At 42.0% G+C, this 58,575-nt stretch overlaps 1 long non-coding RNA gene and 1 other non-coding gene across 2 annotated transcripts; one reads left to right on the top strand and one right to left on the bottom strand.

The window, feature by feature from the left end:
* Window positions 1-10,183: 10,183 nt before the first annotated feature.
* Window positions 10,184-10,258, bottom strand: Trnat-ugu (transfer RNA threonine (anticodon UGU)). The gene has a single exon. It is a non-coding gene; the product is annotated as a tRNA-Thr (tRNA).
* Window positions 10,259-27,669: 17,411 nt separating this feature from the next.
* Window positions 27,670-58,198, top strand: LOC126263134 (uncharacterized). Its single transcript, XR_007546846.1, has 3 exons — window positions 27,670-27,719; window positions 49,027-49,210; window positions 58,003-58,198. It is a non-coding gene; the product is annotated as an uncharacterized LOC126263134 (long non-coding RNA).
* The last annotated feature ends 377 nt before the right edge of the window (window positions 58,199-58,575 follow it).

Genomic DNA, 58,575 nt, shown 5'->3' with positions numbered 1-58,575 from the left:
CGCTGCCCTCCAATACTAAATTGGTGATCCCTTGATGCCTCAGAACATGTCCTACCAACCGATCCCTTCTTCTGGTCAAGTTGTGCCACAAACTCCTCTTCTCCCCAATCCTATTCAGTACCTCCTCATTAGTTATGTGATCTACCCATCTAATCTTCAGCATTCTTCTGTAGCACCACATTTCGAAAGCTTCTATTCTCTTCTTGTCCAAACTATTTACCGTCCATGTTTCACTTCCATACATGGCTACACTCCATACAAATACTTTCAGAAATGACTTCCTGACACTTAAATCTATACTCGATGTTAACAAATTTCTCTTCTTCAGAAACGCTTTCCTTGCCATTGCCAGTCTACATTTTATATCCTCTCTACTTCGACCATCATCAGTTATTTTGCTCCCCAAATAGCAAAACTCCTTTACTACTTTAAGTGTCTCATTTCCTAATCTAATACCCTCAACATCACCCGACTTAATTCGACTACATTCCATTATCCTCGTTTTGCTTTTGTTGATGTTCATCTTATATCCTCCCTTCAAGACACCATCCATTCCGTTCAACTGCTCTTCCAAGTCCTTTGCTGTCTCTGACAGAATTACAATGTCATCGGCGAACCTCAAAGTTTTTATTTCTTCTCCATGGATTTTAATACCTGCACATGATTTTGATAAAAGACTCATTTAAATGTTGAACGGAACATGTAACTAACTAACTAACTAACTTCAGACCTATTTTATACGAAAACGGCACATTTCCAGACACGGGTTTCTTCTCAAAACCTTATCTACTAAGTCCACTCTACAACCTGTAGCAGCGTGTAATAGGAATTTTGAATCACCTTCTAGACCTATACTGGTGACCTTCCTACATGACGTCTGCGACCGTTCTGGCAGTGTGCGTGCATCTGCATTTGTTGCTTCTAAGAACTAGCTTTGAGCGAGCTGTTGCTGTTATCCGATGTAACTACCTATTAAAATTACACTTCACCTAATATTACATAAAAATACTGATAATAATAATAATGAGAGACAACTAATAACAATGGAAGTGAGAGAAATATTGGAAACAAGAATAGAAAGGAGAAAGGAAGAAGAAAAGAGACTTCTAATAATTTACTTGTAATAGTTTACAACAGTATGTGGAAGAGGTGACATGGACTATGACAGCTGTTGAATAATATTAAGAAATTTCAGTGACTAGAGTAGTCCGTGGTTAGATTCCTTTTCACACTATCTTGTAGAAGCCTCGAGCTCCGAAAGCTAGTAACCTCTTTATTACTTGAGAGTCCAACAGAATGTTGTTAGGTGCGTACATGGCTCCACCGCCACAGCTCTTTTGCTCTTTTCCCTGCATTCTGTCCTATCAGATAATGGACAGGACAAGTAGCTGACTGAGCATGACTAATTTGGAGCCTCTCCCTGACATTTGGCAGGAAGAAATACGTTCACCCTCCGGTGGCAGAAGATTCCCACCTATCCTGCCAAAAACGCGATACGTGATTAGCAGAATTCTCAAATATCTGTCCGGATCAAGCCTTATATTCTTCACGACATTTCGGCAAACAGATTTGTTGTCATCTGCAGATGTATCTTCATGACTGTTGTTACGCTCTGGCCGTTACCCCTCCACCATACTCCTGTCGCTGTCGGCGCAGCTTCCTCATTGACGGAAGAGAGAGGGGAGGAGTGGCCGTGGTTAACTGCCAGTTACAGCCCCCACTGTCCGTACTATCGAAGCCCTGTGCAGACCTCTCTCTACTGGAACGTATTGCTTTTTCTCTGCTCAGCGCAGGGATCCACGCCTGTCTCCGTTGTAGGCCACTGCCTCCCTTAACTAGACCGTAACAGACGCTAATTTCAGTGGTCTCTTTGGTCACACAGTTCTTAAAAGAGGACGATTACCTAAGAATCTGAGATTTTTTGTAATCTGTAGCATGTACAGTTTTTATATTATGGATAGCCACGGCTGATTTGGTGGGTTGGCGTAATTCATTTTGGCGTCTATATTCACGCCACCTCTCGACTACGGTTCATACAGTGCCCTAATCTATCCTTCTAAAACTAGCAGGAGATTTGGTGGATCGCCAGTTTGCATATGCGTATATCATCATTTACCGAATCTCATGGCAGCAAGGTTCCGAAATGGCAAGGAATTTGAGAAATCCCTGGTTTGCAAAGGTATTCTTCCTCCTTTACTGAACCTTGTAGTATCAATGTCTTAGGGGGTGAACGCAATACACATTTGACATTTGTCGCTGCATGATTCTGCTGACTTCACTCTATTGGTTTGTTATTCTATTTTTCTTCCTGCTATTGTCTAGGTACAACCCGCGAAGACACGTGCCTAATCTGCTTGTTGTTGTTTCCATTACTTCGCAATGTTGTGTCCAGGTGCTTTAATTGAACTAGAATGGTGTCTTGGTTGCAGATGGATTGCGCCTTGTGAACAAGTTTGCGTAAAGCGCCTCTACGGTGGACGTTATGGTGACTACTGGAGACCTGAAGATACAGAAAAGTATGTGTTAGTTTTCCGTAAACACTGTGTTCCAGCTTGCCATCTGGTTTTCGTTTCACAAGAACTTCAAGAAACTGGAGCACACCATCCTATTCTACCTCCATGGTAAATGGTATATTGGGATAGACAAAGCCGATGTGACTGAGAATTCTACCTACTCGTGGCCACAGAGTGCGATCCATCTGCGACTAAGGCAATCTGAGGTAGGTTGCGATGGGTCGAGGTTTCGAGCCGTCATGCGTCGTTTAACGCTTACAACATACCGCAGACATCAGAGACTTGTATGGCAGAGAGCTAGAGTCCATTGAGACATTGGGTGGCATTCTGCAGTGTTCAGTAACACAAAGATGGAAAAAAGATCCCAACACCAGGAAATAATTAACGTAGAGTAATGAAATTTCGGGAATGTATTTATATAGGTAACATATATGCTAAATTGGTGATCCCTTGATGCCTCAGAACATGTCCTACCAACAGGTCCCTTCTTCTTGTCAAGTTGTGCCACAAACTCCTCTTCTCCCCAATTCTATTCAATACCTCCTCATTAGTTATGTGATCTACCCATCGAATCATCAGCATTATTCTGTAGCACAACATTTCAAAAGGTTCTGCTCTCTTCTTGTCCAAAATATTTATCGTCCATGTTTCACTTCCATACATGGCTACACTCCATACAAATACTTTCAGAATAGACTTCCTGACGCTTAAATCTATACTCGATGTTAACAAATTTCTCTTCTTCAGAAACGCTTTCCTTGCCATTGTCAGTCTACATTTTATATCCTCTCTACTTCGACCATCATCAGTTATTTTGCTCCCCAAATAGCAAAACTCCTTTACTACTTTAAGTGTCTCATTTCCCAATCTAATTCCCTCAGCATCACCCGACTTAATTCGACTATATTCCATTATCCTCGTTTTTCTTTCGTTAATGTTCATCTTATATCCTCCTTTCAAGACACTGTCCATTCCGTTCAACTGTTCTTCCAAGTCCTTTGCTGTCTCTGACAGAATTACAATGTCATCGGCGAACCTCAAAGTTTTTATATCTTCTCCATGGATTTTAATATCTACTCCGAATTTTTATTTTGTTTCCGTTACTGCTTGCTAAATATACAGACTGATTAGCATCGTGGAGAGGCTACAACCCTGTCCCACTCCCTTCCCAACCGCTGCTTCCCTTTCATGGCCCTCGACTCTTATAACTGCCATCTGCTTTCTGTACAAATTGTAAATAGCCTTTCGCTCCCTGTATTTTACCCCTGCCACCCTTCGAATTTTGAAATAGAGTATTCCAGTCAACATTGCCAAAAGCTTTCTATAAGTCTACAAATGCTACAAACGTAGGTTTGCCTATCCTTAATCTTTCTTCTAAGATACGTCGTATACGGTCGCGGGTTCGAATCCTGCCTCGGGCATGGATGTGTGTGTTGTTCTTAGGTTAGTTAGGTTTAAGTAGTTCTAAGTTCTAGGGGACTTATGACCTCAGCAGTTGAGTCCCATAGTGCTCAGAGCCATTTGAACCATTTGATACGTCGTAAGGTCAATATTGCCTCACATGTTCCAATATTTCTACGGAATCCAAACTGATCTTCTACGAGGTCAGCTTCTACTAGTTTTTCCATTCGTCTGTAAAAAATTCGCGTTAGTATTTTGCAGCTGAGACTTATTAAACTGATAGTTCGGTACTTTTCACATCTGTCAACACCTGCTTTCTTTGGGATTGGAATAATTATATTCTTCTTGAAGTCTGAGGGTATTTCGCCTGTCTCATACATCTTGCTCACCAGATGGTAGAGTTTTGTCAGGACTGGCTCTCCCAAGGCCGTCAGTAGTTCTAATGGAATGTTGTCTACTCCTGGGGCCTTGTTTTGACTCAGGTCTGTCAACCTCTTCACGCAGTATCGTATCTCCCATTTCATCTTCATCTACATCCTCTTCCATTTCCATAATATTGTCCTCAAGTACATCGCCCTTGTATAGACCACCTATATACTCCTTCCACCTTTCTGCTTTCCCTTCTTTGCTTGGAACTGGGTTTCCATCTCAGCTTTTGATATTCATACAAGTGGTTTTCTTTTCTCCAAAGGTCTCTTTATTTTTCCTTTAGGCAGTATCTATCTTACCCCTAGTGAGAAAAGCCTCTACATCCTTACATTTGTCCTCTAGCCATCCCTGCTTAGCCATTTTGCAGTTCCTGTCTATCTCATTTTTTAGACGTTTGTATTCCCTTTTGCCTGCTTCATTTACTGCATTTTTATATTTTCTCCTTACATCAATTAAATCCAATATTTCTTCTGTTACCCAAGGATTTCTACTAGCCCTCGTCTTTATACCTACTTGGTCCTCTGCTGTCTTCGCTACTTCATCCCTCAGAGCTACCCATTCTTCCTTTTCTGTATTTCTTTCCGCCATTCCTGTCAATATTTTCCTTATGCTCTCCCTGAAACTCTGTACAACCACTGGTTTAGTCAGTTTATCCATGTCCCATCTCCTCAAATTCCCACCTTATTGCGTTTCTTCAGTCTTAATCTACAGTTCATAACCAATAGATTGTGGTCAGAGTCCACATCTGCACCTGGAAATGTCTTGCAATTTAAAACCTCGTCCCTAAATCTCTGTCTTACCATTATATAATCTATCTGGTACCTTCTAGTATGTCCAGGATTCTTCCATTTATACACTCCTGGAAATTGAAATAAGAACACCGTGAATTCATTGTCCCAGGAAGGGGAAACTTTATTGACACATTCCTGGGGTCAGATACATCACATGATCACACTGACAGAACCACAGGCACATAGACACAGGCAACAGAGCATGCACAATGTCGGCACTAGTACAGTGTATATCCACCTTTCGCAGCAATGCAGGCTGCTATTCTCCCATGGAGACGATCGTAGAGATGCTGGGTGTAGTCCTGTGGAACGGCTTGCCATGCCATTTCCACCTGGCGCCTCAGTTGGACCAGCGTTCGTGCCGGACGTGCAGACCGCGTGAGACGACGCTTCATCCAGTCCCAAACATGCTCAATGGGGGACAGATCCGGAGATCTTGCTGGCCAGGGTAGTTGACTTACACCTTCTAGAGCACGTTGGGTGGCACGGGATACATGCGGACTTGCATTGTCCTGTTGGAACAGCAAGTTCCCTTGCCGGTCTAGGAATGGTAGAACGATGGGTTCGATGACGGTTTGGATGTACCGTGCACTATTCAGTGTCCCCTCGACGATCACCAGTGATGTACGGCCAGTGTAGGAGATCGCTCCCCACACCATGATGCCGGGTGTTGGCCCTGTGTGCCACGGTCGTATGCAGTCCTGATTGTGGCGCTCACCTGCACGGCGCCAAACACGCATACGACCATCATTGGCACCAAGGCAGAAGCGACTCTCATCGCTGAAGACGACACGTCTCCATTCGTCCCTCCATTCACGCCTGTCGCGACACCACTGGAGGCGGGCTGCACGATGTTGGGGCGTGAGCGGAAGACGGCCTAACGGTGTGCGGGACCGTAGCCCAGCTTCATGGAGACGGTTGCGAATGGTCCTCGCCGATACCCCAGGAGCAACAGTGTCCCTAATTTGCTGGGAAGTGGCGGTGCGGTCCCCTACGGCACTGCGTAGGATCCTACGGTCTTGGCGTGCATCCGTGCGTCGCTGCGGTCCGGTCCCAGGTCGACGGGCACGTGCACCTTCCGCCGACCACTGGCGACAACATCGATGTACTGTGGAGACCTCACGCCCCACGTGTTGAGCAATTCGGCGGTACGTCCACCCGGCCTCCCGCATGCCCACTATACGCCCTCGCTCAAAGTCCGTCAACTGCACATACGGTTCACGTCCACGCTGTCGCGGCATGCTACCAGTGTTAAAGACTGCGATGGAGCTCCGTATGCCACGGCAAACTGGCTGACACTGACGGTGGCGGTGCACAAATGCTGCGCAGCTAGCGCCATTCGACGGCGAACACCGCGGTTCCTGGTGTGTCCGCTGTGCCGTGCGTGTGATCATTGCTTGTACAGCCCTCTCGCAGTGTCCGGAGCAAGTATGGTGGGTCTGACACACCGGTGTCAATGTGTTCTTTTTTCCATTTCCAGGAGTGTACAACCTTCTTTTATGCTTATTGAACCAAGTGTTAACTATGATTAAGTTATTTTCTGTGCAAAATTCTACCAGACGGCTTCCTCTTTCATTTCTTACCCCCAGTCCATATTCACCTACTATGTTTCCTTTTCTCCCTTTTCCTACTCTCGAATTCCAGTCACCCATGACTATTAAATTTTCATCTCCCTTCACTACCTGAATAATTTCTCTTATCTCATCATACATTTCATCAATTTCTTCATCATCTGCAGAGCTAGTTGGGATATAAACTTGAACTACTGTGGTAGGCATGGGCTTCGTGTCTATCTTGGCCACAATAATGCGTTCACTACGCTGTTTGTAGTAGCTTACCCGCACTCCTATTTTTTATTCATTATTAAACCCACTCCTTCATTACCCCTATTTAATTTTGTATTTATAACCCTTTATTCACCTGATCAAAAGTCTTGTTCCTCCTGCTACCGAACTTCACCAATTACCACCATAATTAACTTTAACCTATCCATTTCCGTTTCTAAATTTTCTAACCTACCTGCCCACTTAAGGGATCTGACATTCCACGCTCCGATCCGTAGAACACCAGTTTTCTTTCTCCTGATAACGACGTCCTCCTGAGTAGTCCCCGCCCGGAGATCTGAATGGGGGACTATTTTACCTCCAGAATATTTTACCCAAGAGGACGCCATCATCCTTTAACCATACAGTAAAACTGCATGCCCTCAGTAAAAATTACGTCTATAGTTTCCCCTTGCTTTCAGCCGTTCGCAGTACCAGCACAGCAAGGCCGTTTTGATTGTGTTACAAGGCCAGATCAGTCAATCATCCAGACTGTTGCCCCTGCAACTACTCAAAAGGCTGCTGCCCCTGTTCAGGAACCACACGTTTGTCTGGCCTCTCAACAGATACCCCTCCATTTTGGTTGCCCCTACGGTACGGCTATCTGTATCGCTGAGGCACGCAAGCCTCCCCACCAGTGGCAAGGTCCATGGTTCATGGGGGGGGGGGGGGGGCAATGAAACTTAATTCCTTTTATTCATGAAATATTTAATTTTCCTACTGTCCACAGGCGATACGCATATAAACTAAATGAATAATTTGATTGGAATTCTCATCAGAAAATTCTTTATTTAAACATTCTTGCTTCTAATGACCAAGCAGATCTGTTGCACAATGAAATAATAATTTTAAATAAATGAAAATTTGAGAATATGAAAAATAAAAAGATGATTTAAGGACTGTAATATGAACGCAAAACTTTATGAAATGAAGAAAGTTTAGTATTTGCTGTTTAAATATTTTCTGCAACAACTTTTAATTCTTTGGTTTCCTCCAGATTCTTTTTTGCCACAAAAAATTATAATCCTAATAAGTATAATACTGTAGGTAACCGCTTTCATTTATTTCCTTCTCATTTAAACAGAGTTATTCTTTGTTTTGGCGAGCGTCCAATGCCTTTTGGAGCATTTGTTACTTTATTCATTTACTTGAAAAATTTAATGATTTTATTTTAAATCAACTCATCAAATACAGTCAACAATTTTAAGTAATTCTCTAGTGGGTAAATATTGTGCCTAAAACTTGTGTCTAAAGATTAGATAAATTACACGCTATTTCTCATTCACTAGGCTCTAAATATACAGACTCTGAAATTTCAGGTAAAGACAAGGAACTTGTATTGAGTTTCTGAAATATTACTCCAGTGAATAGGCGTTTATTCCCTTAGGTTCTAAAAGGAAATTAGATTAATTTTCTTACACAGTATCCCAGGGTTAAAATTAAAAACTATGAATACTTTGACAAAGTAATGTCTGCCTAAATGTACTCGAACTTCTACAGGAATAATATGAGCAGTAAAGGGCAGGAACTACAGCTTTGGTTAATTTCAAGTTTTGCTGGCTGGTTTTTGATATATTTTTTCTTTTTATTTCATCAGTACAATTGAGGAAGTTGCTAGTCTCTCTGACTTTCAGAGAAGCATGGATGTTTTAGACCTCGTTCTTACTTTCCAATCATCATCAGAGAGGTCAGACTGAATTCCTAATGAAGACAGCAGTTGCTGACTGCTGGGTCTATGAAGTGCAAATGTTTAACAATGTGATTGATTATTTATAATCATCTTCGTTTTCATCTACTGTAAGATATTGGTTTGCGCGCAGGCGTATATATATATATATATATATATATATATATATATATATATATATATATATATATATATATATATATATATATACGTGTGTGTTACACCGTTAATTTTACTCTGTAGAAAGCACCATAATGCCATGTCCTCCTCAGCCACTTATCCACCAAAATTCCAGAAATTTATTATTCAGAAAATCATTCAGACGGTTCCAAACTTAACCGAACAACGGAAACTCGTATACTAGACCAGGAGACTTGTGCAGTGGTACGGGGCTAGACGTAACACAGTGATCACTCAAGATTAGGACTACAGAACTAAAGCTTACCAGGACGTGTACGCTAAAACAGAATATTTGTTTCCAGTGCTACCTTCAACATGTCCAGAAGCAGGTATGTTCGTTTCGCAACGGCGTAGACAATTTGAATTGAAGCCTCTAATACTTTAGTGGCTCCAAATTACTAAAAATCCAAAAACCTCGTAGCTGGTTTATGATTACAATTTTTTCCCTCTTTGGACTTCCCTTTTATGAATAATGCCACAATTATACCTTGCTAAGAGTTGTCAAATCCGTTGCGTAAAACTCTATCGGCAATAATTCCTGCGTTGGTTAGCGATATTTTGTGAGTACACATTAATGACATTTCGTTTTGATTCTAGCCCCATTTTTCTGTATTGTACTGAAATGTCTGCGCAACAGCCCAAATATCAACGATCCCGTGACGAAACGCGCCGCTCTTCGTTGGATATTCTTCTATCACTCCTACCTAGTAAGGATCCCGGATACTCAAGACCCGACCGAACGAGTGCCTTGTAAGTCCCTTCCTCCGTAGATGAGCTACATATCCTTGATATTCTTCCCTGAAACTGAGTCCGGCATCTGCTTTCCCCACTACTTGTTTTATGTAGTCATTCCACTTAAGGCCGTTCTGGATAGTTACTCCTAGGTATTTTACGGCTGATACTGTTTCCAGCGGTTTGTCACCAATAGTGTAGCTACACAGCAGTGGATATCTTTTCTTATGTATGCGCAATAGGTTACATTTATTTACGTTCAGGGTCAAGTGCCAGAGCCTACACGATTGATCAATTCTCTAGAGGTCATTCTGCAAATGTTTACTATCTTCTGGCGTTTCTACTTTGTTCATCTGCGAACAGCCTTAAAGAGCATCCGACGCTTTCTACTAGATCATTTACATCTATTAGAAACAGTAACGGTCCTATCACACTTCCTTACGATTTTGTTCCGTCGATTTTGTCCCATAAGAGCGACGTGTTGAGCTCTGTCTGCAAGGAATTCTTGAATCCACTCGCAAATCTGCTCCGCTACAAGATAAGCTCGTATTTGAAATGATAATTAAATGGCCACCCTAGCTGCAAACAGGCGTTGATGTACTTCATTGGGGACATGTTGAAAATGTGTGCCCCGACCGGGACTCGAACCCGGGATCTCCTGCTTACATGGCAGACGCTCTATCCATCTGAGCCACCGCGGGCACAGAGGATAGTGCATCTGCAAGGACTTATCCCTTGCACGCTCCCCGTGAGATCCACATTCCCAACATGTCCACACCACTACATTCGTAGTGCGCCTAATAGATGTTTGCCCATCATACTCATTACTCGTGGCAGATTAATGTACCAAGTCCCGTACGAGTTCGGGCATAGCTTGTGCGTTCGCACAAGAAGGTCAATGGCCGGGAAGCCATATTTTAACTATATATGACGGTAGTATCTGTTCCCGAAAGAACATTTTCAACATATCCCCAATGAAGTACATCAACGCCTGTTTGCAGCTAGGGTGTCCATTTAATTATCATTTCATTTCTAGCAAAGCTGCATGGTCATCCACGGTAACTGTTCAAAAGCTTTCCTGAAGTCAAGCGCCGTTGTCTATGGCGCTGTGGACCCAATGGAGGAACAGAGGGAGCTGAGTTTCGCAGGGTGTCTGTTTGCGGAATCCATGTTGATTTTTATTGAGGAGATTTTCTTTATTCAAAAACGTCATAATTCTTGAGCATAAAACGTATTTCATAATTCTACAGCTGTTTGACGTCCACGATATAAGTCTATAACTGTGTGCATCTGTCCTACGACCCTTCCTAAGAACGGGAGTGACCTGAGCTTCCATCCAGTAGCTGGATACCTTTCGTTGCTCAAGCGATATACGTTAAATTACTGCTACGAGAGGCACAAATTCTTTCACATATCTTTGCAGAGTCTTATAGTTATCTCACCTGGTCCAGACACCTTTCCACTGCTAAGCGATTGTAGTTCAAAAAAAAGGTTCAAATGGCTCTGAGCACTGTGGGACTCAACTGCTGTGGTCATAAGTCCCCTAGAACTTAGAACTACTTAAACCTAACTAACCTAAGGACAGCACACAACACCCAGCCATCACGAGGCAGAGAAAATCCCTGACCCCGCCGGGAATCGAACCCGGGAACCCGGGCGTGGGAAGCGAGAACGCTACCGCACGACCGCGAGATGCGGGCCGATTGTAGTTATTTCTCTATTCCACGATCGGTTATCTCAGTGTCTTCCATTTAGACGTTCGTTCGACGACGCAAAGCGGGGACCGTGTTATGATGTTCCGCGGTGAAACAATTTCGGGAGACCGAATTCAGTATTTCGGCCTTCTGTCTGTTGTCTTCCATTTCGATGCTATATAATCACTGGGTGAATGAATATAAAATAGTTCCTTTCTACAGAAACTAAACCGTGCAACAGTAACATCTAACCTCGAGTAATTGCTAAGAGCAACATACTCCCTTGAACAATCGCACACTGATTATTATGCTTCAGACGTGGTTGACAAGAACAAATTAAAGATTATTCGAAGACATTGAAAATACATGCGACTGAGATGAATCTTTTGGCTGAAATAACGTCATGCACGATGATCAGGAAAACACAGCGCGTAATTCAAACGACAGATTCAAATGGCTCTAAGATCTATGGGACTTAACATCTGAGGACATCAGTCCCCTAGACTTAGGACTAATTAAACCTAACTAACATAAGGACATCGCACACGTCCATGTCCGAGGCAGGATTCGAACCGGCGACCATAGCAGCAGCGTGGTTCCGGACTGAAGCGCCTAGAACCACTTGACCACAGCGACCGACAGCGCGTAATTACTCAAATGAGATGTCACTGCTAAGTGCTCATGGCCACATGCTCCGCAAACAAGGTCAAGTGCTTGACCACGCATATCTCTCGTAAATTTATTAAATTGGATCACTGAAATGTACGTTCTTGAAACTGAATGCAATGAGATTCTCCCATACAAGCGACACTTGATATAGATGTTCCACAAGGACATTTTTTTTTCACAGCAGCGGTGGCTGCACGGCTGCAAACGCCAGTTAGTAAAATGCGGGAAGGGTCCTCATTATTCGTTATGGAAAGAACTCGCCCTAATGTTCTACAGAAAGCTACCAGTATCAGAGAGCGGGAGACGCTTTCATTCGTGAGTGAGAAAAACCTATTAGATTTCTGTGGCCAAAGGGGGCAGAATCGATACTACAGCACAGACGACTACTCAGCAAAACCTTTCCGCCCCTCTCCAGTTAATTTCGCATACATAAGTTCACAGACATTAAGCAATCAGAGATTATCAGGAGAACAGGGGAAAAGGAAATTGGTTTATGTATGAAACAGGGGAAAAAGGAAGCTGGTCAATACACGAAATAAATATGAATCCACACGCTGTGTATTCCCTTCAAGAGAAATGAGGACACAGAAAAAATCTTCTGTGGTAGTTATACAGGGTGGTCCATTGATAGTGACCGGGCAAAATATCTCACGAAATAAGAATCCAACGAAAAAACTACGAAGAACAAAACTCGTCCAGCTTGAAGGGGGAAACCAGATGGCACTATGGTTGGCCTGCTAGATGGCGCTGCCATAGGTCAAACGGATATCAACTGCGTTTCTTTTAAATAGAAACCCCCATTTTTATTACATATTCGTCTAGTACGTAAAGAAATTTCAATGTTATAGTTAGACCACTTTTTTCGCATTGTGATATATGGCGCTGTAATAGTCACAAACGTGTAAGTACGTAGTATCACGTAACATTCCGCCAGTGCTGACGGTATTTGCTACGTGATACATTACCCGTGTTAAAATGGACCGTTTGCCAATTGCGGAAAAGGTCGATATCGTGTTGGTGTATGGCTATTGTGATCAAAATACCCAACGCTCGTGTGCTATGAATGCTGCTCGGTATCATGGATGACATCATCCAAGTGTCCGGACCGTACGCCGGACAGTTACGTTATTTAAGGAAACAGGAAGTGTTCAGTCACATGTGAAACGTCAACCACGACCTGCAACAAATGATGATTCCCAAGTAGGTGTTTTAGCTGCTGTCGTGGCTAATCCGCACATCAGTAGCAGACAAATTGCGTGAGAATCGGGAATCCCAAAAACGTCGGTGTTGAGAATGCTACATCAATATCGATTGCACCCGTACCATATTTCTATGCACCAGGAATTTCATGGCGACGACTTTGAACGTCGTGTACAGTTCGGCCACTGGGCACAAGAGGAATTACGGGACGATGACAGATTTTTTGCACACGTTCTATTTAGCGACGAATCGTCATTCAGCAACAGCGGTAACGTAAACCTGCATTATATGCAATATTCGGCCACGGAAAATCAATGGTGGCTGCGACAAGTGGAACATCAGAGACCTTTGCGGGTTAATGTATGGTGCGGCATTATGGGAGGAAGGATAATTGGCCCCCATTTTATCGATGGCAATCTAAATGGTGCAATGTATGCTGATTTCCTACGTAATGTTCTACCGATGTTACTACAAGATGTTTCACTGCATGACAGAATGGCGATGTACTTCCAACATGATGGATGTCCGGCACACAGCTCGCGTGCGGTTGAAGCGGTATTGAATAGCGTATTTCATGACAGGTGGATTGGTCGTTGAAGCACCATACCATGGCCCGCACATTCACCGGATCTGAAGTACCCGTGTTTATTTCTGTGGGGAAAGTTGAAGGATATTTGCCGACGTGATCCACTGACAACGCCTGACAACATGCGTCAGAGCATTGTCAATGCATGTGCGAATATAACGGAAGGCGAACTACTCGCTGTTGAGAGGAATGTCGTTACACGTATTGCCAAATACACTGAGGTTGACGGACATCATTTTGAGCATTTATTGCATTAATGTCGTATTTACAGGTAATCACGCTTTAATAGCATGCGTTCTCAGAAATGATAATTTCACAACGGTAATTGTATAACATTGGAAAAACCGAAATAAAATGTTCAAACGTACTTACGTTCTGTATTTTAATTTAAAAAACCTACCTGTTACCAACTGTTCGTTTAAAATTGTGAGCCATATGTTTGTGACTATTACAGTGCCATCTATCACAAAGCGAAAAAGGTGGTCCAACTAAAACATTCGTATTTCTTTACGTACTACACGAATATGTAATAAAAAATGGGGGTTCCTATGGCAGCGCCATCTAGTGGGCCAACCATAGCTCCATCTGGTTTTCCCTTTCACGCTAGACAAGTTTAATTCTCTGTAGTTTTCTCATTTGACGCTTATTTCGTGAGATATTTGTCCCGGTCACGATCAATGGATCACCATGTATATGAATATCAGTTAATATGAATAATACAGAATTGAAAATCAGATTCTTCATCCATCTTTCGGTTGGTCTAGCGTTCCGCTGTTGCCTCGTGAAGCGGAGGTGGTATTCCAGTTCCTTACTGGACTATGTATTGCGTATTAAATATGCTGAAACAGCATGTGCGCTCTGTCTGTAAGGTTCGAAAGCATGCAATCTTAAACTTTAGTGGCAAAGTATATACAAGAGCCAATCACATTAAGTCTTTATGGATGATCATATAGAGTGTCTGAAATCTAACACACCCCAACTACATGCAACCTGCGTTTTCTTAGAAGTAGGTTGTTTGGTTACTCAAGGAATTCTAGAAACACGTCAGTCAGTTTTTCTGTGCAATCTGGGAACAAGGTGTGAGGTAATGGGCGAGTTGTGGGGCCCTAAAAATATTCCAACTTCGGAGTTGGCGTGGCCGCACGGGCCGCTCGGCGGGCGCAGGCTATTCGTCAGGCCGACCACGTGGTGCCGAACGTTGGCCGAAGCAAGAGGGGTCCAGCGGCCGCATGGCTGGGCTGGGAATTCCATGGTGACGCTGTGTCGATAAAAGAGACTTGTATGCCGAGAGTGCCAAAGATGGCGGACTTTGTGAAACCATCATGGCAGACGTTTTACAGTTCGTATAGAAATTAAGAGTAGCCAGATGAATCAAAATACCTCAAAAAGAAACATGTAAATTACCATTATTTGCACGACGATTCTGATGGTGTAATCAGATTTTCAATACCTTTATTAGTTTAAAGTTTACTTTCTGAATGTAAATTATATAAGTAACACCCAGCAACGAATTTCCAAAATCTAAACGATTCATCCGATTTCGTCGATCGATGTGTCTTTAGAAAGCTGTTAGTGTAAATCTAAATTGGTATAAATTACAGGCATGTAACTTGAATAGTACATGAGTTATTAGAGGTCAAAGTGGCCGACTGCTATCGGTCGCATCAGGCCAAAAGTACTCCACAGTTACACGAAAAAACGGTAGTAGCATGCTTATAGATATATTTATTCATCTGTGTCTTTGTTTATATCCGATGTATACTATTCATGAAGAAATTGGTTAAATATTTACTGTGTTTTACAAAGCACAGAGGCATTAGGCTACTGGCCTACCTTTGTTGCTAATCCTTTGATATATATTTATTTAATTTGTTTGAATATTTAATAATGTGTGTTAGAGCGTGTTTATGGTCCAGCTATGGGAATATTTAATTAATTTCAAGTTATTTAAATATAAATCCAGTATTTCGAATGTGTTTCATTATGATTGTGAGTGTGTGTTGGCTTGAAGATAGGGCGGGAGCGCTCTAGCCAATCACTGCGCTCGTGAATGGGGGAGACTGGATGGAAGTGGCAGAGCAGTACGAGAGAAGAGAGGAGAGTTCTGGACAGTACGTCACAGGACACGGGAGTGCTGGACAGGACGGAGTGAGCGACGCACAGTCAGCGGAAAGACTTTGACAGTGGAGCAGTTTGCACGTGGTCGCGGAGGATAGAAATACTTCGGAGTGCCGACCTGTGCTCTTGTGTGATTTTCGTGGCTTCTACAGTGACGATGTAGAGTGCATTCAGAAGTGAATATCTCACGAGCTATGTTGTTGGTCATAACTAAATTACGTGAAGTAGGAATCTATTGTTTCCCTGTTATTCAACTTATATTTTATTTAATTGCTGGACCATCGACAACAATAAGTGTTTTGCAGAAATACACCACATTCTCAAAAGTACTTCTACTATCGTACTCATCCTTTTCAGTCGTTAAGAGAGTACCTGCAGATTTTATTTAATTGCAATCTTTCATTTATAAATTTATATGTTACATTCATAATTCGCAATTGCCGAGTGATAGGAACCTTCGACCATTCGATTCTTGTGTGTATTCTTATCGTATACTGTAGACTCAGCAGTATTTGACCTGTAATGCGGCAACTACGTATCCCAGCCCCTAGACAACGAAACCAGCCAAAACTTTTAACATTGCAACTCTGAGTCGGAGGGTACACAGTTGAGGGCCACCAACTCATATCCTTTCATCACTTTATTTGAAAGCCGGCAAGGATGAGGCTGAGTTTAACTTAAGAATCATTTGTCAGCATTACATATACGGACTTGGCCATCTGCATAAGGTGCTTTTTGATTTAAACGTTTTATTTCTGACAAACCAATGCATAATGTGGTATATTTTATCCACTAATATGACAACTCGGCATGAAGTTCCAGCTTACAATGAACACGTTTTGTAACAATAATTTTTGAAGACCAGAAGATGACAATAAAACTTTTAGAAAGCGATTGTCGAAAATAAATAAGTATTTATGCGATCTTGGACACAGTATGGTTTTTGCCATATAATAACGAGGAAGAACAAAGTGGTCATCAAGTGAGTACCACGTCAAAATGAAGAATAATGACGAGCTATGTAGCTATTAAGCCAGTTTTTGAGGGATGGTACGCAATCACCAAAATACTAACTTGAATATAAGACGAAACAACAGGTTCTACCATAATAGAAATTGGGAATATAAAAACCAGAACGGTAATTGTATTCAAAGTAAACGCAGTGATAGGAGAAGGTATGGAAGAGTCAGCCCAGCCCCAGGGAATCAAGGATTATTCCAAGCGCCAAGAGAATTAATAGACCTTGGAGAGGACCTGTTGTTACCGAAGGTGTGAGAATTAGTGAGCATCCATCTGAAGTAGTAACCCTCTCTGTTGGCAAACCAATCACGATTCACATTTTGCACGGTGTCAAGAAGTAGTGGGATTAATAGAATTATTAGTAGAGGGCCAGTTAAAGGAGCAATTAGACTTACCGAAACCATTGCTAAGCGGACGTGTCAATGATAAAGAACTGACATTAATGATCGACGTTGGAAGTGATAAATATTTAATTGACAGCACGTGTTGTGAGATAATTAAGAAGCATGGCGAGGCAAATATCTTACCCGTAAAAAATATAATTTGGCATGGGGCGACTAGAGTAAGCAGTAGGTCGGTAAAGAAGATGGCTGATATAAAATTTTGTAACGAAGTAATGAATTTTTAGCAGGCAATGTAAGTAGTAGTGGGGTTAAGAATGAAAGTTTTGCTGGCAATGGACTGGCTCAGGAAAACCCAAGTCAATGTCTTCATCAGGGAATGTAAAATGAGGGTATGTTATCAGGGAGAGAGCAGGGAAGTAAAATTTTTGGGTGATCAACTGACGTTGGAAGAGCAGGCTACAGAGAAAAGTTTGCGACAGGTACTGTAGCAGCTCCCGGCCAAGAAACTGATGCAGTAAGTAGGAAGGAAGAACAGTTTGTAAAGGATGTTCTATAGAGAACGAGTTGTCAACCAAACTTTATGAACGTGGGAACTTAGAACCATTACAGAGACAGCAACTGGTAAAAGACACAAAACCAGTATATGCAACTTTTTTTTCGGAAAGGCTTGAAATTATCCCAGGGAATGAATCCACACTTAAACCAACAGAGAATGCTTTCTTTTACAGATTTCCATGTCTTATGCCATTGAGTGTTAGAGAGGAATTCCGAAGGTTGTTAGAAGTGCAGGAAGAATCTATTGGGCAAGAAAAATTCAAGTTGCATGAAGGGGTATTGCTCTATAGTCAAGAGTCTGAGATCCATCAGTGCAAGCTATATATCCCAGCCGAACATATGGTTTCGTTAGTCAAATATACTCATACTGAATACGGACGTGTTGGTGCAAGCAAATGTTTTAATCATTTGATGAACCTTGGATATGGGGTGAAGGAAGCAAAAAAGTTAAGGTAAAGGGATTGTTCTCTTTCCAGAGTACAGGAAGAGACATGCAAAAGTAAAGTGGAAGAAGACGCAGAAAATTTTCACATTCGGTGCGATAAGTATTATCTTATAATACAATGTTTAGTTTTGTTGCTGTGTTGCTTATTATTTCGTTTAGTACTGGATATTTTTCTGTGCTGTACTGTAACGAAAAAAGTATTCTGAATATATTTTAATAGAGTGAATCGTATGTGTCACACACTTAGCACAAGAAGTAATGGGAATAAAGAAAGAAAGAGTTGCAGTACTGAAGAAGTTTATGTAAATGACTAAACCAGAAAATGTTAAGGAGGCGGATTTTTAAGTGGCGCTCAGGTAATTGAAAACTAATAAATTTCATGAAAAATAATGCCGAAACAGAAAAGATTTTTATTGACAGGTGAAAACGTTAATTATATACACTGATTGGCCAGAACACTATGACCACCGATCTACTACCGATATAAACACGTCCTGGCGATAGCAGCGTCGCCTGGCGAGGAACGACTGCTAGTCAGACACGCACCGTGCAAATAGTATCAGTGAGCGTGCTGTCCGTGTGTAGAAACTGGGAAGGCACGTGATCTGAGTTTGACCGAGGGCAGATTGTTATGGTCTGGAGGCTCGGCACGAGCATTTTGAAACTGCACGATTTGTCGGATGTTCGAAGACTTCTGTAGTGAGTGTCTTCAATACGTGGCGAAACCACAGTGAAACTATGTACAGATATCGTGGGGTTGCGCGGCCGCTTCTCATTACAGATGTCCGGCGTCGTAGGCTGAGCGGACTGGTAAAACAGGACGGGTGGTGAAATGTGGCGGAACTAACATCAGATTTTAATGTTGGGCACAGTACATGTGTCTGACCACATCGGCCTCCACAATCAACGATCCATGCATGTGTCACGATGTTAACACCACGACATCGGCAATTACGACTGAAATTGGCACCTGACTATCGACATTGGACGTTGGTTGCAGTGGCAGAGCGTTCCTTGGTCTGATGAATCCCGATACCGTCTTCATTATGCCAACGGGAGGGTGCGAATCCGTTGTCTTCCAGGGGAACAGCTCCTTGACACTTGTAATTCGGGACGGAGACAACCTAGCGGCGGCCCCATTATACTCTAGGAAACATTCTAGTGGGCATCCTTGCGTCCAGTGGAGCTCGTGCAAGGCACCAGGAAGGCAAAGGAGTACCTTATACTGGCTGCATAGCACTTCTTCATGACTACCATGTGGCGAGTTCCAGTTAATCTACTGGTCCTCCAACCCCCAAATCTGAACTCGATCGAACACGGCTCGGATTTGACTGGTCACGGCGTCATAGCCGATCGCCCCCCTCCCCGGAATTTGCAGGAATTGGGTGCCAAATCCATCCAGCGAACTACCAAGGCCTCATTTGATCCATGCCTCGACGCGTCGCCGATGTTAGTTGTGCCAAAGCGGCCATTAAGTAGGTGGTCATAAAGTTCTGGCTGATCTGTGTGGGTTACATATTGTCTTTTGCGATAGTTGGAACAGAAGACAAACGTAAGGAAGCCAATCCGTTTTATGTTAGTTAGTTACAGGTACCACATGCCATTTGAACGATTCTTAATTGAAATCATGTGGAACTAGTCAGTTTACAGGACATGCTAACATTAATGAAGCCATTATCATTTTATTCCTACTCATGCAACAACACTTAGAAACAAGTGTTTTTTTCCTTACACTCTGCTGGTGGATGTAAAGACAATATTTCAATATTGTGCGTCCATAGGGGCATTTATTATAGTGAGGTGTGATTGTTTTTTATCAGTCTTGTTAAGAGAGTAGAAGGTAACAGTCATTCAGAAAAGAACAGAGCTGTTCATTCATTTATGGTGTACGTTATGTAGAACGGATCGCCATGCTATGAAAAGGAAAGCGAAGAAATGATTTATGAGTTATTTGAGGAGCCTAGAGAAGGCGATTTACGTGGTTAAATTGCCAAGGAGTAACGAAGAGGTTATCTAGTGCTCGGTTTGGTACAGAGGGAATCGAAAGCTTGAAGAATACCGTTGAATACTGTCTTTCTAGGAAAATGATAGTTAAATCTACACCCAATATGAGTGGTAGTAAGATTGTGAATGTAATGCGCTCTATCCTCCCAGTTAAATGCGACTTTCGCATGTCAATTGTTGCCTGTTGACACGAATTGTATTAACTGGAAAACTAATCACTAATTAACGATCATAAGTATGTACACCATTCCCTTTGACATGTGGACTAGCAAACACACAAACATTGATGAAAGCACCAACCAGCGTCATTAACACTGCTGTAAAAATATGTTTTTCCTGCTTTACTGAAAAGAATAATATTCATACTTATCAGACAGATTACTCAAAAACCATGTGTTAGATACGAATGTTAGTGTACTAAATGACCGCCCCGTGTGGCCGAGCGGTTCTACGCGCCTCAGTCCGGAACCGCGCTGCTCCTGCTACGGTCGCTGGTTTGAATCCTGCCTCGGGCATGGATGTGTGTGATGTCCTTAGGTTAGTTATGTTTAAGTTGTTCTAAGTTCTAGGGGACTGATGACGTCAGATGTTAAGTCCCATAGTGCTCAGAGCCATTTGAACCATTTTTTGTACTAAATGACCTCTCCATTGTATGAACAATATTTAAGTGTAAAATTTTGCTTGGAAAGGAGTTTTCGAATGTGTACGAAGGAGCGATCTTCAATTTTCCTTTAATATGGGTAGCTGCTTCGCAGAATAGTATAGTGCTTAATATGAATTTATTTAATTTCATGTGTGGTAAGAAACTATTTGCACTTTGGGAGGCAAGTGTAAGGTAACACTATTTCACGTACATACTTCCACACGAATTTCGCTCGCAAACAGCGCGTCTTCTGTACCTACTGAAACGCAGATAATTTATCGAAGCACACAACTTAAATACAATTTAAGTAAAATGATTTAAGCTATGAAGATAAGGAAGAAGTCGTAATTAAATAGGTTTTATTTCATTTTTCATGCCGCAAATTATGGAGAGAGAGAGAGGGGGGGGGGGGGGAAAGAGAGAGAGACTCCCTTTGACAGACGGGAGTACTGCCATCTTTTAGGCTTAAGGAGAACCCGATAGAAAGAACATAAACTGTCGCTGAGAGCGACATCTGTGAGTGTGCGAGAAAACCTTAACAGAGCCAGAAAGTAGTTTTTTTACGAGTGGCATTGAAACAAATATACAAATGAAGAAGTGAGAATATGTAATTCAAAGCCAGAAATTGTAAATTTGTAAGAAGAAAGTTTTAAAAGTCGTAATAGATCCACGAATCACATATCAATTTTTCTTTGCATCCAACACAACTAGTTTATTTCTCCAACGTCTTAAATACATGTGTGCATGGTTATTTTGTAAGAGAAGTTAGACATCATTAATAAAAACATATTTTACCGCTGGGTGACCCAACACTGAGCATTGGCCTGTTGCATACTAAAGGAAGAGAAGGTTTACAGATTTATGAACGTCAAAATGTAACATAATTTAGAATGCTAGTGAAGTGATAATGACTACAATATTTCAAACAATATAACCAATATCTATCACCTCTACGACATTTTGTCACTTTGTTTCACTCAGACTCTTCAGGCATCCCTCCAAACATCTAGTATTATGGCATTAATGACACAATATCTTTCAGTTTTTGTCTTGCAAATTGGAATCGGTTTTAAATATTTCCTTGGTAGTTGGAATGAATTAAGCTCCCGATGTGGTCGACTTTTCCTAGTGGTATTTGCCGTTATGAATTCTTCAAAATCAGTGTATTGACACTTCTTTTAAATTAAATGGCATTCCTTCATCAAAACGAAAACCTGCCGTTTCTGAAAATCGGAACTGACATCCTTCATCACTCTTGTCTTTCTTTGGAATATTTATCTGCAAAGGCGTCAGATTTATAAAGTCTGCTTGCTTCATTTTAACTACTGAAAAGGTTTCTTTTTGCAGGAATCCTTAATGATTGTAATGGTTCTTGCACACTTGGAAACAACGAGGGTAAAACTGTAAGCGTCCAGGTCCGCACTGCATGGATAAACAAGGAAGTGTAAATCCACTGAAGGCCGCTGGAGGACACCATCGATACAGCAATGTGATTGCATCTGCCCAAAGCAGTGGAAAGTCGATCTTGGCACGAACAGAACTAACGGCAGAAGAAACCACTGAGCGCGAAAACCCCTTCCTACCCCTTCTCACTTTACAACCCACTGCTGCCCTATTTCAAACTCTCTGAGACAGCTATAATCGCGCTAAATTCGCGCCGCATATCGGGGCGCCAGTGAAAGACGGCCGCGAGAAAACAGAGAGAAAATGAGCTGGAGCCGACAAGGTTCAATTCATTTGCACGTTATGCGTATTTTTTTATATGACTGTTTCATAAGTTCAAAGGTATTTTCACTAATACATGGAAATGAAATATTTTCGATACTTCACTACAAAAACAGTCCATTTTGTTTTCATTTCTAATAGAAAACAAGTAAAATGAATACGTTGGCAATGCTGGGTTTGTCAGATAGTGCATATATAGTTATGTGCATCAGTTCGACGAACTTTCTTGAAAACGGTAACGAACTGTGATTTTTCCCAATCGCTTCGAAACTTCGTTATCCGAGTGATCTGTGATAGACAGGAAGCAAGTTCTTCCTGAAAGACTCTGTAGAACCTCATAAGTACCTAGTCCGTTTCACCGGTCTATCCACCATGCCGTGATTTCGATTGATATTCTATTCCGAGATCACTTGTCTCAATATCTCTATTACAGTGTTCGTACAATGATTGATATGGGGAACTGTATCTTGACCTGCCACGGTGAAGAATCTGTGAATGCAGAATTCCTTATGAAAGCCTTTTTTCTATCATCTTTAGAGTTGGAAAGCTTCTGTAGGCTACCGTAGACTACCATACGTAAGCATGGACTACTGTAGTTTATCCGGTAGAAATGGTCCGTTAAGATCCTACCCGCATTACCTGTTCGTTATGTGTGCTGCATACCAATCGGGCGTTACCTCATAACGATCGCTTTCTTTACGTATTAGATCCTCCTAAAAACCGGAAGTGATTAACCCTCGAGAATCTGAAAAAGGATATAGCCTATACAGGGCCAGATAACCTCCGGAACATTTTTGTCCTACATAGTTATCCTCATGTCTGTTACTTAAAAATAAACAGTGCTTTAGCAAAACTTAAATTGCCAGTGTTTCACTCAGGTCTTATCCGAAAAGTGTTGGTCTGTAGCGCGAAACAGAGGAATGCTCTAGTAAAATTAAAGACAACAATACAGGTCAATCACATAGCGCTATAAAATGCAATTTCCCCAACAAAAAGGTAAAATTTAAAAAAAAACGCTAAAGAACCTTATATTTAACATCGTTTCAATATTTCATCTAAATTATATAAAACAGGTTTCTGTTATTCATAAACAGATTCCGCACTTATCTATAATAACAGAAAACTCTCGCCTTTGATCATGACGAAGAACCTTCTACTGAGTATAAAATAGAAACAATAATTATACATACATATATTTTATGGTTGTGCACATAAACTGTACTTGCATAAAAATAATTGCTTTGGTTCCAAAAAAGCAGAGAACTTACGCGATCAACTTATTTTATTAATTATAAAATGTAATTTATATTCTAAACGATATAAAATACACAATGGACCAACACTGAATAATGATCGGTTCTAATTGTGTGCGAAACAAACAACCAAAAACACAAAAAAAAAGAAAAGTCGTAGGGTCCCAGTTTCTCTCTTACACATTCATTTATGTTTCTTCCCTACCAATTCTACCAATACTACCGGTAAACCTACCATTTCCTACATCATTTATGTAATATACCAAAACTACCAAAACATAGTTTTGGTAGGGCTCAAATCTAAATAGCAGTGATAAGGGCCGGAGAGTTATTCCTTATTTCCCAACGGTTAGGAATGAGACGCATTGAGCCAAGTAGAAGCATGGTCTACTCTGTGACTGGAGATGGCCTTTACCCAATGCATTTACACTGCATTAATCTTGGTGAAATGGAAGAATGTACGTGTGGAAAGAGAGGTTCCCCAGAGCGTCTCGTAATACACTGTAGACTTATCACACAGGCCAGGCGACCGAGAGACACATTCGCGGACTTCTACAACGTGGTTGGAGACGAAACAGAGTGGAAAGAAATCAACAGCACGGTAGAATCGATCTGACACGCCCTGAGCCTTCAATACCAAAACGAACGACAAAATAGAATTGACATGAGACCCAGGACACAGCAAACAATATGACGGACCCCTCGGAGTAAGACAGCGAAACTGAGCCGAAGAATAAAACAGATGACGATGGCAACAACTACTTTGACCAAATCACTTAGTATACCTAGTGATTCAAAATTGCATCACAAACTTCTAGGACTTGTAGAGGGGGCTAAGAAAATCATATTTTAAACTGTAACTCGTGTCTAGAATTTTATATCACCCTGTACAAGCCGTTATTGCACGTAAAACACTGAACTGTGTAGACATTGCCTAGAAACAACAAGAATCTGTGACAGGCGCATAGCTCGATGCCTTCCCGAGGTATCACGTCCCCCCCCCCCCCCCCCTCGCCCCCAATAACGCCCCACTGTACTTCGGTTACGGTAAATCTACATTTCATCTCTAATCTTTCCTTAAATACCAACGATAATTTAACAATTTTTTCTAATCTCCATTAACTAATTTTAATATTTTTCCTTGTACCTCATTAATAATACTTTAATTTTCACTGCTGAATACATTATATGCTTAGAGTAATCGAACAACTAACGTTTTCGTATGAAAAACTGTAAAATGTACGACCTGTTTTAAAACAATAGACAACAGGTATCTAAATACGCAGTATATGAATTAAATAAAAAATAAATAAAAGTAGAAACACAAGGTTACTTACGTATTATGCTTCCTCATCCCCTTATCAGAGTACGTGCGTCTCAATTATAAAATCTCAGTGTTGTCAAAACTGATGTGGATTTAGAAAAACAGAGATTTTATAATCGACATACATGTAATTTTATATGGAGGTGCATGATATGTAAGTAAACTTACGTTTCTATTGTTATGTATGCGAATATTATTATGTTACTGAAATCAATATGCATAAATTTGTTTGTTTGTAATAGATGCCACTGACGATAGGCTTTATGCCCGAATACCAGGCTGACAGTTAAACATTTTACGTGTATCTATATACTATAGTATGCAGCCAGATGTCGTTCAACGATTACAACTGATCGACGTCAGCGATATAGGCCTACAATTAAAGGCATCAGTTCGACAAACTTTCTTGAAATCGATGGCGACCTGTGATTTTCCCCAATCGCATGGTACATTTCGTTTTACCAGCTACCTGCGCTAGAAAGGGAGCAATTTCTTTCGCAGCGTCTGTATAGAAACTAATTCGATCCAGGGGGTAGAGTTCCTATTCCACGGTCACTATCTCAGTGTCTGCCATTTCGACCTTCGTGCGATGACAGAGAGGAGAAACAGTATCTCAAGAAGTATTTCAAGAAGGGTCGTCAAGCAGATGCGCAAAACTATAGGCCTATATCTCTGACATCGATCTGTTGTAGAATTTTAGAACATATTTTTTGCTCGTGTATCATGTCATTCTGGAAACCCAGAATCTACTCTGAAGGAATCAACATGGATTCCGGAAACAGCGATCGCGTGAGACCCAACTCGCTTTATTTGTTCATGAGACCCAAAAAATATTAGATACAGGCTCCTAGTTAGATGCCATTTTCCTTGACTTCCGGAAGGCGTTCAATACAGTTCGGCACTGTCGCCTGATATACAAAGAGGCTACGGAATATCAGACCAGCTGTGTGGCTGGATTGAAGAGTTTTTAGCAAAGAGAACACAGCATGTTGTTCTCAATGGAGAGACGTCTACAGACGTTAAAGTAACCTCTGGCGTGCCACAGGGGAGTGTTATGGGACCATTGCTTTCCACAATATATATAAATGACCTAGTAGATAGCGTCGAAAGTACCATGCGGATGATGCTGTAGTATACAGAGAAGTTGCAGCATTAGATAATTGCAGCGAAATGCAGGAAGATCTGCAGCGAATAGGCACTTGGTGCAGGGAGTGGCAATTGACCCTTAACAAAGACAAATGTAATGTATTGCGAATTCATAGAAAGAAGGATGCTTTATTGTATGATTATATGATAGCAGAACAAACACTGGTAGCAGTTACTTCTGTAAAATATCTGGGAGTATGCGTACGGAACGATTTGAAGTGGAATAATCACATATAATTAATTGTTGGTAAGGCGGGTGCCAGGTTGAGATTCATTGGGAGAGTCCTTAGAAAATATAGTCCATCAAAAAAGGAGTTGGCTTACAGAACACTCGTTCGACCTATACTTGAGTATTGCTCATCAGTGTGGGATCCGTACCAGATAGGGTTGACAGAGGAGATAGAGAAGATCCAAAGAAGAGCGGCGCGTTTCGTCACAGGGTTATTTGGTAAGCGTGATAGCGTTACGGTGATGTTTAGCAAACTCAAGTGGCAGACTCTGCAAGAGAGGTGCTCTGCATCGCGGTGTAGCTTGCTGTCCAGGTTTCGAGAGGGTGCGTTTCTGGATGAGATATCGAATATACTGCTTCCTCCTACTTATACCTCCCGAGGAGATCACGAATGTAAAATTAGAGAGAACCATACGCGACTGGAACAGGAAAGGGAGGTAATGACAGTGGCATGTAAAGTGCCCTCCACCACGGTGCAGAAATTTGGAAATGCTGAATTCCGTACTGCAGCCTTCTATTTTCAAAAACTGTCAGCATGGCTTTGACATATGACCAGAACAGACGAGTTTTTGTTTTTCTTCGAGAACCTTTCAAATGGTTCAAATGGCTCTGAGCACTATGGGACTTAACATCTGAGTCATCAGTCCCCTAGAACTTAGAACTACTTAAACATAACTAACCTAAGGACATCGCACACATCCATGCCCGAGGCAGGATTCGAACCTGCGACCGTAGCGGTCGCGCGGCTCCAGACTGAAGCGCCTAGAACCGCTCGGCCACACCGGCCGGCCTTCTATTTTCACTTCCGTTACGGAGACATTACCGTGACCGAGCGACTGAATTGATGACTTCGATCCACTTACTGACTTTGAGTAAGATCGAAATCTCCTCAATTTTTAGCCTAATCGCTATGCTCACTTGAGTCTTTAGACGCAATTTTCCGCTGGTTTGTGTGTTTCCCCACCTGCCAGAAGGGCCCGCGCTGGAGGCGGCGGTGTCTGCGGCGCCAAGTTTTGTAACTGGGGCGGGGTGGCCGCGGGCGGTGGCCTTGTTTACTGGCGCCGCCGCCGCCCTCGCCCTTCTGCACACGCAACTCGCCAGGAAGGGCGGCACTGCGCCTATATAAAGACAGTGCCGGCGCTCCATCCATCATTCAGCGGCAGAGCCAGGAACAGAGCAGCCAGAGGACAGCCATGAAGTTCGTGACGGTAAGCTCCGCTGCGACCTGCCGCTCTAATCACCCGCCTTCAGCCGCTAGCGCGACCCCGTTCCCAGAATCGTAACGGTTGCTGATTGTCATCTATCATTTCTACCGCTATTTGCTGGACTGTGGATATTTATTGTCATTGCCGCTCGCAGCTAGTGTAGCCTAAATCTCTGCGACCACCTCGAATAGATCCAGCGGCATTCTTCTTTCCATAGTCTTTATTGCAGCAGCAACGATCGTTATTATACATATACAGCGCGAATCGCCTGAAACTTGCGAACCTATTATTTCTTTATTGGTTCAAGAAAATCTAAGCGAGGTTCCATGCAAACGATAATAGGCCGAGAGACACGTAATTTTGTTCTATGCGTAATTCTCTTAACTCCTCTGTTCATCGAGGTATGAAACTATTTTTTTTTTTTTCAAATGAAGGAAGTGGTGGCTCCTCAAAAATGAATATGCCTATTTCACACGCTTATATTTATTTAACTGTAAGGCATGCAGCTGTCAAACTTTGAACACGTGTTTATGAATCTCTCAAATCTAGATCACAGATGTTCAATATGTCCTCCACCAGCGACATAAACAATATCACATCGATACTCGAATTCTTCCCATGTTCAGATAACAATGTCCGTCTTCTTGTAGTTTCTGTGGCACTGTTGCTGCATGAACGTCGTCATTAATGAAACAGGGCGTCAAATCCAGTGACCGTGGAGGCCAGCTGAGAAGTGCTAAGTCGCCGACTGTTTCTACATCTATATCTATATGGATACTCTGCAAATCACATTTAAGTGCCTGGCAGAGGGTTCATTGAACCGCCTTCACATTCTCTATTATTCCAAACTCGTATAGCGCGCGGAAAGAATGAGCACCTACATCATTCCGTACGAGCTCTGATTTCCCTTATTTTATTGTAGTGATCGTTCCTCCCTATGTAGGTCGGTGTCAACAAACTATTTCCGCATTCGGAGGAGAAAGTTGGTAACTGGAATTTTGTGAGAAGATTCCGTCGCAGCGAAAAACGCGTTTCATCTAGTGAGCCGGTCAGAGTGGCCGAGCGGTTCTAGGCGCTACAGTCTGAAACCGCGCGACCGGTACGGTCGCAGGTTCGAATCCTGCCTCGGGCATGGATGTGTGTGATGTCCTTAGGTTAGTTAGGTTTAAGTAGTTCTAAGTTCTAGGGAACTGATGACCTGAGAAGTTAAGTCACATAGTGCTCAGAGCCATTTGAACAATTTTTTCTTTTAGTGATGTCCAGCCCAAATCCTGTATCATATCTCTGACACTCTCTCCCATATTTCGCGATAATACAAAACGTGTTGCCTTTCTTTGAACTTTTTCGATGTACTCCGTCAGTCCTCTCTGGTAAGGATCCCACACCGCGCAACAGTATTCTAAAATAGGACGGACAAACGTAGTGTAGGCAGTCTCCTTAGTAGGTCTGTTACATTCTCTAAGTGTACTGCCAATAAAACGCATACCAATCCCACGGTTCGATAGAGTTTCATTCAGATATTCAAGCACCCGCTGGCTCCAGTGAGGGGGTGTCCCGTCTTGTTAAAAAATGGATTTGTCTTCCTTCTGCCGAGGAAACAACGAATTTTGTAACATAGCAAGGTACTGCTGATCGATAACCGCGTTTTCATCAAAAATGACTGGTCCGTGAACAAATGAGTGGGATATCACGCAAAACACATTGTTGACCTTGGGTGAGTCGCGAACATGATCAGTGTGTGTACATGTATTTTGTTGGCCGCAAATTCCAACACTGTGTTCGTTACTTTCCCTCTAAGCTGGAAAGTCGCTTTGTCACTGAACACGATGCATTGTGCTAAAGTGTTATCATTGTCAGTAGCATTCTGAAGCTCGCCAGAAAACGCCACACGTTCGCGTTTGTCGTATTGACGTAAATAATCTGTACGGCTTCATAGTCAACCGATGTCGCAAAACACACCAAATTGTTGTTGTGGGCAGCTGTAGCTCCAGATTGGCACGACGAGCTGATATTGTAGGATTAAGTTTGAAAGCGTCATAAACATGAGGGTGGCCAGGACTCTTTCCTTTATATAGGCATCCTGAGTCTACAAACTGTCGGTACCACCTGCGAATTTTCCATGCATTCGGAGGACCTGTTTCGTACCTCAACATGAAACGTCTTTGCGCCGTAATAACGGAATAACACTTCGCATCTCGAGTACATCAAATAATTTCTGCTGCAGAGTAGGCATTTTGCAACATATGATGGCAACCGAGCAAACAGAAGACAACCGACCTCCAACTCCCATGAATACAAACTAGACAATATACTCGTTCTTCCTATAACCGAGCCGTCGCGTAGCGATAAATACTTTTTACAACATAATAGTTTGTGATACATATACTCTTTTTGAAACAACTTGTACTTTTTAAGAGTTAGTCTAAAGGTCTTGAAAAAACAAGGTCAGCAACCCAACATTTTTTAACAACTAACGTATTAGCAAATGAGAGGATGCGTCCTTAACAATGTTCACATAATAATATTTATTAAGTCCAGATCTCACAATTACCATAAACAAACACATTGCTGGTTTCAGATGTGATAATCAACAGACAGTTTCGTCATGATGTATAAACTATTTTAGCATATGACGGCATAATGCATATTTTAATGACATACCCCATCAGCCCAAAAACTTTCGAGACTGGGTTAACAACAAAAAGGGAAAATTTAAGATGGTGGTTTTAATGTTTCGTAAGTTCTACATAGTCTTTGCCCGCGTGAATATGACCCATAGAATTTTCATACAACCATGCTAGACTACCAGAAAGGTCCTTCTTTGGGATGTTGTTCAACTTGTGCGACACATTGACCTGAATAACGGTTATAAGCCGTGAAAGCGTTGACCCTTATGAGAATTTCTGCACTTTTCGCTTGGCGTATTCTGCAAAATATTCTAGAGAATGTCTTGAACGCTTGATTTAGACGTGTTCAATTCGTCGTTCCATTGCGATTTGTGATAGCAAAACGATGACACAATGCAGCGACACGTCCACTACATAATACTGCCTTCTCACAACCAGTTCGTTGAATTCGCTTCCAATGTAGTTACTGCGCTGATGTGGCTTATACATCGGGAATAAAACCAGTCTAGAAGCTTTTTGGACGTGCGGTGAATTTTATATTACTTTCATGATGTTCTGGCCGAGCGGTTCTAGGAGCTTCAGTCCGGAACCGCGCTGGTGCTACGGCCGCAGGTTCGAATCCTGCCTCGAGCATGGATGTGTGTGATGTCCTTTTATTAGTTAGGTTTAAGAAGTTCTATGTATAGGGGACTGATGACCTCAGATGTCAAGTCCCATAGTGCTTAGAGCCATTTGAACCATTTTTCAATGTGCATGTAACTAGAGATTATGACGAAAATGTTTGTGGATTAATTATCACATGTGAAGATGGAAATACTATGCTGAGGCCGGTTATGTGATTATTTGTGGTAATTAATAATAAATTATTTAAGTGATATAACACTTCTTACTGTTGCCATTGAAGGCCGTAGTCCACTCACTATGTTCACCTGGCAATGCTCTTCAGAGACACTTCACACAACTGATGGTTAAGGAACCTGCTCACAGAAAGCTGGAAAACCAGGTTCGAGCCCCTGTCGCAAATTTTCATTAGTCATGGCATAGTCATTACATCACACCGTTTTTTGTTTGTAACATTTCAAGTCTTTCTAGCTTCACTCGTGCCATCACCACCACCATTTCATTTCATTTCACTGAATCAAAATCAGTATATTAATTATTTTTAGATTATGTATGTGCAAGTGTAACTGAGTATACGGTATTTTCGTTTTGCAGATCACGTTTCACATTACTTTATTGAAGCATCATCATTGGGCTGAAACACGTACTCATTTTTCCTTATAATAATAAAAAAAAGTCGAAATACTTCTAGGGAAACGATAGTTCCGTATATTCAATTGCATGTAGGCCGAGATACGATAAAGGTGGCTAACATAACATTACTAGCAACTCAGGATAGACTGGTCACCAGCATTAAAAAAAGTACACCGTACAAAATATTATACACTGTCTTGAAAGAGCACATTGGCCGCTCTGGTGTGCTATGGATGGTATAGAACTGGTACCAGATGCTCATCTCACTCCCCGCAGCTAAAGTACTAAGTCATGTCACTGAATTGGTATGCGTGTTTCAATCGGTAGTACGGTTTCTTTTTATGTGCTCATGGGCAAACCGTGAATGAAGTTAACCAATTTTTTGGCTTATCAGCACGAACTTCTCAACATCTCGAAAAGGAATGGTTCACCATTCTCAGAAATATAATACAAAAATGTACCAGCCTGGTTGGCCGAGCGGTTCTAGGCGCGACCGCTATGGTTGAAGGTTCGAATCCTGCCTACGGCATGGATGTGTGTGACGTCCTTAGGTTAGTTAGGTTTAAGTAGTTCTAAGTTCTAGGGGACTGATGACCTCAGAAGTTAAGTCCCATAGTGCTCAGAGCCATTTGAACCATTTCAACAAAAATGTGGGGTGGCAATGTATGGACGTGAAATACATATACACACAAACAAATTATTACAATTGCAGAAAAACTTGATGATTCATTCAAACAAAACAACCTCACAAATTGAGCAAGTCAGTAAGGCGTTGGAAGACATTATTCGGCTTGGCATTGATTGACAGAATTGTTCCATATGTTGCATATTCTCCTGAGGGATATTCTATTAAATTGTGTCCAACTGGCACCTGAGATCATCAAAATCCCAAAGTGGCTGGCGGGCTCTATCCACAACGCTACAAACGTTCTCATTTGGGCAGAGATCCGGCGATCTTCCTGGTTCAAAATGGTTCAGATGGCTCTGAGTACTGTGGGACTTAACATATGAGGTCATCAGTCCCCTAGAACTTAGAACTACTTAAACCTAACTAACCTAAGGACATCACACACATCCATGCCGGAGGCAGGATTCGAACCTGCTATCGTAGCGGTCGCGCGGTTCCAGACTGAAGCGCCTAGAACCGCTCGGCCACACCGGCTGGCTCCTTTCTGGCCGAAGTAGGATTTGGCAAGGACGAAGACATGCAGCAGGAACTCTCGCCGTGTGCGTGTGGGCGTTGTTTTGCTTAAATGTAAGTCCCGGATGGCTTTCCATGAAGAGCAAAAATACAGGGCTTAGAATATAGTAGACGTACCTCTGTGCTGTATGGGTACTGTGGATGACAAACAAAGCGGTCCTGGTATGAAACGAAATGGCACCCCAGACCATAACTACTCTGGCCCATTGTCGGGCTGTATGTCGGGTGACATTCAGGGTGGTAACCCACCGCCGTCCAAGACGTCTCCAGAAATTTCTTCGCTCAGTTGGAAGCATAACTCGTCACTCAAGACAATTATACTCCAGTCAATGAGATTCCAGGCTGAGGACATGTCTAAAGACGCCTCAGACAGTGTGGGATACCAACATGACCGTCGCCCGCCATACGGAAATCTTTTTGGTTGCCACCCGCGACACCCTTACAGCACAGCGGTACGTCAGGGATTTTCTGCGCCCCATTGTGTTGCCTTTTATGGCAATCCATTCTGGGCTTACATTTCAGCAAGATAATTCATGCCCGCACACGGCGAGAATTTCTACCCTACATTGACCAGAAATGTTGCCTGGTCGATCTCACCAGTTGAGAACTTTTGGAGCATAATGGGCAAGGCCCTCGAACCAGCCCCGGACTTTGACAACCTAATGAGCCAGTTGGACGGACTTTGGCACGATATCCTTCAGGAGAACACCAACAACTCTATCAGTAAATGTCAAGCCAAATAACTGCTTGATTAAGTGCTAGGTGAACGGAAGCTTCATTGATTTGCTCAGTTTGTGAAGCTCTTTCTCTTGAATAAATCATTCAGTTTTTATGAAACTATAATCATTTGTTTGTCTGTACATGTATGTCACATTTTCATATTTTCACCCACTTCAGCTAATTTCTTTGTGGTGTGTCGGTTTTTTGCCTTAGAATATATTTGCACCAGAAATGTTAAAGAGATCTCGTGTTCTCAGTCAACAGGTCCTTACGTATTTTTGGAACTTAATACGATATTTGTTTTACGTCTACTAATGCACTGTGCGTGTAAATCAGCGAGAAGTCCAGTGGTTAGTACTTTGGACTACTATTGGCAAGAATAGTCTTAGAGTGTTAGAACAGTGATCTTAGTGAGAGCACAACCGACTGGGACCTGAAACGAGTGTGACGCCTTGTGAATGAAAATAGATTTCAAACGTGACAGCAGCATTTGCTGTCAGCGAATATTGGTCTATTTCGACCAATTTCCAAGCGAACGTTGCGAAGGTAACAGCATGCAGTGTACCTTTCAAGAGATCTTTGCTCTGAGCGGCACATACAACTGCACCTCTGCAATGGGCCAAACGACATAGAAAAACTGGCCACTAGCTGATTGGATGTGTTACTGTGGTCCAATGACTCTCGATTTTCCCTCTTTTCGAATAGTGCAAGGCGTCGAATCCACTGATGGCTCAATGAGATATTTGCCACTAGCGCGTGGAGGATCCAGTTCATGCCAGCTGTAGCTCTTGCGATTCCTCGAGATGTCTTTTGTACCATGATTCGGGCGGACTGGTTCACGTTACCATGAACATTAATCGGAATGTTTATTTCAACACTCAGTGCCCGTATTGTCCTTCTTCCTAGATCTCCTTGATGAGTATGTTGTAGAGACTCCTCACTTCCAAGGTGGCAACGTGCATGTTCGCAGGGCTGCACGCATATGTCCAGGTTTTACAAATACGCAGGTACCATATGGAGACTCGAATGGTTCGCTATGGAACACTGGGTTGTCTAGCGATGTGTCCCGCCCACTACTTGGCATTATGCAGTGTCCAGTCACAACCAATCTGTATGCATAGATCGACAGTCTGCTTATTAAAATTACGCAAAACAGTACAGTTATTTATTACAATAAAACGTAACAATGGCTCCAACGGAAATTTTCCCTTGTCATTAGTTACCCGAACTATTAGGATGCGTTTGAACTTTAATGGTAAATGGTGTGGAAATTCCAACCTATTGAGCAGCGTATCCGTTCAGCAGGACCAAAACGGGTCTGAACTGCTACCTTTATTAAAAACTCTTTCTGTGCTGTTCCTCAAATAATTTTTTTATGTGTTAAATTAGATAAGCACGCCTGTCGATCTATGCATACGGACTGGTTGTGACTGGACACTGCATAATACCAAGCAGTGGGCGGGACACATCGCTAGACCGCCCGCCAGCGAGAGAAGCTAGACCAGGGACAACAATGCAAGCTGACTTGTGTCTTCGTGGCGATCCTGGGCGTCCTACTTAGCAGAAAGGTCCTTATGTGCTAGTCACCATAGCAACATAGACACAAGTTAATAGCTTGGCCAAGTACACGACAAAGGGTGTTTTTCTTAATATTCTGGCTGTTGTTATGGACGTTTTAAACATTTTTAAATGTGTTTGCATATAGTAAACAATAGCCTATTACGTTTTCATGCATAATATAAGGATTTTATTTTAATTCACCCCCTATTTCTGGATTTTGGTCGTTTTGTTACAATCACGGGAGGAAAGGTGGGTGAGCTTCCCTTTTATAAACCCTAGACTTTGTACATAGTTAGCAATTAGTGACAGGTACCAGTAGGTAGTACACAGAAGCTCCGTGCTCTGGGTCCTCGCGACATCTGAACATTGCATCATTTTATATCGTAACGAATGTCGCTTTTAGTTAGATTCCAAAGTTGCTAACTGCGTCTCGTACACGGCCCATTGCAAATGTTATACATTTCAGAGCCTTGGTTTGATGATGGTCTGAAAGACCGAAACCTGTATTGTAATGTCCGAAGACAAAATATATTTTGATCGCTGTTTCTTATTTTAAAATGTCATATCTCGTAGTTACAGAGTAACCTGTCCTAATGGAACTATCAGTTCACTGTCACGACAGTTCCATTAGGACAGTTACCTGTGTAACTACGAGATATGATTTGAAGATGGGCAACAGTGCCAGTCATTTTGGAATAACAAACGCAATCAACAGACAAAAGATAAGTGTATTTTGTATACAATGACGGAAAAAAATCCCATCAAGAAATAATTACTGTAGAGTAATGAAATTTTTGGAATACGTTTGTTTAGGCAACGTTTTAAGTGATTGACGTTAAAAATTCACTGTTGTAAGCGCCAGAATATTGAATGCAAGCACGAAAACGTGTATGCATTTTGTTGTACAGAATGGCGGATGTCAGTTTGTTGCGTGCCTCTTGCGATTAGTCGGTCAATACTGGAACTATTAATGATGGTTGTATGTGACGCTGGAGTTGTCATCCGATGATGTCCCATAGGCGCTCGGTTGGAGACATATGGTGATCGAAAAGGCCGAGGCAACATGTCAGCAGCCGGCCGTTGTGGCCGAATGGTTCTAGGCGCTTCAGTCCGGAACTGCGCTGCTGCTACGGTCGCAGGTTCGAATCCTGCCTAGGTTTAAGTCGTTCTAAGACTAGGGGATTGATGACCTCAGATGTCCCATAGTGCTCAGAGCCATTTGAACCATTTTTGAACATGTCAGCACTCTGTAGAGCAAGTTGGGTTATAACAGCGGTATATAGGCGAGTGTTATGCTATTCGAAAACACCCTCTGGAATGCTGTTCATGATTAGCGGCAGTCAGGGTGCGTAGGGTTACAGAAGAGCTCCAGCTGTCCCACGAAATCGCACACCAGACCGTAACTTTAGGTATACGACAAGCGTGCCTAGAACGCAGACAGGTTGGTTGCAGGCCCTCCATTCGCCTTCTGCTAACCAACACACGACCATCACTGGCGTCGAGGCAGAACCAGATTTCATCAGTAAACACAACAGACCTCCAGTACGATTTCCAGTGAGCCGTCGCTTGACATCGCTGAAGTTGCAAACGGCGGTGGTTTGGGGGCAGTAGAATGCACGGTACATGGTACAGAGCTGTCCCTGAGATAAGCAATTTGTTACAGTTCGATGGATCACTACGGTGCCGACTGCTGCTCGAATTGCTGCTGCAGATGCAGTACGATGCGACAGAGCCATACGCCGAACACGATTGTCTTTCCACTCGGTAGTGCCACGTGACTGTCCAGAAACCGGTCTTCTTGAGACAGTACATTCTTGAGCCGACTGCTGGCAGCAGTCACGTGCAGTAGCTAAATTCCTGACAGTCTTTCTGCAGTATCTCAGAAGGGATATTTAGCTTCTGTTACAAGACCTCATTCAAACTCAGTGATCTGTTGATTATGGCGATCTTCGTCATCTTAAAGGCAATCTTCACTAACGCCAACTCACTACGTCCAATCTCAGTAGTAACTAACGCTCACGATCGTTACAGCGGGTATTTAAAACAAGCCTGACAGCTACCCTCATAACGGAGCTACTAGTGCCACATGCGAGTGGAGCGAAATCTGAATAGAAGTCATCTTTTGTAGGAAGGCTGTTTAGGTTTTTATGTTGGTAACGCCACGTAGCGCTCTGTATGAAAATCACTGACTGTGTAGTGAGCTGTCTGTGGCTGGTTGGCATTGTTGAAATATTCGCTATTGTAGTGTTGGGCAGTTGGATGTGAACAGCGCATAGCGTTGCGCAGTTGGAGGTGAGCCGCCAGCAGTGGTGGATGTGGGGAGAGAGATGGCAGAGTTTTGAGAGCAGATGGTCTGGACGTGTGTCCATCAGAGACAGTAAATTTGTAAGACTGGATGTCATGTACAAAAAATTAAGGTAAATACATTGTTTGTTCTCTATCAAAATCTTTCACTTGCTAACTATGCCTGTCAGTAGTTAGTGCCTTCAGTAGTTAGAATCTTTTATTTAGGTGGCAGTATTGGCGCTCGCTGTATTGCAGTAGCTCGAGTAACGAAGGTTTTTGTGAGGTAAGTGATTCATGAAAGTATAGGTTATTGTTAGTCAGGGCCATTCTTTTGTAGAGATTATTGAAAGTCAGATTGCGTTGCGCTAAAAATATTGTGTGTCAGTTTAGTGTTGATCAGAATAAGTAAAGATCGAAATGTCTGAGTGCGTTCAGTTCTGCTCAACTGTTTCAAAATCAAATAACGTAAGAGGTTTATCAGCACAGTAATTCGAAGTAGAAATACCTCTACCAACTTTCGTATGTGTCGCCAAACCACTTCAAGTTGGGATATTTTTCGTCAGTGTAAATAAGGCTCGGGAATAGCTCTCTATCACAAATGCGACTACTTTGGACAAAAAATTATTAGCACAGAAACAGCTGATTTGTGTCAACAGCGTTATCGACAGCTGTCCAGTGATATCGACTGTGGAGTGCTTGCGCCCAGACGTGGAGCCGTGGACCGGCAGCACATGTAGCGGAGTCCGGGCAGCAGCAGGAAGCGGGACGGGATGTGTACGCCGCGGTGCAGATTAACTGCGCTTGCGTTCAAATATTTGGCCGGCGCGATAATAAGCTGCGGCCGGCGGCGAAGGGCGCGTCCGGCTTGGCCCTGTCCGGTCTCCCGTGACCTAGGCGGAGCGACGCGTGACTCCGCGGGGGGCCCACGGGCTGCGGGGACAGAGCTAGCATATGAACCGTCGTGGCTCACAAATACACTACTGGCCATTAAAATTGCTACACCAAGAAGAAATGCAGATGATGAACGGGTATTCATTGGACAAATATACTGTACTAGAACTGACATGTGATTACATTTTCACGCAATTTGGGTGCATAGAACCTGAGAAATCAGTACCGAGAACAACTACCTCTGGTCATAATAACGGCCTTGATACGCCTCGGCATTGAGTCAAACAGAGCTTGGATGGCGTGTACAGATACAGCTGCTCATGCAGCTTCAACACGATACCACAGTTCATCAAGAGTAGTGACTGTCGTATTGTGACCAGCCAGTTGCTCGGCCACCATTGACCAGACGTTTTCAATTGGTGAGAGATCTGGAGAATGTGCTGGCCAGGGCAGCAGTCGAACATTTTCTTTATCCAGAAAGCCCCGTACAGGACCTACAACATGCGGTCGTGCATTATCCTGCTGAAATGTAGGGTTTCGCAGGGATCGAATGAAGGGTAGAGCCACGGGTCGTAACATATCTGAAATGTAACGTCCACTGTTCAAAGTGCTGTCAATGCGAACAAGAGGTGACCGAGACGTGTAACCAATGGCGCCCCATACCATCACGCTGGGTGATACGCCAGTATGGCGATGACGAATACACGCTTCCAACGTGCATTCACCGTGATGTCGCCAAACGCGGATGCGACCATCATGATGCTGTAAACAGAACCTGGATTAATCCGAAAAAAGGATGTTTTGCCATTCGTGCAACCAGGTTCGTCGTTGAGTACACCATCGCAGGCGCTCCTGTCTGTGATGCAGCGTCAAGGGTAATCACAGTCGTACTCACCGCGCTGATAGTCCACGCTGCTGCAAACGTCGTCGAACTGTTCGCGCAGATGGTTGTTGTCTTGCAAACGTCCCCATTGACTCAGGGATCGAGAAGTGGCTGCACGATCGTTTACAGCCATGCGGATAAGATGCCTGTCATCTCGACTGCTAGTGATACGAGGCCGTTCGGATCCAGCACGGCGTTCCTTATTACCCCCCTGAATCCACCGATTCCATATTCTGCTAACAGTCATTGGATCTCGACCAACGCGATCAGCAATGTAGCGATACGATAAACCGTAATCGCGATAGACTACAATCCGACCTTTATCAAAGTCGGAAACGTGATGGTACGCATTTCTCCTCCTTAAACGAGGCATCACAACACCGTTTCACCAGGCAACGCCGGTCAACTGCTGTTTGTGTATGAGAAATCGGTTGGAAACTTTCCTCATGTCAGCAAGTTGTAGGTGTCGCCACCGGCACCAACCTTGTGTGAATGCTCTGAAAAGCTAATCTTTTGCATATCACCGCATCTTCTTCCTGACGGTTTAATTTCGCGTCTGTAGCACGTCATCTTCTTGGTGTAGCAATTTTAATGGCCAGTAGTGTAAATACACAGCCAACGTGTCACCGATGGCGCTCACCTTTAGCGCTATTATAGTACGTACTTTTTTTCTGTGAACCACCTGTCTTCTCACTGGTTTCATGCGTTACACCCTCATTTCCTCTCCTGTGTCGCCTTCTTCGTCTCCAGGGTAGCATTTACAGGCAATAGCCTCAGTCATATGTTGGTTATATCATTTCTTGGATATATTCCAGTCTTGGTCTCTCTAGTTTTTATCCTCTGCACCTTCATGTAGTAACACGCAAGTTATTCTTTCATGTCTTAACACATTTCCTGTCATAATGTCCCTTCCTCTCTTCAGTGTTTGTTTTCCATAATTTTCTCCTTGCCCATTCCGGGGAGGGGGACCTTCTCATTTCTTATTTTATCAGCTCCCCTAATTCTCGACATCTCAAACTCTTATTATTCCTTATAATTAGATGTTTCCCTGAGACATTTCAGTCTCTTCATTATCTACGATAATGACTGAAGCAGAAGAATGAGTAAAAATTTGTGGTGTGGCCGGGACTCGAACCCGCATCTTCTTGCTTGGCAGAAATGCTAACCATTACACCACCAGAGCACGATGGGTAACACTTCTGCACGAACTACCGAAGTTGAGTGCCATCCCCAACACAAAGTTCAATTCATATCTTCTGCTTATTTTCCCTTACGTTATCACTACTGCCAGGACTCTCCGACATTGAAATAGCACCCCAGCGTTGGACTTAATGGGAAACATTTAATTATAAGGTCTATAAGATCGCCTATGGTACAGGACTTTCCCATTACGTCCAACGCTGGGGTGCTATTCCAGTGTCGGAGATCCCTGGCAGTAGTGACAATGTAAGGGAAAATAAGCAGGAGATATGAATTGAAGTTTGTGTTGGGGAGGGCACTCAACTTCGGTAGTTCAACATTGCTGTTGACCATCGTGCTGAGGTAGTGTAATCGTTAGCATATCTGCCTAGCAAGCAAGAAGACACGGGTTCCAGTCCCGACCGCGTCACAGATTTTAATTCATTTCTTCTGCTTCGATCATTATCTTATTTTTCAGTTTTTCTCACAATCCCGTGACTCACTTCCATACAGTGCTGTGCTCCAAACGTAAATTCTGACAAGGGTAACTTCCCATAGCAACCGCCCCCCCCTCCCCCTCTCAGATTTACTTGGTGAGATGGCACATTGCATAGTACTCGTACGCCAAAAATTGAACTCATATCAATCATGGAAACAGGAGGAAGGTATATGAACTGTGAAAAATGAAGCAAAATAGAAACAGTGGACGGTCCAAGTTCAAGATCTGCACCATCGTCGTGGAGGGTTCGACTGCGAATGGGGAGATCCGTATTTAAATCTCCCTTGCGACCGACTTTTTTTCCACAAAACTGTGAACTGTCCGTCCGATCATTGACGTGTCTGTTCGCTGTATTCAAATTTGTGTCTGTGTCGTGATGTAACGCCCGTTTTCAACAGCGAGGCGTAATGAATGGACCTCCAGACGTGCGTATCTCGTATTTGTTCTACACAAGTACCACGTTTTATGACTCTTGCGTTCCGTTTTGGAAGTTTTGACTCTTGAACTCCTTTGTTGTGACATAATTCACATCCGTTTATTTGTTATTTTTACTTCAGTGAGAGGTCTAAGCGGTATCTCACCTGCTCATACTATCCATCACATTCACTTGCGACGGAAATATATTCTTACCACCTGACTCGTATTTTATAGCACTCCGTTCGCCATATCATCCTCAGCTGAGGATGCGGATTGGAGGGGCGTGTGGTCAGCACACCGCTCTCCCGGTCGTTATGATGGTTTTCTTTGACCGGAGCCGCTACTATTCGGTCGAGTAGCTCCTCAATTGGCATCTAGAGGTTGAGCGCACCCCGGAAAATGACAACAGCACATGGCGGCCCAGGTGGTCACCCATCCAAGAGCTGGCCACTCCCGACACCGCTGAACTTCGGTGATCCGACGGGAACCGGTGTATCCACTGCTGCAAGGCCGTTGCTTCTAATTGTATAACCAACGTACAAATGACAGTTGCCAAGACTAGAGAAGGAGAACAGACAAGTCAATGACCGGACGATAAAGTCCATAATTTTGTGTAAAAAACATGGGACACGGGGGAAATCTGAACACGGATCTCCCGCTTTGCTGTCCAACACCAGGACCACACAAACACGAAGCCGTGATCATTGCAATTCGCTCGATGTTGCACATCTTGAGGTCGGACTATTAACTGTTTCTAGTTTTCTTCTTTTTTCTCAGCTCAGTACACCTCTTTCCTGTTTTCAGCCAGATCTCTGTTCAATTTGCGACGGGCTATCCACTGGGCCATTTTACTACTAAATCTGAGGGGGTATGCGATGGGGAAATTTTCCTTGACAGAAATATTTTTCTCAAATTAACACCTATGTTTGGTACCATTAGACTTATCTTGGTTAGGAATGCCATCTCTGCCTGTGGTAAACTACTTTCTGTGTCCTATTCACTTCGCCCGTCATCTGGTAGTTTGCTTCCAAGACAGCAAAATTCCTTCACTTCGTCTACCTCGTGGTCTCCAGTTCTGATAAAACATTTATTGCTTATTTCATTTCTCCTGCTCCGTATTATTTTTGTCTTTCTTCGGTTTACTCACAGTCCATTTCATTCACTAGGTCCTGGAATTCTTCCGAGTTTCCACTGAGGATAGCAATTTCATCAGAAAATATTGTCATTGTTAGAGCTTATCCTTTCACGTGAATTTTAATCACACTCCTGGACCTTTCTCGTTCTGGTTGGTTATAATTAAAGCGCTGTTACTCACAGAGATCCAGTGTGGGCTGTAGTTATCGCACGGCAGCGAAACTTGTAGATATTTTAATGCGCCAATGCACCGATTTAAGCCGGAAAAATGTTAGTTCATTTGTAAATAATGGATTTCAGCTACCAGTCGTCCTTTGGAATTTTTATGGGCAGATCTAGATTTCAGCTAGGAACTAGCAATTCTCAATGCACCATCCTTTTTTTTTTGTATACAATGAACTATGTGCAAAGCCAGACCAACAGGCATTACATGCATTGACCAAAAAAAAGGATGGTGCATTAAGAATGGCTAGTTCCTAGCTGAAATCTAGATCTGCCAATAAAAATTCCAAAGGACGACTGACAGCTGAAATCTATTATTTACAAATCAAAATAACGGTCGCTGCGTGCAACAACCTCTGAATGGAGGGTAACCTGATATTAGTTCCAGTTGTGGTCACTAGGTGCAAATCTGGTGCTGTGATGGAAGAAAGACATATAGAAACGTTTCCAGATGTTTAAGTAGGCAGTTTAGGTTTTTATATTGGTAACACCACGTAGCGCTCTGTATGAAAATCATTGGCTGTGCTGTGTGCAGTCTGTGGCTGGTTGGCATTGTTGAAAAATTCTGTATTGTAATGGGCAGTTGGATGTTAACAGCGCGTAGCGTTGCGCAGTTGAAGGTGAGCCGCCAGCAGTGGTGGATGTGGGGAGAGAGGTGGCGGAGTTTTGAGAGCGGATGATCTGGACGTGTGTCCATCAGAGACAGTAAATTTGTAACACTGGATGTCATGAACTACTATATATATTATGACTTTTGAACACTATTAAGGTAAATACATTGTTTGTTCTTTACCAAAATCTTTCATTTGCTAACTATGCCTATCAGTAGTTAGTCCCTTCAGTAGTTAGAATCTTTTATTTAGCTGGCAGTAGTGGCGCTTGCTGTATTGCAGTAGTTCGAGTAACGAAGATTTTTGTGTGGTAAGTGATTCATGATAGGTATAGGTTATTGTTAGTCAGGGCCATTTTTTGTAGGGATTTTTGAAAGTCAAATTGCGTTGCGCTAAAAATATTGCGTGTCAGTTTAGTGTTGATCAGAATAAGTAAAGAGCGAAATGTCTAAGTACGTTCAGTTCTGCTCAGCTGTTTGAAAATCAAATAATGTAAGAGGTTTATCAGCACAGTCATTCAATAATTTTTCTAAGGGGACGTTTCATATATGAAGGACTTATTTCAATAGTGGTACACGTCCATTTCTGTTCATTCTGAGATACAGAGTCCTAAAGTTAAAAGAGCGCTGAAAAATCTGCATTTGAGATACCAGAAATATTCAAGTATACATACTCGTATTCAAGTATACATACTTGAATATTTCTGGTATCTCAACTGCAAATTTTTCAGCGCTCTCTTAACTTTAGGACTCTGTATCTCTGAATGAACAAAAATGGACTTGTACCACTATTGAAATAAGCCCTTCATATGTTACTGAATAGGAATGGGATGCGGACAGAAGAGGTCAAACAAGTGAGAAAGGCGTAACGTATTTTATTATTAACTGCCGCATACACAATTTGTTTAATATGGACACCGGAGACGTCGACGAGATGCAGTGCAGCGCCAGATTTGCACCTGGTGCCCAAAATTGTCTCCACACCCGTACACGTCCATCCGCTCGATACAATTGTAAACGATACTCATCGGACAAGGCAACATGTTTTCAGTCATCAACAAACAAATGTAGGTGTTGACGGGACCAGGCGAGGCGTAAAGCTTTGTGTCGTGCAGTCATCAAGGGTTCACGAATGGAACTTCGGCTCCGAAAGCCCATATGGCTGATGTTCGTTGAATGGTTCGCATGCTGACACATGTTGACGGCCCAGCACTGAAATCTGCAGCAATTTGCGGAAGGATTGCACTTCTCATCAGTCGACGTTGGTTCCTCTCTTGCAGGATCTTTTTACTGCCGCAAGAATGTCGGAGATATGTTATTTTACCGGATTCCAGATTTCACGGTACACTCGTGAAATAGTCGTAAGGGGAAACACCCATTTCATCGCTATCTAGAAGGTGCTGTGTCCCATCGCTAGTGCGCCGACTGTAAGACCACGTTCAAACTCAAAGTCTTGATAACCTGCCATTGTAGCAGCAGTAACCGATCTAACAACTTCGCCAGACACTTGTTGTCTTATATAAGCGTTGCCGACCGCAGCACCGTATTGTCTCTGTTAACATATCTCTGTATTTGAATACACATTCCTATACCAATTTCATTGGCGCTTTGCTACGGTCGCAGGTTCGAATCCTGCCTCGGGCATGGATGTGTGTGATGTCCTTAGGTTAGTTAGGTTTAAGTAGTTCTAAGTTCTAGGGGACTGATGACCACAGATGTTAAATCCCATAGTGCTCAGAGCCATTTGAACCATTTTTCATTGGCGCTTCAGTGTAATAGGATCCTAAAACTTTGAACTTCGATTTCTCAAGAACCATTGAAAAGTGCATCGTACTAAAGCAGCATTTATTACACGTAATCATGTATTGCGATCGTGCGAAAGGTGATCAAAATCGGTGACCCGATGAGTGCCTTTTCCCTTTTTAACCGCACCCCAAAATACATTATAATGATGTTCACATAACACAGCAACGCAGTCCGAAATTCTAGGCTCTCCTCTTAATCAGCTGATGGTTTCGACCATGTAACCTTGACACCACTCCAGTTGACTAGCAGTAACATTGCGTTGTCGGGTTAGCAGGAGGAATACGTATGCGGCGCTCTCAGCTGAGAATATCTACTGCCAAGTGGCAATTTGCTGTTGTTTAGTTGCAGAGATAAACCCTGTCACCAGAGTGGCTAAAGTTCTATAATTACTTCTGTTGTCTGTTATATCTCTAAAGTAAGCTTACGAAAAGGCTATTGCTTCATGTTGATACTAAGAGAGGTTAATAAATCAGTTAAAATATCCAGTACAGGTATCTCCCTTTCGCACGTGAGCACATGTTTTATATTTACTTTCATGTGTAGCTACTTCCAGCTCCTTGCAGTAGATGAAGCTAGTTTCCTTCCAGGATACAATATGCATCCTTATGTTCCTTGTATCTCACCAAGACCGCCCTCCGTGTCTGACTGATACATATTGCGTTGCACTGTGTTGGCAACCGACTTATCATTTTCGAAACGAGTTCCTGTGTTACGTCAACATTGGAATACATTGCGTTAGATGCTGCTAAGCTATACTGGCTTACAGGTTAGTATCATGTAAGGCACTATATACCAATGCTGGCATAACACAGCAACTGGTTTCGCGATTGAGAAATGGGGTATCCGCACAGTGTACATCATATGATGCAAACCAAAAATTTCTGTCTTATCATAATAATGAAACTGTCCGCTTTACTCATAATCTCCGGTGACTTCCATGAACTTAGTCTGTCAATGACGATTCGTCGCAAGAAATATTTCTTATTGCTACTCTCCAAAACACTCATTTTCAGTGAAAATTGTCTCACTTATTATGTCACAAGTGTAACAGCTATGATGTAACGTTTAATAGATAACGATTAAACTGATTCGACAGTCGCAGCACCAACATGGTCAACCGTTATAGCCAACCTTCGCTGCTGGTGGGCCTCGGTATTCGCTTTCATCCATTTCTACACAATGCGTTCTACGCAGTGCGTAGCTCCGGCCACATACCACAGGTTCAAGAGACAACTGAATGTTGTATCTATTTTCTGTTCGAACGAACCATTACGAGAATGACGGTCACCGATTGCCAGGCCATGTTTTAATATTCCCCGCTATATCGTAGGAAATTACCAGACTGTTTAGTCTGTTGTAAAGGTCGTTCAGCTAGTTTTACATTCTATGTTGCGGAATTTTTAGTTGCATAAGTCTGAAAAGGCCGTAGAATGTTTCAGCCAGCTCACTAATCTATTTCGAAACTGGTTAATAATTTTTATTGGTAACCAGACCCAGCAATGTGCTTGAGTAGTCAGGGCACGTTAGCGAATCAATAATATTACACAGGTTGCGAGGTTGCGAGGACGTGGGCATCTGAAGGGACGTTTTCCAAGGAAAGAGTTAGAAGCTAAAAACTCACTATGCTCAGTAGACGGGATACATACAGGCGCAGCCCAGTTTGCTTGTGAGGCCATCACCCGGCCATGGCGATATTGAGAAGACGTTAATTTCGGTGCGGAACTATGTCCGAGCTAAATGGTGTAGGAGAGACTTCACTCGTTGCTAACTGGAAGCCAGTGCCGGAGGGAGAGCGTCCAGGCTGGCAGGCTGGAACCGACGCGCAAGGTGGCGACCAGCAGTTGTCACGTGAGTCTCCCACATTCACTACATTCTACCAACAGCGGATACATAGTAGGCATGACGCTAACTGGAAGCAAGTGCCGGAGGGAGAGCGTCCAGGCTGGCTGGCTGGAACCGACGCGCCAGGTGGCGACCAGCAGTTTTCACGTGACTCTCCCACATTCACTACATTCTACCAACAGCGGATACACAGTAGGCATGACGTCAGCACAATCCATGCTGATGAGATGATACTACTCGGCACGTGGGCCACAGTGATCTGTATTTGAACATAACAGGTAGAGACTAAAATCAAAAAGTGAAAAATAAAATTTAAAAAATCAAATACCTACCAGGCTGGGCTAGGCGACCTGCACAATGCCACTGTTGCTCACATGTTGACACTTGCAGCCAGGCGAGGCGATAGTTGATACTGGTGCTCCGGAAGAGCAGATGCTCTTGTGGACCGAAGCTTTAATATTTCCAGCTTTACCTTGCTGAAGCACTACCTCGTGAACCCTTTGTTTCCAGCCGTCCCCTAGACGGAAGCCGCTAAGGAACCTAACATGAGGCAGGACAGCCGGACTGCAAAATCTTTGGATGTGCTTTCTGTACACCATTGTGGTATAAATGACAGGAACCTAGTTATACAACACGCTGTAAAGGAACCCCTTCCATCTTCCCATTCAAGTCACCTTCTATACCCACATTCTTCAACGATTCCTGACCGGTAACATCAGTTATGAATCTGTACTCTATCATGCTCTGAAACAGCATACCACATTATGAATCCTCACGTTTTTGAAATCGAAAAATGTCATTCGTATTTTCAGAGCACATATAGTCATCCAGGTAACTCAAAACAATTTATTATTCTTCATCCAGTAGCCTGCTTTGAAAAAATAGGGGGACCAAATTTCGTCACCTTAGCACGTTAACACATTATAAGCCCAGGAAGGTTATGGCAAAGGCTACAAATCGTTATATATATATATATATATATATATATATATATATATATATATATATATATATATATATATATATTTCAAAATGTATCCTTCACTTGAAATTGTTTCATATATTAAAGCCAGTATTTGACATAAAGTTTGATACTGAAAAAAAAACGGAAATACGAAAAATGTGTTCGTAATTTCGTCCCCCATGAACATTCTCAAAAGTGCAATTAATTTAAATGTATTGTTCAAAAAAATGGCTCAAATGGCTCTGAGCACTATGGGACTCAACTGCTGTGGTTATCAGTCCCCTATAACTTAGAACTACTTAAACCTAACTAACCTAAGGACATCACACACAGCCATGCCCGAGGGAGGATTCGAACCTGCGACCGTAGCAGTCGCACGGTTCCGGACTGCGCGCCTAGAACCGCGAGACCACCGCGGCCGGCCATGTATTGTTCCATTCTAAGGTTGCCAGACACTTTCACTATCATAAATCATTTGAAGGCCCACGAATGAACAATGCCTTCAAGTTACTGAAGATGTGTCATATGTGAATTTGTATATCTGCATATACGAAGAGCATTTTTCGTGATATCAAACCAAGCATTTCTTGTGAAGAACCCATTTCCCTCCGCTTGCGGTTTCCCGTACGAAAAAAGTAAAAGAATCTTTGTAATAGCAAATAAAATCAATTTATAATGACAGTTCCAAGTAACGACCCCGGAACGAAAAAAAAAAAAAACTGCACCGGGACGAAATTACAAACATCCCCAGATTTATTATAATAGCCGCTACAGCAACATAAGTCAAACCTTTACTTATAGCGATTACATACCAAAAACTAAAACCTAAGACAGAAATACAGCCCAATATTTGAACACAAATCAGTCGTCATACTATGAATTGCAGCACTACCTCAACCTCAGCATAAAAATTGAATTCCCTTATACACAGAAGCTAAACGTACTGCATATGACAGACTGTCTCAAGAAAACAATGGACTGACCTCACGCATTTACGCGCAGCTAGACTTCTGTTACCGACTGCGGAAACCTGAAATTCCTATGGGGACGTGAGTAGGAGCAAGGACGATATGAAGGCCCCTTACCTTACTGGACATTTCTGAGTAGGATTTGTGGTATGGTTGAGAATGCTATAGTTAGAAATACCAATTTTTTCGTTTCTGCGCATAACGTATCCCGCCCAGTACTGCTAACGATACTTTCGTGGTTTGGCAGATACTTGCGCTGGTGCTCATGCTGGTGGCTGTAGTTCTTTGCGCCCCCGCTGGAAGCGACTCCGACCCGACGGATGCTGACGAGGACACAAGGTCCAACCTGTTCCTGCTCAAGAAGAAACTGTTGCTCAAGAAGAAGCTGCTGCTGCTCGGCTGATGTCCCAAAAATACGCCAGCTCGTCCTGGTAAGCGTTGCAACTGCTTCTGCTGCCGCTCCAGCTTCTGCTATCTGCTACTGTCAACCTACCTCACTTTCCAGTATCCTGTACATGTGCTCTGTACAATGTCTAATCGTGGTTGTAAAAACTCTGCTGAGAGTTTTTGTTACGTTTGTGGTGAATTTGTGATTAAAAAACACCAAATAACATTACAGACTTTGTGAAAAAGGTTTATCTATCATACTTTGTATATAAATTTGGTGATCAAGATGAACTTTGGACGCCGCATGAGGTATGTTATGTGTGTGTTGAACATCCGAGAAAACGGTCCAAAAAGGAGAAAAAAGCCTTTAGATTGAAACGTCCCCTTAGAAAAATTATACATGACTGTGCTTAAACTGACACACAATAATTTTTTTAGCGCAACGCAATCTGACTTTCAGTAATCCCTACAAGAGAATGGCCCTGACTAAATTAACCTATACGTTTCACAAATCACTTACCTCACAAAAATCGTCGTTACTCGAACTACTGCAATACAGCGAGCGCCACTACTGCCAGCTAAATAAAAGATTCAAACTACGGAAGGCACTAACTACTGATAGGCATAGTCACCAAATGAAAGATTTTAATAGAGAACAAACAATGTATTTACCTTAATAGTCATAATATATATAGCAGTTCATGCCATCCAGTCTTACAAATTTCAAAACTCCGCCATTTCTCTCCCCACATCCACCACTGCTGGCGGCTCACCTCCAACTGCGCAACGCTACGCGCTGTTAACATCCATCTGCCCAACACTATAATGGCAGACAAAAATGCAAACTAGCCACAGACTGCACACAGCACAGCCAGTGATTTTCATACAGAGCGCTACGTGGCGTTACCAATAACAAAACCTAAACAGCCTACTTACAAGACTTGCTGTTCTTATGATATGAGGGAAGCCAAGAAATCATTCCAATGAGTGCTTATTTTGCAGTGTTGATATTACTGGTCATAATTCGAAAAATAAGAAGAAAATAAGCTACCCTAACCTTCCGTCCGCCATCTGACCAGTAGGGCAAGGTGTAGATTTGCCAGTTCCTGAACCGCCAGATGTTTTGAATTCTATTCCAACAGAAGTATGTAGATGAACCAGATGATGCTGAATTCCATTTTCATACAGAAAGTCTAGGGCACAAATTATTTACTCAGACCGAGCTTAACGATCTGGTTAGGTATCTGGGCTTAACGAAAGAAAAAGCTGAATTGCTTGGCTCTACATTAAAAGAAAAGAACTTATTGGCAACTGTAACCAGCATATAAATGTATAGAAAGAGCAGTTTTTCAATAAGAAGGCAATTTAGTGTACTGCTCAGATATTCCCGGTCTGAAGAATTACTTTTATTGAATACAAAAAGGAAGACTGGAGGCTATTTATTGATTCATCCAAAACTAGTTTAAAGGCTGTCTTATTACAAAATGGTAACATGTATGCATCTATACCTGTTGGACATTCTGTACATATGAAAGAAAGCTATGAAAACCTAGAAATAGTGGCAAATAAAATAGGCTGTTCTGCTCTTGGTTGGATCATATGTGGCGATCTAAAAGTAACAAGCATGCTCCTTGGTCATCAAGGTGGCTTTTTCAAATTTCCGTGATTCTTTTGTGAATGGGACAGTAGAGCTATGGATCAACACAGGTGCAGAAAGAACTGGTATGTGTGGGAGTGTTTAAAAGCTGGTGAGAAGAACATTGCACCCAAAAACCTTATAGATCCAGAAAACATACTCCTACCAACTCTACATATGAAGTTAGGCCGAATGAAACAGTTTGTAAGGGCTTCGCCTAAGGATGGTCCAGGTTTTAAGTGTCTCTGCGAAAAGGTTACACACCTTTCAGAAGCTAAACTAAAAGAAGGCGTCTTTGTCGGAGCTGACATTAGAAAATCGATGTTTCATGTTAACTTTGAATACACAATGATCTTAAATGAGAAAGAAGCATGGGTATCATTCAAGGAAGTCGTTACAAAGTTCTTAGGACATGGAAAAGACCAAGAATATGTTTCTGTTGTAGCTATAATGTTAAAGAAGTTTAAAACTTTAGGATGTTTAATGAGCCTGAAAGTTCACTTTTTGAACAGTCACCGTGATTACTTCCCGGACAGTATGGAAAATGTTAGTAAGGAGCAAGAAGAGCGGTATTTCGCGAAAGCTATGGGTGATACAAAAAAACTAATGCTAGATTTCGATTCAGCTCACAAAAATCTGTAAAGATCAACTATCAAAGTAAAAAAAGTTTTCCAAAAATTTTTTGTTGCCCTGTGAAATCTTATTTGTTGATATTTCACGACTGAAATTTAGACATTTTGTCGTCGTCATAGCTGGTCTTGAAGCAATCAGCCCCCCAAAAAATAAAACAAAGCTTACAAATTAGACCACAAAGAAAAAATAATAATGATGAATTACTTATGTGGATCAGTGGAACCCAATTAACAATATGAAGTTCTCATGTACTAAACGTTATCAAATCAACAACATTTGGTGCTATTAATCTGTCCATTCTTTCGAAAACCACGCGAGAACACACAGTACCACAGGTTAAAACGTGATAAATACCTAACTTAATGATAAAAACTATCTTCACAATAGATACTTAAGACAAGTCCCAGGTAACCAGCCTGGTGGAAGAAACACCAACGGCGGAAGAGTGACAAATATCTCACATACCGCGAGCATAACTTAAAATCTGAAAGACACCAGCTAATCAGAGTCGATGCCATCGTTTATAAACGTGTATACAAAATTGAACGGATATGACGAAAAAAGTATTAAATAGGGTTGATAGAAAACACTAGCACGTGAATAAAAATAAGTAAAGCCTAAGCACATGAGTACATATGCATGTACCGTGACTGTTATGCCAAACAATAAAATTATAGTTGCTTACCAGACAAAAGAAACTACTTTCTGAAATATAAAAGAGTCAGCAAACGTGTCATAATAAACGTATGCAAAGTATGCACATGTCAAAGATGCTATAACAATCAGAACACACTTCAGATGTGAACGTTCTCTTTAACAGCAAATAATGACAGGTACTGTAAGCTCAACCCATTTGGTAATAGCGGTATATCATAAATGAAAATATTAAAGTGATTACCTAGTTGCAACAAAATAACGCTCGCAAACATAGTCATAAACAAAGTAAAAATTCCAGTAAAAGCAAATAAAACCAAATATCCCTACACATAAGAGGGAGCAACTGAATAGACTAAAATGTGTTGATATGCTGGTTAAAAAAAGTGTAGCTTGGGCAGAAATACATGTCAGACAAGTTAAAATGAGTAGCTATCAAAATTTTTTATGTATTGTTGTTGAGGACACTCTCCTCAGTCAGCAGTAAGAATATCTGCACGTATACCCCTAACAGTCGGTATTTCATACATGTCTAAAAGAAATCGACACGTACAGTTTGAGGACTGTAGCTCACCTCTAAGAACTACACTAGAAGCTCGTCAGTGACAACGCTGCTGATATAGAATTTTCATCCAATTTGTTGTAGCAATTATAACAAATATGTCATAATACCGTCGTACTTAACCGAACGAAATCAATAGATGTAAAGGGAATTTCAGGAGTATCTTAAAGTGTGTTGTTGTTGTGTTGTGGTCTTCAGTCCGAAGACTGGTTTGATGCAGCTCTCCATGCTACTGCTTCTTTTGCATGATCCTTCATCTCCAAATAACTACTGCAACCTATATCCTTCTGAACCTACTTACTGTATTCATCTCTTGGTCTCCCCCTACGGTATTTACCCCCCCCCCCCCCCCTTTTCACTTACATCCAGTACTAAATTGGTGATTCCTTGATGTCTCAGAATGTGTCCTATCAACCGATACCTTTTTCTAGTCAGGTTGTGCCACAAATTTCTTCTCCTCAGTTCTGTTCAGTACCTCATTAGTTACTTGATCTACCCACCTAATCTTCGGCCTTCTGCTGTCCACTTCTTGTCTAAACTGTTTATCGTCCATGATTCACTCGGAAACATGGCTAAACTCCGTGCAAATAGTTTCAGGAAAGCCTTCCTGATACTTAAATCTACATCAGACGTTAACAAACTTTTCTTCTTCGGAAACACTTTTCTGGCAATCACTAATCTACGTTTTATATCCTCTCTACTTCGGCCATAATCAGTTGCTTTGCTGCCCAAATAGCGAAACTCATGTACTACTTTAAGTGCGTCGTATCCTAATCTAATTTCCGCAGCATCACCTGATTTGATTCGACTGAATTTCACTATCCTTGTTTTCCTTTTGTTGATGTTCACCTTATATCCTCCTTTCAAGACCCTGTCCATTCCGTTCAACAGCTCTTCCAGGTCCTTTGTTGTCTCTGAAAGAATTACAATGTCACAGGCAAACCCAGAAGTTTTTATTACTTCTCCCTTGACTTTAATTCCTACTCCAAATTCTTCTTTGATTTCCTTTACCGCTTGTTCAATGTCCAGATTGAATAACATCGGCGATAGGCTATAACGCCGTCTCACTCCCTTCTCAAACATTGCTTCCCTTCCATGCCCCTTGACTCTCGTAACTGCCATCCGGTTTCTACAAAAGTTGTAAATATCCTTTCTCTCCCTATATTTTACCAATGCACACAAAGAGAGCATTCCATTCAAAATTGTCAAAACCTTTCTCTAAGTCTACAAATGCTATAAACGTAGGTTTGTCTTTTCTTAACCTACCTTCTAAGATAAGTCGTAAGGTCAGTATTGCATAGCGTGTTTCTACAGTTCTTCGGTATCGAAAATGATCTTCTTCGAGGTTGGCTACTAACAGTGTTTGCACTCTTCTGTAATGAAGTCATATTAGTATTTTCCAGCCACAACTTACTAAACTGATTGTTCGCTGATAATCATAATAGTCAGCAATTGCTTTCTTTGCAGTCGGAATTCTTATATTCTTCTTGAACTTCGAGGGCATATCGCCTGTCCCATACATCTTGTACACCAGTTGGAAGAGTTTTGCCATAGCTATCTCTCCCAAGGCTTCAGCGCTTCTGACGGGATGTCATCTATTCACGGGGCACTGTTTCGACTAGAGTGATCATGGCCGTTTACAAGTCATACTAATGATCTAGTGGATAAGTAGGCTGGATGAGGCTATTCGCGGACGGTGCTACCGTTTATATGAAGGCTGCAACTTCAGACGATTGGAGAGCAGTGCAGGGACACATGTGAACGACTGAAGACTGATGCGAGATCTAGCACCTGACACGTTTCACATAAAATATACGAAAAGAAAATAACAGGCCGAGGTTCACTGAGAGAACTCGTGCAAGAAAGAAGTGGCTTACAAAACACTTGTTCGACCAATTATGAATATTACTCATAAGCCTCGGACTTGAGCCAAGTAATAGAAGAGATGGGGAAGAGAGGTGTGTTTTTCACGGGTCACTTAGCGTTACAGAGATGATAAATTCCAGTGGCAGACACTACAAGAGAGGCATCACGGAGCACTTTGCTATTGAAATTCTGACAGCTTATATTACTGGAAGAGATGGACAACATATTACTTCCTCCCACCTACTACTCGTGAAACGGTCACAATGAGAATATCGGAGAAATTATAGGTCACACAGAGGTTTGCCGACAATCATTTCCATGCGCCATTCGCCAAAGTAGATGGCCAAAGATAGTGGTACGAGAAATACACTCCGCCACACAAGATAGTTTGCAGAGTATAGGCGTAGGTGTGGGTGTAGATACAGTGTGATTTTGTTCGAGCCTTTAGTTTTGCCGCTTCCGTTATTTGTGCGTAACAGTTTGCAGTAGGCGACTTCGGTAAGTGTAGGTAGTATGCAGTGTAGAGTACGAGTACATGATTAAGATGGAAGGCTTAGGAGAGCGTGAAACCTAATGCTGCCAAACAGTTTTCTTCCTCTGAATGTCACCGAAAGGACTCCAGGCTTAACGTTCCCATCTGGTGGAACGATTACAATTAACAGTATGGTATGCTCTCAAACTTTGGAGAGGTCTGGAACTTACACTATGACATTGGTTTACAGCCCGGTAATCTTAAACTAGTTACCGCCAACTTTTCACTCCTTGTTGGGAACTCAATAGTGATAAAATTTCATTTACTGCTAGAGTCGATCCCGATAGGAAGAAATGATGTTCATGGTTCAACGTGACGTACGCAACACTGCCATTAGAGAAGGTGCACTGACGGAGACTCGACGAGAAACGAAAATAGAAGATTTCCTATTATTATTGGAACGAAGTTTTTTATTCACTGAAGTTATTTAGCAAGGACACGGAAAATATAGGCCTAAATATGGAGGGCTAATGAGGATTTGAACCCCACTACAAATAACTAACACGACATTTGAAAATGATCACATCAGCTCCAGAAACAAAATAGCTGAATTTATTCTTCTTTTTATGTTCACTTTCGAAATGACCAAAAGATGTGTTTCAAAAAGATAAAGTGTAGTTTATTTCTCTCTCTAGCAACATCAACCGTCTGCAGATCTCTGCTTTGTGCATTTCAGAGGGAGGCTTCCATTTTCTCATGTATTAATATTCCATTCACAATGGAATATTTAAACAATGACATCTACGTATCGGGGAACTGATACTGGGCCAGTCTTTTCTTCATGGTCTCAGCAGAACTTGTACGCAAAGACTTTGCTTTTTTAGTTTCTTTATATGAAAACCATAATCTGAAATTCCAGAGTAGAGTTTGAAGAGCTACCAGCCTTCTTCATTCAGACAAAGAAAAAAAAATGGTTCAAATGGCTCTGAGCACTATGGGACTCAACTGCTGAGGTCATTAGTCCCCTAGAACTTAGAACTAGTTAAACCTAACTAACCTAAGGACATCACAAACATCCATGCCCGAGGCAGGATTCGAACCTGCGACCGTAGCGGTCCTGCGGTTACAGACTGCAGCGCCAAAGAAAAAAATAAAAGAAGGTAAGCACGAGTCATCTTTCGAGATGGCAGTCGTTCAGGTTTTATAGCACGTCTATCACATTCGTGTGCTCCATCAAACCATGGTTGCTCGTTGCGGTTGTCTTTGTGTACAATCTATGTGATCTACAGCCATTGTACACTAGAACGGTATTCCAGCAAAAGTCATACAAGAAACGGTTCTTCGGAAAGTCTGTATTTTTATAATAGCAGTTATTATTATTAGACTTTCCACATATTTTTAAAATTCTTATAAGAACTACTCACATGGCATACTTATTTCTTTTGCAATTCAACCTAACGATAGAAAATGTGAGAATTTACTAAGCTTCCTAACATTATCACCGTTATTAAGTGCCAAGACGTGCGGCAATACATTAGAAATTTTGCATTTTTCAAACGCATTTTTTCTACTACATCTACAAGCATGCTTCCTTCAGTCGCAATTTTTTGTATTAACTGGGCATTTCACTTCAATTTTGCGGATATTTTTCATAAATGAAACTTCGTTCACACACTCTAAGAGTAATGCAGCACAGTATACTGGATTAAAATGTGAGCTTTATTTCAAGTATGGAGATGTCTTGGAAAATTTAAAAGAGCAACGTCGCGTCCTACATTTATATTCAAAGGACTAAAAGTATTATTCATACGTTTCTTAGTGCTCCATTTAGATGAGCCTTGGAGGATATATTTATTCGTTAATGTCTCATTCAGTTCATGTAGTTTAGTTATTAATGTACTCTGGACATTAAATATTTTAAAAATATATTCTTTATGGAAGTTAAAGTATGAGTTTCTTCTTCGCGTTGCGTTTGCTGATGTTGCTGACGTTGTAACGCAGTCTTATCTCCATTTCCCAGGATCAAAATAACTGTATTATCAAAAATCAAGCACTATGTTAGCTGGAATCTTCTTTTTATAAAAGGTACTGATGGTAGTTTTCTTAAAGATAAAAGTGGTAGTAAGAGGTTTCCCGCTTTGTATTTTATAGATACTTGGAATTGAAATAAATACGTTCTTAATTAACATTAACAGACTTTTCCGTCAGTGCTTGGCAGAACATGATAATAACATTAAAGTAGAAAATTATATTTGTTTGGTCTTGAACCGGCTTTTTGCTTCGTAAGCAGGGGACAACAAAATGTGCGATATACACATTTATTATTTCTGCAGAAGATACAAAAATGACAGAGTGTTTACACTGGAAAACATTACATTTTTGTCGTATAGAAATAAATACATTAACTAAAAATGAGGGGAAACAAAGTTTTTATGTGGACATACTTTTAACATCTGATGAGAAATACGATGAATTTACAATCTGAAGCTAATATTTGGAACGAAAAATTAATTTAACAAAGAGCAGAAAGGAAACTGAGGAAGATCTTATAATACTAAGCTGGTATTCTGTGTGACGTGTTAATTGGTTTCTATTATTTCCTGTAAGGTCATCTCTCTGCTTTTCTTAACATAATTTAAAACCTCTCATTCTATATCATGTGAGAAGTTTTCCGTCAAAAGATAAGACAGGTTGATCCTTCTCTCTTCAGTTCCATCTTCTCTCATTTCCTGATAACCTAATTGCCACAGCTCTGCCTCATACTGATGCAGTATTATCGTATTTAATAACATTATTAATTAGACATAAATGAAACTGTTCTGATGGTTTGTATTTGTAACGAACAGCACCAACCGCAGAAAATAGCTGAGAGAAAATAACTTGTTGTTGGTTCTGTGAAGGCAAACAAATAATTTCAATTACTCAGATTTGTTTCTGGTCTTCTGCGAAATGTAGATTAATCCTGATACACTCTTTTAGTATATCAACTTCGACATTCTTTTTACTGTTGCAGGTCATAATTCATCACAGCGGAGCATCACAAACACAGCGCCCGCCATTTACCTTCACCTGTTGCTCAACGGCGACGTATTGACTCTACAGTAATTTACTGTTCCGCTTCGCATCATTTGTTTTATATTCGTTAGATACATTGTTTTTGTACAAAATTGTATATTATGTTCCGCTAGGTAATAAATACTTAGTAGTTATTAGTCATTAATTATTTTTATTAGTTGCCTGTTACAAGCCACGGCCGAATTCAAATCCTTACCTTTCCCCCTCATTGGATTACAATAAGAATATCCGAGGCGTGGTGTTGCAAAGCCACCAAATGGGCGAGATCAGACAGAAAAGCTATTAACAACAAATTTTTCGCCATTTATTAGACGTTGCATGCTTCATTGCGTTGTACAAAAAAATATGGAGGCGAAAAAAGCGGTTTGGAATTCGTAATTTAGTCTCGAGGAACAGTAGACCGAATCCTCCCCACAGTAACAGACAGCAATTGGACGCCCATGTCGAACACCAGAACGACATCTTTTAGCCAGGCGTTTTCCAGCATTTTTGTCAAGCACAACGAGGAAAA

Source organism: Schistocerca nitens, chromosome 6, assembly GCF_023898315.1.
Source record: "Schistocerca nitens isolate TAMUIC-IGC-003100 chromosome 6, iqSchNite1.1, whole genome shotgun sequence".
NCBI classification, from domain to species: Eukaryota; Metazoa; Arthropoda; class Insecta; order Orthoptera; family Acrididae; genus Schistocerca; species Schistocerca nitens.
Note: the sequence above shows the minus strand (reverse complement) of the source record. Positions and strands in the feature narration are given on the sequence as shown.